The following is a 72,089-nucleotide window of genomic DNA, read 5'->3' on the forward strand; positions in this document are numbered from 1 at the left end:
GTGGGGGAACCTCAGGGTGGTCAAGCCTAGGCTGGCAGTCCTTTGAGTGATCTAGACCAAGCTGGAGGGAACTTATACCAGCATAGCCTAAGCAGGAAGAACTCAAAGTGGTCTAGCCTAAGCCAGGAGACCTCTGAGTGGTCTAGCCTGAGTCAGGGGATCTCAGAGTAGTATAGTATATGCCTGAGCAGTCTCACACTAGAGCAGCCTAAGCCTCTTCTCCCCGGCAGGAGGAATTTTCACTCTGTTCTAAAGATCCCAAGGCCCCTCTGCAGGTCAGCAACCCCAGGACCCAAGTATCCTAACTCCTGGTCCAGGGCCATTCCCTCTGTTTCTGAAACCAGTCAAAAGAGATTGAAATTCCTGGCAGTGAATGGGACAAGCGTCCCTAACATTGTTGTTGTTGTTTTTGTTTCACAAAGAAAAACTGAATTTAAGAAGAAACTCACAATACTCGATAAAAATATCTAGCATTTAAGCACAAAGCCGAAAACAAGGCGTGGTCTCCGGGTGCTGGAAGTACTCTGAAATCCCCAAAGTCTCATTCGTTGTTCTGAAAACAAAATGGAACAACTTTCTTTGCTCGCTCCTGTCCCCTCCTCCCGTGCAGTAGCTGTTCTTGGCAGATGCCCAGAGCAGCACCCTGTAATTCCACGGTACATTGTGTACATTTGCATATCCATTTAACCAGCTATTTACAGCCGCCCTTTACCGCCACCTGTAAGAGGCAATGCCACAATGACAGTAAGTGGCTGGGCCGGGAACTGGGTGCCCCGTCATTTTCTCCACTTGAAGAGCCCGAATCTATGGAGTGCTTGGCACTTGGAGAAACAGGGAGACAGCTGGGGCATCACACGTACAGGGCGGAAGGCGCGAGAAGGAGGCGCGCCAGACGGAGGGTCGTTCCTCGTTAGCTCCACTCGGTGGCTTCTTTTCCATCACCACAACCGCGAGGAGGAACCTGCCGGGCCTTCCCTGCGGCTAGTTCCCTGCCTGATAACGAGCCCGCTGCCATTTGGATTTGCTGAATTCCCGAATCAGTCGAAACGCCTGACAGTCCCGAGGAGGGTGGGGACGCGGAGCGCTGGGGTGGGAGCCCCAGCCCGGAGAGGAATCGGGGCTGGATGTCACCCCCTTGAGTCTGGGAAACCTGCTCACGGATGTGATGCGGCGACGCAGGGACACCTGCGCTCCCCTGCGTGCCTCACTCGTGCAGCTCCGGGTGGCAAACGGGGTAAAGTGGGGGCGGGGGCGAGGGCGAGAGGAAGTTGAGGTGCTGGAGCGTCAGAAACGCTGCCTTGGCTTCCCATGCTCTTTGGAGGCTGTCCCGAGGCGGGGCTGGAGGGCTGGGCACGGGGGATTTTCCAAGTTGCCCCAGCACAGCTGGAGGGCGAGAGTTCTCAGCACCACCACCCCCCCCCCCCCCACCCGGAGGACGATAACCGGGCGGTCCCAAGTACCCGCAGGAAGCCCGGTGCGCAGGACCGCGTGGCGCTCTCGGAGCGCACCCAGCCGAGCAGAAGCAAAAGATAAACCCTGATGGGCTCGGGGGCTGGTTGGCTGGGGCGCAGAGTCAGCGCGGACCAGGAGCGCCTTTCGTTTTAAGGAGCCTTACTTCTGGGAAGGGACAGGGAACTGTCAATCAGCGAGGGAGGGAGCGCACCGGCGCTGGGTGATGTCAGCGGATCATCTGCTCGATAACAAAGAGAGGGTATTACAGGAGAAAGTTGCAGCGGCGGCGGCGGCCACGGCGGCACCCCGAAGCCTCGGCGGCTAGGGGCCAGCGGGCAAAGGGAGGGGGGGGGGGAGGACGAGTGCTGCCGCAGCAGCTTAAGACCAAGGAATTGAAAGGGCTGTAGGGGGAGGCAGTGCGAGCCAGCCCCGACTGCCCCTCCTCTTCCTCCTCCTCCTCCAAACTCGCAGGGTTCAGCCCCAGCGCTCGCTCAGCCGCCGGGAGCACCGGGACGGACGGGAGGCAGTTGCGAGGCCCAGAGCTGGGCACCGTCCCCAGCCGCCATGGATAGCGACGACGAGATGGTGGAGGAGGCGGTGGAAGGTACAAGCTTTTCTCTGGGGTTGGGGGAGGAGGCGCCGAGGGCTTGGAACGCGGAAGGAGTGGCGGGCTGCGACCCGCGCGGCGCCGGGCCCCGCGGCCGCCACTGTCCCCTACGCGGGTGGCCCGCTGCCCGGCTCGGGCACGGGCCGGGCAGCCACGGCCACGCCGCCGGGAGCGCGCACTGCGCGGTGGGGCGCAGGCCAGGAACTGGGCTCCGCGGGGCCGGGGCCCCCGGGAGGGTACGGCCGCTCCAGCCCTCCGGCCACCGCCTGCATCCGCCCTCGGAGTTGAGAACCTGCCCCGCACTCTGGCCTTCCCCCTTTGGGGGATGGAAGCCGGGGGGTGCGCAAGAGGACAGGCCCCCCGAGACCGGCGGTCTCGGTGGAACGACCCCCCGGCCCGTTTTTGGCAACCGCAAGCCCCTCTCCGGCTGCCAGCCCTTTCCTTCCGCTCGCCGCTGCGACCTGCGGTGACCGCGGCCGCGTCCGGGTCCGTCCCCCGGCGCAGCGCACGGGGCCGAACCAGGCACGTGGCAGCCGCGGCCGGGGCGGCCGCTTTTCCGAAAAGATGAAATCATTGCAGGGCAGTGAACGCCGCTCCCGACCCGGGGCTTGAACGCACGCCGACCGGGAGGCGGTGGCCCTCGCCTCTAATGCCCCCGAGCGAACTCAGTCAAACCACCCCTCCCCCTTCCTGCTTCCGAGCCCGGGTGCCGCCGCCGCCACGCTGTACAGGCGCGCCGCAAGCCCTGACCGAAATTGCTGGGTGACACTTAACTTTCTGAATTCCATGCCGTTGGCTGTGGGTGATATCACCGCCTTGGTGTCGTGTTTCTCCGCCCCTTCTCTTCTAGCGCCCCTCCCCCGACTTTTCTCGCCACTTTGTTTTGCCGAGTTTCTCCACCTCTTTTTTTTTTTTTTTTTTGCTAGTTCTAAAGAGCGAGGTGGGGACGTTATACAATCTACTTGTTTGTATCAGGAGATGTTATGATTTGGTAACACTGAATATTGGAAAATACTCTTTAGCGTGTTTATTTATTTGATTCCAACCCAGACAGTGCGTCGTGATGTTTTGCAATGTTGTGTGGTATTATTCGAGAATATTTTAAACCAAGCATCCAAGTAAATAATTTTAAGCTTTTGGTTGAGTCTGGTTTCTATCTAATTTGTATAAACAAGTGCTCATAAAAGGTAAAGAAAAAGTAGCAACACTGTACAAATGCATAAAGATACATTGATTTTTATAAAACATAACTGACTCTGTTTGCAGTGACCTCGAGGTCTTAATTATTCTGAATTTTCTCAAAATTATCCATCTTGGTGTAACTGTTAAAACTTACTCCTTTATCTAGTTTCAAAGGCTGTTTGTTGTTGTTTTAATTTCACAATGTTGTGAACTCACAGAACTGTTTGTCTAGTAATTAAAGCCAATGTTGGGGGCTCAGGGGGCACCAGAGACATTGATTGAGAGGGTTCATTGGAAGCCTTCGTTAAATTTAAATTATTGACATCTTGTGCCTTCATGTTAGGAAAGATAAATGAAAAACATGCTCTCTTCGAATTGTTAGGGCTTGTTATTCTACAGAGTTTACTTTTACTTGTAAAATTTTAATGCAAACCCTTGATCGCAGACAGTGCTCCCCAGGTTAGACCACCTTTCTTTTTGAAGCTTTTTAGAAACATAAGGCCCAGTTGTCCACAGTCCCTGGGCTTCTTGTAAAATGCAAACAAGCAGCTTTAGAAATGTTTCTGTTGTTTTGGGGGATTCTGTATACAAACAAGAAAGAATCTCTTATATAGGACGGCCATATACATTACCGTCCCAAATCAGAATGTGCTTGAGAGCGAGAGGGGTCATGGTGGAAAAAACTAGTTTAAGCTTTGAATGTTTGGGGCAATCCAGGACTCACGGTCACTCAGTTGTACCTGACAGTAAACAGGTAGAGCAGCGCAGAATCTTAGAAGCATCTAGAGCTCAAACTCAGTATCTACAGCATGTGTGTGTACACGAAGTGAACTGTAGCAGTTGGCTTTTCTCGAGCCATTGTTGGCCTTTTTAGTGCCTCTGTAATAGTCTTTACTTATCATCTACCACATGCATGGGAGACTGGTAAAAGGCTAGTCTGAATATCTTGGTGTCCAAGAATCACCTACCTCTCTCCATGAACAGAGCCTCTGTTCTCAGCAGTTTGAATGTCTTCGCAATTATTATCATTGCTGTGATTGTTGAGTTCTTATTGTGTTCATGCTCTGTGCTAATGTTCCACACACACATTATCCACTCCATCTTCTGAGGTGGGCACTAATATTATCCTAATTTTACAGAGGAGGAAACTGAGGCACAAATCCAAGGACACTCAGTGAGGTAGGAGATAAGCTTGGACCTCCAGAACCTCTGTCCCCCCTACCAGACTTTCTCCCTACATTTTTCCTTTTATTTTTTTTTATTATTTAAAAAAAAAATTTTTTTAACGTTTATTTTATTTTTGAGACAGAGAGAGACAGAGCATGAACTGGGGAGGCTGAAACAGGCTCCAGGCTCTGAGCAGTCAGCACAGAGCCCGACGCAGGGCTCGAACTCACAGACCGCGAGATCATGACCTGAGCCGAAGTCAGACGCTTAACCGACTGAGCCACCCAGGCGCCCCCATTTTTCCTTTAAAAAAAAAAAATTTAATGAGTCATTCAAATATATGAAATACTTGGTAACTGAGTGTGGAAGCAACAGTTAAGTATTCTGTCAGTATCACTTCTTATCACTCCAGAGGTTGGTTCTGACAGAGTTCAGTGACCTTCAGAAAAATGTAGGGGAAAGAGAATTTAGCTTACAGCCCCTCCAACAGACTTCTTGTTTCTTCTTTTTCTTCCAACCTAGCAGTTTAGTCTGGGGAAGAAATTGATCTTTGCAGGATCAGAGTTTGTATGTTGGTTCTCTGTCAGGGTGGAACTGTAGCCTAGGTGAAGTTCTAGGCTCTGAGCAGATGAATCCCGAGGGCAAAGGTGGGTGGTGGAGGGAATATCGGTGTACTCCTATTGGCTAGGCGCCTTTGGGAAGGTAGCAACCCCTGGCCTCAGAGGGCCTGACAATGCCACCTGAGATCCTGCGGTGGCTTTTTAAAAAACTCTTCAAGGCTCATTGGTTCAGTAGGAAGTGATGTTTAGCTTTGGGAACAGAACTGTTTATTACTAGATTTCTTTCTTTGTCTACCCGTAGGTACAAAGATGAATACAAGGTGGTCCTTAATTTCATTTTAAATAAGCATTTCATATCCAAACAGATGAATTATGGTGGCTGAGAAGTAACACTTACTTCCAGCTTGGGGAAGTGGATGGGGAAAGATTTTCCTGGAAGAGGTGGTCCAGAGTTGGTTCTGGTGGAGAGAGGAGCTCCGTGAGTGCACACAGGTTTGGCATCTTGTTGTGACATAGGCACATTCAGAGACGAAGCATTCAGTTCTGCTAGGAGGGCCGAGGAGAAGAGTGGAGGCTAAGACGGGAAGAGGCTGTGTCATGGGCCGGTGAGGTGGATTGTGTGCTGAAAGCAATAGGAAGCTATATGGGCTTTTTAGAGCTGGGAATGTCAGGCCCAGAGCTCTGCTCTGGGAAGACGAACCAGCAGTGGTGAGCAGGATAAGGGATTGCCTAAAAGGTTCCTTAAAATAATCCAGATAGGTGGTTAAGCAGACAAGAAAAAATGGAAAGGCTCGGAGAAATAGAGGAGACACTGAGGAAGAATACTCAAAAGGAGGAAATATCAGAATTTCCAGAACTATGGAGCCAGAAAGAAAGTAAACATCTCAATGTTCCACTGCCCCCAACTGCCTCAAAATATTAAAAATATTTTTAAGGCCCCCTAATATCTGATCCTGTCTGTCTCTAATAAGGTTGGCTCATGTTCTGTACTTGGGAAAAAGGCATGCTCAGTGCACTGGGAGCACCCTCTCCCTGTGGGCCACGCATTAAAATCAGGACCCTCACAACTAATAATTGAGCTCTCACAAAGAATTACTCTCAAAAATCAGAGTATGTTTTTAACAACCAGTGTGAATGCATCCTCACAAGGGCATGTCCTTTGCACAAAACAGAATGTATTGTGCTTGTATTATTATGCTTGTATTATTGTGCTTGTATTATTATTACTTTTTTAAAGCATCCCTGTTCTACAAAACCAACAGTGCATGTAAGGGTCTCTTGTTCTGAAGGAAACACACACACACACACACACACACACACACACACACACACACCCTGTTCTCAGATCTCCTGTGGGGTAAGCCTGAGGCAGTAAGCAGCCAGTGTCTGATCCAGAGGGAATTTCCTTTGCCCAAGTGTCCCATCATTACACAAAATACAGGTCTGGTCTTGTGTTCTTACAAGGATACAGGAAAAAAGCTCAGAGGTAACTCCAGGGGGAGATTTTTAACTTTCTATCTGTTCAGTAGGTAATGATCTTTAGAACAGAGTGGAAAAAGTAAATTTTTCCTTCTCTAACCTCTGTAAATATTTAGAATCGTGCTGCGGACAGATACATGGCACACGAGCCAGGACAGCATTAGCAACACAGAACAGTCATTCAAGTGAGTTCCCCTTGTTGTTTGGGTCTGGTGTTCAACCTCTGTTTGGTGGGAACTGGCCCAGAAGGCTGTTGGCTGTCTTGGAGCATTTTACAAATTGACCTCAATGAGAGCAAGGAGGACTGGTGTTTCTCTCTGAGTTAGGTAACGCTTGGAAGGGATAGGAATTCGGAATCAGGACATGCTGTTGAAGATCCTGGTGGTTTTTTTGAGAACCTTGTTAACTACAAAGGCTTCTTCCGCTTCTCTTCCTGGGTCCTGCGGATACCTGCCCCTAGCAGTACCTTCTTCCGCCAGCAGCAAGGAAGAAAGGGCAGTTTGCTAGGGTGCCCTTCTCTAGAGAGAAAAGAAAGGATTGAAGGAATTGGGAAGGGGCTTTCAATATCATTAGCACGTTCAGAGTAGTTAGTGTGTTTCTTAGGTGCTTAGCATTGGCTTCCTCAGATGAGGCAATAAGCTTGGAATGTGGGGGGTTGTGGTAAGGTTTACTTTAGATAACAAGGAAGGACATCGCCCATTGGTTTGCACACTTTTTTCTTTTCTGTATAGCAGTAGCCCCTCCGTTAAACGGCCATTACTGACCGGACAAATATTACAGGATGTTATTATCCAAAGGGTGCTTGCATAAGAGTTGTACCAGAGGATCTTCTATGTTGCAAGGTGACGTGAGGGCGTCACATCCCGATTTCTTCTCTTCCCTACAGTTCTTTCTTTGGAAAGTCTCTTTGTTGTTGTTATTGTTTTGGTTGTGGCTGTTGTTTAGATACAAAGCTCTACTGCGAGGAGAACCACTCCGGGCTATTAAATATTCAGGGTGGAATTCTTGAACGATCACAGCCTGTAATTTCCAGCTTTTTAACCGATCCTGTCCATTGATAACATCATCCTCCTTTTGGCAAAGATGAGAGGAAAACAAAACAAATGAGCCAACAAGGGGTCCCGCTGATAGAGGGACTGATAAAGAGAGAAGGAAGTGTCACACGTCACATGTCCACAGTGTCACCCGAGAAATGATGGGACATCTCTTCCTGGCCTGTGGAAAGACACATCGACACAAGCATCCTTCTTCATGGAATGGGACGGAGTGATGTTTTTGCTTTCATCTCGCTGGGGATCAGTACTGGCCCTCACAGTGCTTTTAGTATGTTGTATGACACTTTAAATTTTCTCTAATTTTCCACTGCTGAGGATGCACCTGCAATGTATTATCCAGAAGTAGGACAGGACTGTTGTGAATGAGGAAAGGTGCAAATGAATTTACGCTGGACTTCTTCCCCCTTGGTACTCATGAGTATCATAATAGTACTCTGGATGTCAAGTAGAAACACAAGTTTCATCATATGTTAACTTTTTAAAGTCTGAAATACGTGAACTGTTTTCTGTGGGGAAAACAGTTTCAACTAATTAGTAACTGCCTCAGTATAAGGCTAAAATGATTATTCTGATATTTATACCTAAATTATAAGTAGAGTGCTAAATTCATAGAAATGTTAATCCTAACATTTCATAGAAGAAAGCTTTTAGCTATACACTGAGTGGGTTTTTTTTTTTCTATGAAAATACAAAAAAAAAAGTATATTCAATTTACTTCAATCAGAGAAATGTTATCTGTACATGTTTAGGAAATAATTGTCCAAATTATTTCACATGACTCAAGTATCATTGAATATGTCATGTATAGTTAGTTTCTGGGGGAGAGAAAGCAATTGTGGCCTAGTAGCTTTCTAACCACTAATTTCCTGGCTCTTTGTAGGAAAAAAATTTGTGTTAAGAGGAAAGGAACCATATTGATTGTGATTTATTTAAGTAGCCCTGTTTTGCTGTAATATTCTAGGTAACTCATTCTACACAGAGTCAGATGTAGCGATAAGACAGTATATTTGTTCATTGTTATTTTATGTTTATGTAATCAATAACACAAGTGAAGAGGTTTTTTGTTCTTCATAATAATGCTTATTACTTAACCTCTCTTCTAAGGGATGATTTTTTTTTTTTATCATGTTAGAAGAAATCATTTTAGGAGACAAAAGCATTCATTGTGGTGATATAGTTTGTGTTTTCTTTTATGTCTGTGAGCCATCTGGAAGCCACATTTAAGTGTTTAATGTCCCTTGCACTGCACACGGTGTTTAATGCTTTCATACCTTTTTCATCCATGACCCAGGTTGTTAACCCAGGAAAAGCCAGTAGATTAATTATTGCCTTCATTTTCACCCACCTCCATAAAATTAGCTCACCAGAGAAACTGGGGAGACATCGATGAGGTGACTCCTGGGTTTTATGAAATATGTAGAGAATAATAAAAAAAAAAAAAAAACCTAAATATTGACTGTATACATAAATGTTAGAATATACCACCAGTCTGTGATCCAGGAAGAACCAGCAATTTAAGGATCACAGTATAAGTGCTGCTGATGTTCAAAATCACTACTTAAATGGCCATGTAGATACTTCTAGCTGCATTTAAAGCACAAGCCCTCTGAACATCGTGGTAGAGGGTATATGACAAGGTTATTACTAAACATTCAAAGCTGAAATGAATTGCAACATAAAGCAGTTAGTTCAAGGTTAAGCTTAAGTTCAGGCTTAGAAGGACTAGGAGTTCATGTGTTAGTACAATGAGGTGTATAAATGTTAGGGCAGTTTGAGACATGGCTATGTCCCTTGTTGTTCAAACTAACAAGCAGTGAGGTTTTCAAAAGTCACCTGGCTAGCAGTCCTCCACATCATACTATATAATAAGCTATAAAATCATACTGTATACTGAGTTCTACAATTAGATAACTTACTGCAAAGATAATGTACCTTATAATAGACTATAAACTGGTGCTCAGTCACATTTCAATTAAGCATGATAGTTTGGGGACATTAGTTCCAAATAGAAGCTTCGTAGGGAAGTACTTGGTAAATTGAAACATGCAGATGTTATTATTGGTAATAACTTTTAGTCCCCAGTAACATGCAAGCTTATTTTTTTGGTTCATATTCTGAAACGTGTGTAAGTCCCTCTGCTGTGGTCCCCATCCATTCGCAAAGCGTACCTAACAGTCAAGTTGATCCTGCTGATGCAGGCACAGAGACCTTGACATTCACTGTCCCCTCAGGCAAGGAGGGGATGCTGCTCAGGGAACTTGCTGGCAGGATCTGAGCACGAACATTTCGGTGGGAGAGCACTGAAGATGCTAAGGTTTGCCTTGCGGTTCCCTTTCTCCAGGACACCTGGATGATGATGGATTGCCACACGGGTTCTGCACAGTCACCTACTCCTCCACGGACAGATTCGAGGGGAACTTTGTTCACGGAGAGAAGAATGGACGGGGAAAGTTCTTCTTCTTTGATGGCAGGTACCACTCACAGTTGTGTTTTGTTTTGTTTAGGGCGGGTAACCAAATTACCTTACTTGAAGGAATGGTACAAATGAAATTTCAGTGGGTGTTTTAGTACAACTGATAGAAAAGGCGAAAGCAACCCCAATATGTAAGCACTGCCTTGGGGACCAAGAAAGTCACTTGTGCTGCTGTGGGGAGGCCAGCCTCAGGCTTGGGTCCGTCATCACTGCCTCCTACGGCGTGCTTGACACAGCCACTCTGTCACGCCAGAATCGGGGGCTCCCGTCGCACACCAGTCGGTTACGTGCGTCCCAGTTCTTTGATGGATTCCACCTGCTCCTCCAGCGAATGGGTCTCCATGAAGTCCCACAAATGGGGATTGTTTTTGTCAGGGGCCAGTGTGGGCAGTTCTCAAGTACAACACACTCAGTCCACTGCATGCAGCCCTTTCTCCCAATCACGGTCTGGTTTCTTCACATCCCAAAAGAAGATGCGGCCAGCTCGTGGGTTCATGATTTCCTCAGCATACTCTGTCCTCATGAGATTAGTCAAGAAAATATTCAGCAAAGCTCTTCAGAACCACATCATCAGGGGTCATGCAGTGAGACATGTGACAGGTAAACATAGGAGGCATACAGCTCCAGACCCACAGTGTTTGAAATACTGCTCTTTGGGATAACCTTCATTATGTGTGAGACCTTAGTGCTGTCTTAACTAGTATGTTCTGCTTAAAATATGTTTCCCAGCAGAGTTCTTGTTACTGTCCTTTCGCCTCCTACCTGACAACGCTGTGAGGCAGAAGCTCCTTCCCCTCTTGAGATAGGTGGGAATGACTGTAGAAATGACTTTCTCTTTCGAGAAGAGTTGGAGTTGCACACACCCAGCCTTTGAACCATGACTTCTAAACCTTGTCAGCTTCAGAAACAAAGAGCAGCCACGTGAATTTCTCTAGCATTTGGAGGAATTCTGAGCCATGCGAGGACCAGCTCTCTTTCTGACCACTTGGTTGGGTAATGTGGAAATGGATTTAGCTAAAGCAGGTAGTAGGGTTCTGCAGGGCACAGGGCAGAGCAACTGCTTCTAAGCTCTGGACATTGGTAATGAGCTGAAGCTTCCTAAAACATGGATTTCCTTTGGGAAAGGGAATGTCTAAGGTGGCAGTTCAAGGGTGATCGAGAGACTGGTTTGTGATCCAGAATCCCTTTTCTATAGATGGGATGGGTTTTTTTTTTTTTTTTTAATGTTTATTTATTTATTGGAGAGAAAGAGAGAAAGGAGAGCACACACAAGTGAGAGAGGGGCAGAGAGAGACACACAGAATGTGAAACAGGCTCCAGGCCCCGAGCTGTCAGCACAGAGCCTGACTTGGGGCTCGAACCCACGAACCATGAGATCATGACCTGCGCCGAAGTCAGGTGCTTAACCAACTGAGCCACCCAGGCACCCCTGGAGTGGTTTGTTTAAAGTTTGTAACAGTCCCTCAGGCTCTCCCATTATCTGATACAAGGAAGAGTAAGGAAAGCAATAAAAACCCATCATAGACTTTTTGTTAAATTGTATTTTCATTATTAATTCCAACCTTCTCTTTCCCATTGTTCCCAACCCCACACCACATCTCCTTTTAGCTGAGGTTTGCTTGCAAACTGTTCATTTAAATAGCCAGATATTTCCTTTATTTTGCCCTGCTGTGGATACCTGGCAGATACCTGGGTCCCATTGAGGACTCTTAAGATTTGATATCAATGCTTTCTTCTCTCGCGGTTCCTTTAACCTCTCCAGAGGGAAACTTTTCCTGCCTCATTTTCATAGCAGTTTGTTTATACCTCTTTTCTGGAAAGTGTCACTTCTTACCTCCTGATGCTGCAATTATTCTTTTATTTATTCATTCAACAAATTTATATCTCTGTAAATGTCTTATTTCCCCTATAAGACAGAGGTTTCCTTGAGGGTAGAATCTGTGTCTGTTTCATCTGCTACTACATCATGGCACTTTCCCTTAGTTTCATACTAACAAAAAAAAAAGTCTTGCTGAATGAGTATGGGAGCTGAAAGAAAAAGTAGAATTGTAGAATTCACCCAGAGCACCCACTCCACTCACCCACCCCCCGCACACAGTCATGCTTTAAATCTGGTAGTTTGGTGATCATACCCTGTCATCCACTGACTCGGGGAAAATAGTCCAGCAGATTTGGTTTAATTTCATGTTGGTTACTTGTTGCTTCCCAGACCTGACACACAGTGTTGTAGGGCTAGACTGATCTTCCGCACCAGTGTGCTAAGAATGAGCTGTGTTGGCTCCAAGATACTGATCCTGTCGGCTCTGGGGGTAGCTGGGTGGGACCTGACACTTCCCAAGCACCTCCCTCCCTCTGTCAAGTTAGTAAGCTAGTCACTTCTGGCTGCGAGTAGTTTCATCCGTTTACCCCTGCGGTCAAGTGTACGTGTGTCACAACACGAAAAAGGTGAAGCACTATGTCAGGTGTTAACACTAGGCCAGTAACTACCTATGAAATAGAAATAAATTCATGGACTTTTTTTTTCTTTTTGAAGCACTAATTCATGAGTTTTTATACATACCACGCAAACACCTGTAGAGACTTAGGTCAAATAGTAGAATCAAAGAATGATGGTATTAGCAAGGACCTTAAGAGGTTATCTTTGTTAGCCTTCTTCAGATAGATGGGGGCTAATACTTTGAGGGGAGAAGGTCAGTATCACTGCTTTTATGACATGTGATGTAGTGGTGTCTAAGTTCTTAAAAGGTCACTGTCACCTTCTTTCTTAAGCCCAATACTGATCATATTATGAGACATCTGCTAAAAGGATTTGCCATAAACATTAGTGAGATAATCTTATGACTGAAAAAAAAAAAAAAAGGCAGTGGAATCTCTAAGTCTTTTTAAGGTGGGTATGAGATGTGGTCATGGAGAAGTCAGCTGTTTTTCCAGAGAATAGTACCTTAATTTCCATTTGCCTATTTATTTTTCTCCCTACTACTGCTCCCAATTTTCAGGGTCTGATGTATTGGGTTAAAACAAAGTGGGGACCTTGTGCTTTCACTGCCAGTCAGGAGGCTTTAGTCTGAAAAACTTCCCCCAAAAAGGCTGAAATCAAGGTTTTGAAATAACAGATGAGGAAACAAAAGGTAAAAACTTTTAGAGTTTTTACAAGCTGTTCACACCTGTAATGCTGGCTTATGTTTCCATCAAAGGGTTTGTTTGCAATTGCCAGAACCTGTTTGGAAAATCGCAGAGTGGTAGTGACAGAAGATTTGGCCCAGTGCATTCTAATCTTCTATGAAACCTGAAACTGGATGTGGCATTTTTAAAACCCACTTTATGGAGGTGTAATTCACCTACGATAAGCTGTACATATTTAATATATACAACTTGATGAATTTGGAGTCAAGTACATATTTGTGAAGCCATTACCACAACCTCTGCCAAAAGCTGGGCATGTGATTTATGAGAGGGTTTCAAGCAAATATAAATTTATATCAGGGAAAGTCTAGAATCACTTTTCTACTTTACGTACAATATGATAATCCTGAATGAGAATTTTAAACATTGAGATCACCAGGAAAATTGGCCCTGTTAAGTTTTCAACCAAGTTCCTAGATAGAAGCAGAATATTTTATTTATTTTTTAAAATTTGCAGGTATAGTAAATACTTTTGGTAGAATAACAGACTTTAAGAAATACACCAGTGTAGGGGCGCCTGGGTGGCTCAGTCGGTTGAGCGTCCGACTTCAGTTCAGGTCACGATCTTGCGGTCCGTGAGTTCGAGCCCCGCATCAGGCTCTGAGCCTGGAGCCTGCTTCCAGTTCTGTGTCTCCCTCTCTCTCTGCCCCTGCCCCGTTCATGCTCTGTCTCTCTCTGTCTCAAAAATAAATAAATGTTAAAAAATTAAAAAAAAAAAAAAAAAGAAATACACCAGTGTAAAAAGTGAACACGCTTCCCCTTTTTTTCTCACCCCCACTCCCATGCCACAGAGATGTGCACTGTTGGTGGAGAATTGAAGCATCTTAATTAAATATATGCAAGGTAAAATCAGGAAATACCTATCTACTTCTAAATCAATTTAAATAGCTAAAATGTACATGGTTTGCCTTTTTACTATGATCTCAGCCTCAGACTGTTCACTAGTTTTGAGATCTTAATCAACAGTTGGCCTTTTCTTTTAGATGGCAAAATGTAGAACAGAAAAACTTATTAAAACTGGCTTAAGTCAGAACCCAGACTCAGACCAGTCCTTCTTTACCAGATCATTTATCCCACAAATTAGGTCCATGAAAATGGACCTTAGTTTTTAAATTGTCTTTTCAAGCAGCTTTGTTTTCCATTTTCTCCCCCTCTGTAGAGAAATGAAGAAAGTGTCCTAAGACTAAGATTAGTTAATTGGTACTTAACATCGGCTCTGGTCCTGAGATGAAGGCATTTATGCAGTGAGGAGAAAGGAATCTTGAGGCTTTGTTGATGAGGCCCTGCAGTCTATCTGGCCCAGTGGATTCACTGGAGTACTGTGGTGGAGTATTATGAAAATGTTTACTGTGCAGAATACTTTGATGTACACATCTCTAATTTTTATACTAATCCCCAGGTCTGAATGTTCATTTTTCTAAAAATTTTAAATGTTTTTTATTTTGTTTTTGAGAGAGACGCAGTGTGAGTGGAGGAGGGGGGCAGAGAGAGAGAGAGAGAGAGGGAGACACAGGATCGGAAGCAGGCTCCAGGCTCTGAGCTGTCAGCACAGAGCCTGACATGGGGCTCTAATCCATGAACCGCGAGATCATAACCTGAGCCAAAGTCGGCCCTCAACCGACTGAGCCACCCAGGCACCCCTAATAGTGCATTTTAATGCATTTTTTCCTTAATTGTTCTCATTTCAACCAAGATTTATGGATGTAAAGGCAATTTTGCAGAACTTTTTGAAATTTTAGAATGGTAACAAGAAAGAGGTATTTGGCTTTGGGCTGTGGAATATTAGGGAATTGTGTGGTTTTTAGCCTGATTATGAGTTAAAGTTGAGTGAATTCATTTAGTTATATTTTTTATATTATCGGTGCTCCCCCTTGATGTGCCAGTTAGATTTCAAAGTATTATTTACTACTCCTGGTGTTGATTCCCTACACTAACGTGTCCAGCTAAGAGGGCTTTTTGTAGTTCATCATTGGCCAAATAATCTAAGCAAAGGTGTCCATTTGGTGAGCCACTGAGAAAGGCTGCCATTTTCCAGGTGGCAGGCCCATGCAGGATTTCTTGTGTTTGGTTTTTAGAAAGCACTTGGTCACATTTCAGGGAAACTGGAGCTGGAATGGACTTCTGAAGTCATGTATTCCAGCCTCCCACACAAGGCAAAAGTCCCTTCTATGTTCCTGATAGTCATGAAGCTTTTGCTGGAACCGGGCTCAACGAATACATTCATCTGTATTGTAATGAACTGTGCTGATGAAAGCAATTCCTGTGACATACAGGAAGCAAGGGAGTGGAAAAGACATGGAGAACTTTGATACCATTTGTTCCACTTTGGACACGTTCCCTTCGTAACAACCTGTGAAGTAGGCTTTGTAATCCTATTTTACATGTGAAGAAACTAAGGCACAGAGAGGTTAGATAACTTGTCCAAGGCCACCTTAGTCAGTAGGAGCTGCAGCTGAGATTCAGGCCAAGGTGAGTTGACTCCAGAGCCTTCCTCCTCTCACTACACCTACCAGTCTCTTCTAACGAGAAGCAAGGAAATTGCTCTGACCCTGACTGCCTTTCTTTCTTGCGTTAAGTTTACTTGAGGTCACTCATTAGCAGTAATTGTGACAAGTTCAGAGTCCTGGGGCGAATGTATTTACTTTCTCAGAGGAGCTTGAACAGCCTTGGTAGGAGCTTGGCAGATTGATGGAAAGTTTACTTGAAGAATCAACCCACAAGAGCTCTGATCTAGTGAACTTGTTTCCTCATTTATAAAGTGGGGATAATGATACCTACTTCTCCAAGTTGTAAAGATTGAATGAGAAAACCTGTAAAGACCTTGCAGAGTGGAGACTCCCTATGAGCCAATTCATGAGAAAACATGGATTTCTTTTTGTTTACTCTGTATCTGCATTTTTCCAGTTTTATGGAGATATTATGGACATATGATATATGTAAGTGTGAGTGTACAACATGATGATATGATACATTTATATTGTAAAATGATTACCACATTCAGGTTAGTTAATACCTCCATCCACTCATAATAATTACCTTTGTTTTTGTTGTGATAATATTTATTTACTTACTTATTTTTAATGTTTATTTATTTTTGAGAGAGAAAGAGAGAGAGCGAGCTGAGGAGCATCAGAGAGAGAGGGAGACACAGAATCGGAAGCAGGCTCCGGGCTCCAAGCTGTCAGCACAGAGCCCGACACAGGGCTCGAACTCAGGAACTGTGAGAAGTCAAAGTCAGATGCTCAACTGACAGAGTCACCCAGGCACCCTGATTGTGATACGGTTTAAAATCTACTGTCTTAACTTTCAAGTATATAGTATGGTATTGTTCATTATAGTCATCATGCTGTACATTAGATCCTCAGAATTTATTCATCTTATAGCTTGAAGTTTGTCTCCTTTGACCAACAACAGCTCCTCATCTCCCCCTCCCTGAGCCCCTGGCAACTGCCCCTCTATTGTCTGTCTTTATGAGTGAGGCCCTTTGAGATTCCACATGTAAGTGAGGACACACAACATTTGTCTTTGTCTGACTCATTTCACTTAGCATAATGCCCTCAAGATCAAGGATGGATTATTATTTTTATTGTCTTTTATTATTGCTGTTACTATTATTTGTTGATAACAGTGGCTAGCAGAGTTTCCTTAGGATTTATTTTTAGGGAGCAAAACTAAATTTCACTAATTGCTCTTCAGAAATGTTACTGTCAGGGGTGCCTGGGAGGCTGTCGGTTAAGCATCCTACTTCGGTTCAGGTCATGATCTCACGGTCTATGAGTCTGAGCCCCACCTCGGGCTCTGTGCTGACAGCTCAGAGCCTGGAGCCTGCTTCGGATTCTATGTCTCCCTCTCTCTCTGCCCCTCCTCCACTCGTTCTCTCTCTCTCTCTCTTTCTCTAAGCAAACAAAAATAAAGTTAAAAAAATGTTACTGTCATCTTGAGCCTTTATAATAATCAGATACGACAGACTCACAGATCTATTAAAGGATAGAAAAAAACTTTAAAGACAAACAACACATTCTCTTACCTGGAAGCATGATAGTGTTCCATTCAGCTTGCATATCACACCTTAGAAGAAATTGAAGTTTCTCGAAGATACAGCCCTAGTAGATGGCTTGGGTTTGTTGTTGATGTTCTTCTTATCTTTACTTAGTTTTCAACATTTTAAGAGATAATATGTAATATAATGCTGTATGTCAATTATATCAGACTTCTAAAAATATATAATATATATTGTCATATAAAACGATTGCTGAAACAATGTTTTAATACTAAGAGTCACAATTTAATTTGGTTAGAAGTGAGAATTTAAAGTAGAATTATGATTCATTTAAAATTTCTCTCTTGGTTCTTTTTTTTAATTTTAATTTTATTAAAAAAATTTTTTTAATGTTTTTATTTATTTTTGAGACAGAGAGAGACAGCATGAGCAGGGGAGGGGCAGAGAGAGAGGGAGACGCAGAATCTGAAAGAGACTCCAGGCTCTGAGCTGTCAGCACAGAGCACGACGCGGGGCTCAAACTCGTGGAGTGTGAGATCATGACCTGAGCTGAAGTCAGACGCTCAACCGACTGAGCCACCCAGGCTCCCCCCGCCCTTTTTTTTTAAGTAGGTTTCATGCCCAGCACTGAGCCCAACGCCAGGCTAGAACTCAACGACCCTGAGTTCAGGACCCTGAAATCAAGAGTCAGAAGCTTAACTGAGCCACCCAGGCACCCCCACCCGTCTTGGTTCTTATATTACTATAGCTGACCAAAGGAAGGGAGCACAGTGGAGGACGGAACAGAGAGTGGAAAGCCCAAAACATTCTAGCCCCCAGAATACCAAGGAAAAGCCAAAGCTGTCAAGTCTCCTAAAAGCACTTTTTGTATTCAGTGTTAAAGAAATTTTTTAACATGAGAATACAGTAATATGTGAATAAAATGCAGATGTGCAGGGCACCTGGGTGGCTCAGTCAGTTAAGTATCCAACTCTTCATTTCAGCTCAGGTCATGATCTCACTGTTCGTGAGATGGAGACTCCTGTGGGGCTCTGCACTGACAGCACGGAGCTTGCTTGAGATTCTCTCTCTCTCTCTCTCTCTCTCTGCTTCTCCCCCCAAAATAAATAAATAAATATTAAAAAATAAAATAAAATGCAGATGTGTCATTCTAGATAAATAATTATAAAAATTCCCCATTTCTTTTAAGTTAGTTTTTGTAATTTATTACCAGAAATTTAAGTATGAGAGCTTTGACAAAATAGGTAAAAATGGTCTGAGTGTATATGTAGGGAAAGAAATTTAATTAAAATTGATGTTTCAATTTTCTCCACATTTCTGGTTACTTGATTCAGATGCTGGTGCCAAAAAAATCTAAATCAAAAGACCATTTTTGTAGTTTAACATACCAAAAGAAACTGCCAACGTGTTGAAAGAGACTTTAAGAAAATACAAGTCAAGAACATTGTATTCAGTATGTTCCCATTTTTATTGAAACAGCCACAACAAAGGTGGGAAAGTACACGATATATACACAGGGGGAAAAATCTTAAGTGGTACATGCCAAATTGAGAAAGAGTAGTGAGAATTTCTACTTTCTACATCTTTGTAGCGCTGGGGTTTTTTTGGTTGTTGTTGTTGTTGTTGTTTGTTTTGCAATGAATACACGTTACTTTTTTCACTTAAAGGAGCATTTATTCCATCCTGCCATGCAATGGATCACTCATAAATTATTGCAGATAGAGGAATCTTTCTTGCTTGTTTTTTTTTTAATTTTTTTTTAATGTTTATTTATTTTGAAGGGGAGAGAGACAAAGAATGAGCCGGGGAGGGGCAGAGAGAGAGAGGGAGAATCAGAATCCAAAGCAGGCTCCAGGCTCTAAGCTGTCAGCACAGAGCCCCATGTGGGGCTCGAACTCATGAGCCGTGAGATCATGACCTGAGCCAAAGTTGGAAGCTTAACCAGCTGAGCCACCCAGGCACCCCTTTTCTTGCTTGCTTTTAAAGTACATTTAGGGGCGCCTGGGTGGCTCAGTCGGTTGAGTGTCCGACTTCAGCTCAGGTCACCATCTCGCGGTCCGTGGGTTTGAGCCCCGCGTCGGGCTCTGGGCTGATGGCTCGGAGCCTGGGGCCTGCTTCTGATTCTGTGTTTCCCTCTCTCTCTGCCCCTCCCCCGTTCATGCTGTGTCTCTCTCTGTCTCAAAAATAAATAAATGTTAAAAAAAATTAAAAAAAAATAAAGTACATTTAAAGCAGTTTTATACATTTCTTTGACTATTCTAGTATCTCATAACTACTTCCCCGATGCTATTTTAAGCCTGGTTTCTCAGTAGAAAGCTCACCATCAAACCCATGAGTGTGCATGTTTAATAATAATAGTTATTATTTATTTGAGCAGTCCCTATGTCCCAGATGATCTTCTAAACTCTTGATAGATATTAACCCATTTAATTCTTATAGTAGCTGCAGTTGACAAGTGAAGAAATGAAGCACAGAGTTTCAGAAACTTTCCTAACTTGCAGACTGTATGCCTGTATACTGCATATAAAGAATACTCCCTGCACTTGAGTAACATTGTTACTATTGTTATGTTCCCTCTCCATCTTCTCAAAGCAAAATTAGCCCAGTTTCCATTTCCATTCTTTCATTTAGAAAATAACCACTTGAAGACAGGCTGTGTCCATATGTTAGGGCGGGGATGCTTGGATGGATAATGCCTAATTTGTTCCTATAAAAGGTTTTACAATCTAGAGAAATATGACACGTAAGTTGGCCATCATTAAAGACATGGATAGTCCTGTGATGGTTCATGATGAGGCTCCAGTGAGAAAGATGGACCATGGCTGCAGAGGTCAAGGTAGACTGGGGGAGGTAGGGCTCCATGCAGAGAGTGGGTAGGATCTGGGTAAACCAGGATTAGCAGACTTCCTCCAAAATGCAACTCTCAATCCAATTTCCACAAGAAGGATTAGAAAGCTACTTCTCAAGTATTCTCAGAGAGCAACAATTTAGCTGCCACAAAACAGTGCCATTTTTTCAGTTTATTTCTTTTTTGAATAGAAAAATGCCAGAGGCTTGAGAAGACTCATTTTTATCCCAAGGTTATTTCTGTTTTGAATGAAAAACCAGAAAATGTGGCCCACAACTTTTTTCCTGGATGTGTCCTCCGGGATTTATAACGTTTGGTTATAGGAGTGCCTGGGTGGCTTAGTCAGTTAAGCGTCCAACTTTGGCTCAGGTCATGACCTCTGGGTTCATGAGTTCGAGCCCTGTGTTGGGCTCTGTGTTGACAGCTCAGAGCCTGGAGCCTGCTTCAGGTTCTGTCTCTCTCTCTCTTTCTCTCTGCCCCTCCCCCACTCGCTCTCTGTCTCTCTGTCATTCTCTCAAAAGTAAATAAACATTAAAAAAATTAAAACAAAAAAGTGTTTGGTTACATATATTTTACAGGAAGAAGCAAGCATCACATGGTATGGAAGCTAAGATATAAAGAGGTGTGCTTGGGCTCAGCGAATAAACCAGTGTGAGCGACAACTATAGAACAGGAGTCAGCAAACGTTTTCTGTATAGGGTGAGATGGTAAATATTTTAGGCTTCGGGGACCGTATCCAGTCTCTGGTGCAACTCTGCAACTCTGCTGTTGTAATATGAAAACAACCACAGAGGACACGGAAAGGAATGTGCGAGGCTGTTGCAATAAAACTGCATTTACACAAACAGGCAGCAGACAGTGATTTGCCAGCATCCCCTGGAAGAAAAAGTTAGAATGGCAGAACCTTTCACACCAGACTAAAAAGCTTTTATTTTCTTTCCTCGGTGACAGAGGATTTCAAAGCCTTGTCATTTTTATGGCCCTAGAGAACCCAGTTCATGTGATAACATGCCCCTTTTGTCATCAGATTTCATCCAAGCTATCATACAAATTTGCTAAGGGGGCTAAGCTGTTTCTTTCAAGCAGGTGCTGAAAAATAACGCAGTAAGTTTGCTCTCCGGTGCCTTAAGAATTTGCATTTGTGAGGGCCCCTGGGTGGCTTAGTTGGTTAAGCATCCAACTTGGACTCAGGTCATGATCTCAAGGTCCGTGGGTTCAAGCCCTGCATCGGGCGCTGTGCTGACAGTTTGGAGCCTAGAGACTGCTTCAAATTCTGTATCTCTTCTCTCTCTGCCCCTCCCCAACTTGCACTCTGTCTCTCTGTCTCTCAAATATAAATAAACATTAAAAAAAGATTTTTTTAAAAGAATTTGCATTTGTGCAGCTTTGTCAGTTGGGCTAAGAGGGAAATAGCTGTTTGTTTTGGTGCTATGATACTAACGAGGACAGGCTCCACGGTAAGAGGATGGGACAAACTCCTGGGGATGGTTACGGGGAAGTATGTGCAAGTCCATTTTATTGTTTCAGGGATTTGCAAGACCCATGCCTTGTAGATTTGATCATCAACCTGAGAAATACTGGCAGACTCGTCTGTCAGGGGATAATTCTGCTCAAACACACATAGGAATGTTTTGAATGCTCCCTGAGAATCTAGTCAATAGGGTTCCCAGGTTTAGCAAATAACAATCCACAGCACCCCGTTAAAGCAGCATTTCAGATAAGCAACGAGAAATATTTTAGGATAACTGTGTTCCCTTCAATATTAGGGACATACTTAAACTACAAAAACTATCTGTTGTCTTTCTGAAATTGAAACCTAACTGAGCATCCTATATTTTATCTGGCCATCCTAACTGTGAAGATAGATGATGAAGTTGTTTTTCGCACCACCTACTGCATCATTGCATCCGTTGATTTAGCTATCTTTCAACAGGGTTGTTGTTATTTTTGTTTGTATTTGTTTACTTATTTTTTGGCTGTTGGGAGAGTCTAATGACAGTCGAATCTCATTAGTTCCAACCTCACTGATACAGAATTGTGATTACTTATGCAAGGGCTATACTAAAGTGCACTTCATTCTCTTCATGAATTTACTCTGCCTGTTTATCACTGGTAGTACAAACAAAACTGAAAGAGAACTATTTATCTCCTTGGGAGACTACTGATCGTGTAATTACAGTGTGATCAGGGGCTACTGTGTTGTTTAGACTGTGCTTTTCATTTAATAATTACAGCTCACTCTGTCATTCAGTAAGCAAGACAAGACCTTACCAGGCATAGTCAGGTGCGACCACCTTAGTCCTCATGGCCCCCTTTGCGTCCCATCTGTCCCCACTACACAGTGTGTGCCTGCCAGCCTCTACTGTTTGTTTATTTTGTTCATCATGCTCTCTAGAACCTCCCACAATGCTCGCTACTTAGAAAGCACCCTATAAATGGTTGTTGGTTGAATTGATGAATGGACACTATCTGCAGGTCCTAAAACAAACTGTCTTTGTTGCTAATAAACATCTTACATTTTAAATTTTAAAACTTATTTGAACTGGTCTTTCCCTTATTCCAAATTGCTGTACATAAAGGGAGTTTTTGGTGAAGTTAGTTTCATTGCATAATGACCTTTGAGAAGCTGAAAACATACTGAAATTCCAAAAGTGTTTTATGAGGAGCGATGGAGAAGTTACTGTAATATCACCATGAGCATCCCCGTGAGCTTGCTTCTGTTCTAGAAGTATGGGTCTCGACACTGTCGGGCTACTAATGATATTAGCAAGGCTCAGCCTGCAGTCTTCCTCACTTGCCCCCATTTGCCCTGATCATGCACACACACACATGCACACGCACACATGCACACACGCATGCATTTACTTAAGTAAATTCCCATATATCACCCAAAGAAATGGAAGGGGTTCTTTTGATTGGCTACCAATTATGATTGTCACCCATAAGTAATACATTTAATGACTTAAACAAACACGTAGACATTTACATTCTAAACCACTTTCGTATTATTAGATACTTATATGTACAAGCAATCTAAAAGAGCTTGAGAACTACCAGTGAGGTCTGGACCCCTCTTGAGGGAGTTAAGCATCAATGGTTTATGTGTGATATGTCACCATTTCTATTGCCCGGTATGGGTCGGCATCTTAGCCTTGAAACGTATTCAGATGAGGCTTGTTCTCAGCTTCCCCCTGCACCTTTGTTCTTCTCTATTTCTGCTAGCAGAGAAAAAGGATTAATAGGAACCAGGAAGTTAAGAAGTAGATCTCTCTCTGTCTCTAATGCTACCTATATCTCGGGAGTGTTTTTCCTAGCGATCTAGGGAATTCAGGAGATGGGCTGAATACAGGTCAGCATCAAACCAGAGCTGGGCATGCAGTGCCTTTCATGTGGTGCTTTCTTTTCAGAGAGCACAGTCATGATCTGACCATTCCCTTTTGTTCTCCCTTCTCTCACAGCACCCTGGAGGGATATTATGTGGACGATGCCCTACAGGGCCAGGGCGTGTACACTTACGAGGACGGAGGCGTTCTCCAGGGCACGTATGTAGACGGAGAGTTGAATGGTCCCGCCCAGGAGTACGACACGGATGGGAGACTGATCTTCAAGGGGCAATACAAAGATAACATTCGGCATGGAGTCTGCTGGATATACTACCCAGTAAGCCTGGTGACTGTTCATTTTGCTGGAATGTAACATGTTTCAAGCCGATGCTTTGACTCCTCACAATGAGGAGTAAAATGTACTCTCTATGTTAGAAAATATCAATCTGTGAAATTTGAGACTCACAGGAGCTGAAGCCACCAGCTTACAAGGTGTGCCCCTCACTGTTACTCACTGTCCACTTAGATTGGTGATCTTAGCAACTACTATTCATTCCTCTTCAGTGGTGTTTTGGAAAAGAAAGAATAGTCGTGATTCAAACAAATCAATCGGGACAAAGTGGCTTTATTGTACCACTAATAAAGACCAAAAAAATGCATGCTTTTTAAAAATAGTCTTCTGATATACAGAAAGAGATGGAATATTTCATTGTTGCACTTCATTCTGGTTCTCATACAGGAGACTGATCCAGCAATCTCCCATCTTTTGGGACTTACCGCACTGTTATTACTTGATTGTACAACCCTACTCCCTACTTTATAAGTGATTTATGGCTTATGTTGTTTAAATTAAGGTGATTAAAGTTACCTTGCCTTTGAGTATTTGGTAATATTTCCCAATATTTCTAGGGTTTACTGGAGCAAAAAGATGTGGCAAAACTCATTGGGTTGGGAATTAATGCTCTAATTGTTGTTTGCATTTCAAATATCCCATCTGTTATTAGTTAATTTCCAGAAAATTTGTCAGAAAATAGACCTTAGAAAATATTTTAGCTAAAATTTTATTTTGTCCAGGGCACCTGACTGGTTCAGTGAGTAGAGCATGTGACTCTTGATCTTGGGATCATGAGTTCAAGCCCCATGTTGGACAAAGAGCTTACTTAACATAATAATAATAATAATAATAATAATAATAATAATAATATTTAATTTTGTCCAGAGCTTAAGTCAAAATACAATTTTTCTTACTCTGAGACCTATCTTCTTATGATTAAAAAAAAAAAAAAAAGATCTATTACAGGTATAACAAGAAAAATAGCCCCCAGCTAAATCTACTTACACATTATTGTTCTTTAAAAATAAGTTATACTCGGGGTGCCTGGCTGGCTCAGTTGGTGGAGTGTGTGACTTTTGATCTCAGGGTTGTAAATTTGAGCCCCACATTAGATATAGAGATTACTTAAAAATAAAATCTTGGGGCGCCTGGGTGGCTTGGTCGGTTAAGTGGCCGACTTCGGCTCAGGTCATGATCTCACAGTTTGAGGGTTCAAGCCCTGTGCCGGGCTCTGTGCTGACAGCTCAGAGCCTGGAGCCTGCTTCGGATTCTAGGTCTCCCTCTCTCTCTATGCCCCTCCCCGGTCATGCTCTGTCTCTGTGTCTCTCTCTCTCTCTCTCAAAAAATTAAATAAAAATTTAAAAACAATTTTTTTTTAAATAAGATTTTAAAGGGGCGACTGGGAGGCTCAGTTGATTGAGCATCTGACTCTTGATGTCAGTTCAGGTCATGATCTTGCGGTTTGTGGCATTTAGTCCCGTCAGGCTCTGTGCTGACAGCGCAGAGCCTGCTTGGGATTCTCTCTCTCCCCCTCTCTCTGCCCCTCCCTCACTGTCTCTCTCTCAAAATCAGTAAATAAACTTTAAAAATAAATAAATAAGTAAAATATTTTTTTAAAAGTTCTACTCTAGGAGCAGGGCAGAAGGAAAGAATACCACAAAAGATCTTTTAAATGATTGCCCAGACATTTAACATATCTTCTTAGTAGGCTCTGCAATAGATCAAAAGTCCTTTCAGTCACTGCCTACAGGGCAAGCAGGAAGAGGGAAGTGGTGCAGGTTCTTAACCAGCTTAGGAAGACAGAGAGGTTTGTTGTTTCAGGAGTAGGCCGATTGAGCATCTTGCCGTCTGGCGCTGGGGATCTGCCGATGTGACAGTAAATTATGGAGTCAGGGAAAGTGGAACTCTGTGCGTGCAGTTGGGTATAGGGAAGAGGCAAAATAGGGATTACCAGATCCTCCTACTACTTGTCATCTTACTTGTGACTAGGATCAATTAAAGTCTCTAGAGGAGATCACCTTTTGTATGAATCAGCCTGCTGTATTATTATCTTATTAAATACCCAGAGAACACTCTGCCTTAGGAAAGAAGCACTGGGGAGTTATAAGCTTTCAAAATTAACCTGGGATAACACTTGCTTTATATACGGTATCTGTTGGCAGTGGAGAGGGCTAATGACATCCCTCTTCTCTCTGAATTCAGAATCCACTAAGAAATAGACCTAGGTGTCAGAGATCAAAAGGTCGGTTTTATTATGACCATGTTGGGTCGGAGACGTGCTATGGACCCAAAGTCAGAATGCACTTCAGTCCTTCCCCCTCTGAATGGAACAGTTGGACCAGCTGCAGATAGAGCTCTGGGAAGTCGCGGGTCTCCCCAGGGAAGGAGGGCCTGCCCGGGGGAGCTTCCCCAAGGAAAGGGCAGGAATGGAGAGGGGTGCAGGTGCAGCCTGAGGGCACGGACAGCTTCCAGGGCAGGACTTCTGGGGGCAGCAGGCTTTGCCCTGTCACCTCCACCTAATAGAGAGATGGGTGGCGGTGGCTGTCAGACCCCGCCTTCTCACTACTCAAATGAGTGATTCCTTCTCCCTGAAGGGGAGCCTCCTAGCAAAGGAGAGAAGGCAGCAGCTTCCTCCCCAGCACTCCCTGACACAGCAGACAGGCACCTGTTTTGTGATACGGAGTCAAAGCAGAAACAAGGGGAGGAAAAAAGAATGGCTCCCCTTAGAGTATTTATAAGCTTACTCTTAGGACAGCTTATTTCTTTCAGAATTTTACCTTGGAACGGTGACGTCATTTTCAGTTAAAAGTGTTTATGTCCTGTTAGAAATAAAAGAACCTCTGCTTTATCATACTAGACAGAGAAATTCACCACCACCACCCCCAAACCAGAAGTTTAGAGTATTAAGGGAGAAAAATCTGAGACCCTAGAAAGACAGAATTCCGTACAAGTTACTGGTAACGTTGGCTTACATTAGTTACAGCATATGAGAAGCAGAAACGCCCTAACACTGTTCTGCTCAGTAATCACCCCTGAAAGCCTGAAGGCAGATCTTGCAGGAAGTATCATCCCCGTTTATGCTGGGTTATTAAGAATTAACTCTGGGAGGAGAAAGAGCAATAATATAGCTCTAATGCGCTTTCTATCCATGAAAAATGCTGCCAAGTATTTTTCTTTTTATGAAAGTGCTGTGATTCGTTTTTAAATTTATAAAGTCTTTTCTCCAAAGAGCAATCAGACTATGGAGAACTATAGAAATCACGTACCTGATGTTATTTATTCCTGCTGTCTCTCTGCAAGCAGCCTTTGGGATCACTCAGAAGTCATCCTGTACTACTGTCTTTGAGTAGCTGTTTCTAGAACGTTTGAGTTGGAGAAGTAACCAAGCGTTTAGAATATGTCATGGCACTACTCTTGTTGTATCAAACCCAAAGAGGTCCCAGATTTTCCAAGTTATACCATAAAGACCTTCCTCATGGGCAGTAAAAAAGGAAACATTTCTTGTAGTCTGGATTCAGTTATTTTTTGATTAGTTATTAGATTATTTTTTGGTATCCCAGTTCAATTCAAAAAGTATTTGTGGATCACCTACTATGTCCCTAGCGTTTACCAGGGTACAGAATTGTATGATAGCCTCTGCTCTGAAGTATTTAATGACCTTTAGGAATGAAAGCAAGTGACAGTTAAACAGGAAGCACAGCTGGCTTCTCTCCTGGAAGGAGGCAGAAGGGAACAGTAAATAAAGAAAAGTGGGGAGAAAGTGGTGATGGGGGAGGGAATAGAATTCAGTTGATTTTTTTTTTCACTTTTCCTTCTAATGCCATAAAAAGTGGTGGTGTAGGATTCTTAGAAAGGCAGTGTCCAGAAGTCCTTTTTTTATCTGTTTGAAAATGCAGGGGCACCTGGGTGGCTCAGTGGGTCGGTTAAGCATCTGACTTCAGGTCATGATCTCACAGTTCATGGGTTCAAGCCCCACGTCAGGCTCCCTGTCAGTCAGCACAGAACCTGGAGCCTGCTTTTCAGATCCTCTGTCCCCATGGCTCTCTGCCCTTCCCCCACTCACACTCTCTCTCTTTCCCTCTCAAAAGTAAATATTTAAAAAAAGAAACTGCAGACAACTCTCTTTACTCATGTACACTAAATTAATTCTTAAATACATCTGAACTAAAGATTTTTTTAATGGACCAGAAATCCAAAATGCCACATAGAGAAGTGAAATGGTATGAATAGTGAGTAAAACCATCTTGCCACTGTTCCTCATCACATTTGGTATCAGCCCAAACTAACACTTATTGTTACATTTCCTTTAAATGTTTGTAACTAATATTACAAATACAACGTATGTTCTTCTTCAAAAACAAGCCAAGAGAGAGTGTCAGTAACTTGTCACCATTGCAAAGTGCAGCTTGGTCTCTGACTCCCTAAATCAGGCTTTCTGTGCTTCTCTGCATGTAACCTCTCGCCGTTTATTTGTACGGGGTTGGATGGGAAAGTAAGTATGCGTCAGGTTTTTCTCTGAGTTCTTAAGCTGTTACATTAGTGCTATCCACGAAGGGAGTGCACAAGAAAAAGTTCTTGAAGTCGTGCCGTGTGGATAAATACTATATATAATATTTTCTGGCTTTTGGCTTCTCCCATCAGGATGGAGGCAGCCTTGTGGGAGAAGTAAATGAAGACGGGGAGATGACAGGCGAGAAGATAGCGTATGTGTACCCTGACGAGAGGACCGCACTTTATGGAAAATTCATCGATGGAGAGATGATAGAGGGAAAGCTGGCTACCCTTATGTCCACTGAAGAAGGAAGGCCTCACTTTGAACTGATGCCTGGAAGTAAGTTGGATCTGCTTCAGAAGTGTGCTCTAATTCCAAAGCAGGTTGTTAGGGCATAATTGAGAGAAGTTAATTTCCTTGTCTAGTCCACTTTAATCATGCATTAGTCAGCTTTGCTGCATAACAAACACCTTAACATCTCAAATACAGGTGACAAGCTGTACTCCAGCTGGTCTGGGGTGGGCTGGGCTGGGCATGGCTGGACTTGAGGCTTCTTATTGTATTGTGTCTTACTGGTCTTAATTCTGGGGCCATCTGAAGGGATGTTGGTGGCCTGGGTCAAGATTTTCTCAAGTGAGTCACAAGAAGTCAGAGCATGAGCAGACACCTATGCTGCCTCTGAAAGCTTGGCTTGGAATTGACGTAATTTCACCCACTTTTCATTGGTCAAATTAAATCACATAGTCAAGCCAAATATCAATGAGACGGGGAAATATACACCATGCATTTCAGTAGCAGATGCTAAAAGTCACATGACAAGAATATAGCTATATAATAATACAGGGAAGAATTGAAGAAATGACGGCAGTAATTCCATGAATTTCAAAAGATTAGTATATCTCAGAAAAAACTGAAATACAGTTCAATGATATTAAAGAATCAAATTAGGTAGATCTCCAGGTTGTACAGATTGTAAAGCTGATTCAGCCCGAGCTCTGATTAGAAAGGATAAATGCATAGTGGCATCTTCACAGGACACATACTGGACACATGAGTGAGCCCAGTGGAATCATATTAGAAAAAAATCCTATTTCTTTTTATTTTATTTTATTTTATTTTTATTTTCATTTTTTTTTGTTTATTTGTTTGCTTATTTTTTTTTTTTTTTTGAGAGAGAGAGCTTGAGCAGGGGAGGGGCAGAGAGAGAGAGAGAGACAGAGAGAGAGACAGAGAATCCTAAGCAGGCTCCACACCCATTGCAGAGCCCTAGGCAGGGTTCCATCTCTCAACTGTGAGATCATGACCTGAGCCAGAATCAAGAGTCGGGTGTTTAACTGACTGAGCCACCCACGCGCCCCCCATTTCCATATAGAAGTATAATATAGCATACTAAATATTTTTTTCTGCGTATAAAATTATTTATTGTAGAAAGTCTGGGGGAAAAAGACAAAGAAAAAAAGAAGCTGTTTATATTGGTCTGATTCCTTGAAAACAATATATGCATGTATTTCCAATCTAAATTAGGTTCTAAGAATAAAAAAGTAAAAAAGATAATAAATCTAGGCACTCATATTCCTAAATAATATTTAGCTATTTGTGATTTGAAGGAGAATCTCCAGAGGAGAATGTCCAAAAATGGGAAATCTAGCATTTATAACTTGAGTTGTTTTAAATGTCTCAGTTTTTATTTTTTTTAAGTTAAAAAATTGAGGCAGCTTAAATGTGATGTGGGATTCTGGGTTGGATCCTGGAAGAGAAAGAGGGCATTAGTGGAAAAACTGGTGAAATCTGAATAAAGTCTGAAGTTTAGTTAATAGTAATGTAGCTATGTTGGTTTCTTCATTTTGACAATCATACCATGCAACATAAAAAGTTAACATTATGAGATGGGCGCCTGGGTGGCTCAGTGGATTCAGTGACTGACTCTTGATTTTGGCTCAGGTCATGATCTCACGGTTCGTGAGTTCGAGCCCAAGTCAGGCTCTGCTCTGATGGAGTGGAGCCTGCTTGGAATTCTGTTTTTCTCCCCTCTCTTTGCCTCTCTCTCTCTCTCTCAAAATAAATACATAAACATTAAAAAAGAAGAAGCAGAAGAAGTTAACATTGGGAGAAACCATGAGGGATATCGGGGAATCTCTGTACTGCAACTTTTCTGTAAATTTTCAATCATCCCCAAATGAAGTTGTTTTCATTTTAAGTGAAACAGTAATCTTTGCACTTCAAATTCTCATATCTGTGCTCTTCACATGTGTTCTGAAAGGAGACAGTGCCACAGTCTTTAGAAATGAAGGGACCTGGGCCAGGGGAGGATCCCCAAATGGTGATGCCAATTTTAAAACTTCACAAGCGGCAGCGTGTTTTAGTGGCAAGAGCCTTGAACTTTGGAGTCACCTCATTTAAGTTTCAGCTTCAGCATTTGCCACAGTGTGGTCTCGGGCAAGTTCTTTATCCCTTCGGAAATTGTTTCTTCATTATAAAAGACAGGTGCTGGCAGCGACTGTAAAAACACCATAATGAAAGTTATTGTTATTATTACCTTCTTCTTAGTATAAGTAAGAAACAGATTTTGGGAAGTGAGGGTAATAGTTCTCAAAGGGTATTTTTTTTTTTTAGAACTCCTGGTTGTAAATGATGAACACCCTTTTCATTATAAGGCCACAGTAAAGGTCGGGAGGAGGGGCATAACTGGTGAGATTCTGGCAGGCCTGTTAATTTAAGGATACATTGAGCAATTTGGGTTTCACAAAGGTCAAGAAGCATGGCTGCTTTGGGTGACTGACAGGACACGGTCTTCAGTGTTCTGCACCTCTCCCCACCGCACTCCCCCAGCCCCTCTCGTTACTGTCAGTGAGCTGCAGACTAACCTACAGATGAGGTCTGACAGGGCCCTGCTGCCATCTGGTCCACCATGGGGAGGAGGAAAACGTAATGCAAACACCTCACACAAAGTACTCCCAACCTGCCCCCCGCCGACCTCTCCCACCACACCCTTTCTCTTTATGCTTTTGCAACCACAAACTGCTTCTATTTTTATTTACTTAGAGCACATGTCAGAGAGGGGCAGAGGGAGAGAGAGAGAATCTTAAGCAAGCCCGGTGCCCAGAGCGGGGCTCAATTCCACGACCCGGGGATCATGACCTGAGCTGAAATCAATAGTTAGCCACTCAACTGACTGAGCCACCCAGGCGCTCCCCATAAATTGCTTCTAGTTCTCCACTTACCATGCGCTGATTTCTTCGTTATGCCTCAGGCGGGATTTTCTTCTTGCCTTGTCTCTTCATCTCTTGACAAAGGAACTCCTTTCTCTGTTAATTCCCATTCTGTCTTTAAGGCTTGGCTCACCTCGTAGAATTAGTGACTGTCAAGTGAATGAATGAATTCTGGTCAAAGGGCATAGTATAAACTATAGAGGAGAGGAGTAAAACTAAAGATTGTGCTCCGTTTGCCTGCAGCAGATCTAGGAAAAACAGGAAGGGACATTAAGCTGGAAAAGACAGCATCGGCTCCTTGAAGAGCAGCTGGAGGTGTTTCTCCTCTTTGCACCTGCACGGTCCCTAACACAGTGCTTTACATGTAGTTGGCACTCTGTACGTTTGGGATGAAAGGTTTAGTCTAAAGAAGGAAGGTGGAGGTTCATAGATTTTCTGTGCAATACAACATGTATGTCACAGAAAAGTTTGGTTGAATTGTGTGGGTTGTTTCTTTTTTAAACTAACTTCCTTTAATGGATTGTGCGTTGGTCCATTACCAGTTTGCTCCCAGATGCAATTCTTGTCCACATGTCCTGCTTTCATTGCAGGGGGCTTCTGCCGCTGGCAGGCCACGTTTCCTAGGGTCATGTGCATTGGCTTCTCTCTGGGTTTGGCCATCGGGAGGCACTAGCCAAGGGCATGGAGAGGAAAGGAATCAGGGAGAAGATCTCTCTGTGTCCAGCAGTGTCTCCAGCAGTGGCCTGTCTCCTGATTCCATCTCCCAACAGGAAGGTCCCGCATCAGTCCAACTCTAGAACCCCAGGCACACCCTCTCCGCCTTTGTCCCTCTGGCTTAGGGCTGTATGGCTTCCAGCTCTTGCCAGTTTCTGGGCTCCTTACCTGCCCGTTTGGCTTCTTAGTTCTTCCGTGCTCTGTATAACCAATTCCCTGAGTGAAATTCTCTCTTTGAAATACTCAAATGGTCTGTTTCCTAGCTAGACCTTGACTGATCCTGATTGCTTTTTAACTTTTAGTTTGAGACATTGATTTTGGATTTTGTGATTGTACAAAACAAAACAAAACTGAAAGAGGACCTGGTAACCACTGGTAACCACCGAGGAATTGCTTAATGGGACTATTTGTGATGTCTTAGTGCCTAAAAGAATTTACTTTACAGGACTAAGCCCATCGGTTCTGAAATGTGCTTCTTTACTTACTGTGCAGTAGAGCCTCGGATGTCTTCAGTGTGCTCTGGGAAGGCTCTCTGAGGCTGGTCCTTTGCGGAGAGCCAGTGTTAAATCTAGGACAGTTGTGTACCTTAGTTTCTGGAATAAATTACTGACTTGCTTCTGAACAACCTTAATAGAAATAAGATGACTGTGTTTTTGCTTTATCAAAAGCAGTTCTGTTCTTAATTCTGGTGAGGCTGAATGTTTATTTTTAGTGAAGGAGACAATTGCCAGGGCTGGGTGGTTGGAGTCTACAGACTGTGTCTACTAGGAAGAAAACCACGAGAAAATTTTGAAACCATCACTCAACCTGATCTGCCCAGAAGATCTCAGAATTTCATGACAAAGCATTTTCTTGATTAAAAATTTTAATTGCACAAGCATTTTTTAAACCATTTGAATAAAGACAATTCAAAAGCAAAAATGGGATTTTAAGAAATACATACGATGGCTGTTCATTAAGACCTAAAAATGCAACTCAAAAGCAAATCTAAAAACCATTCATTTATATTGGAGAATTTGGAGGTGCCTGGGTGACTCAGTTGGTTAAGTATTCAACTTCAGCTCAGGTCATGATCTCACAGTTTGGGGGTTTGAGCCCCCTGTCGGGCTCTGTGGTGACGGTATGGAGCCTGCTTGGGATTCTGTCTCTCTCTCTCTCTCTGTGCCCCTCCCGTGCTTGCTCGCTCTCTCGCTCTCTCAAAATAAATAAATTTAAAAAAATCTTTTTACTTATATTGAAGAATTTATTCCAGGTACTATGACTTTTATATATACATACACACACACACACACACACACACACACACACACACACATATACGTATATGTAAGTATACATATATGTGTGTGAGTGTATATATATATATACACATGTGTGTGTGTGTGTGTGTGTGTGTGTATATATATGTATGTATATAATTTATCTTCAAATTGGTTTTCATACAACATCCAGTGCCTTCCTCCGTGCCCATCACCCACTTTCCCCTCTCCCCCATCCCCCATCAACCCTCAGTTTGTTCTCAGTATTTAAGAGTCTCTTACGGTTTGCCCCCTTTTCTGTAACTTTTTTCCCCCTTCCCCTCCCGCATGGTCTTCTGTTAAGTTTCTCAGGATCCACATATGAGTGAAAACATAGGGTATCTGTCTTTCTCTGCCTGACTTATCTCACTTAGCATAATACCCTCCAGTTCCATCCACGTTGCTACAAATGGCCAGATTTCATTCTTTCTCATTGCCAAGTAGTATTCCATTGTATATATAAACCACATCTTTATCTGTTTGTCAGTTGGTGGACATTTAGGCTCTTTCCATAATTTGGCTATTGTTGAGAGTGCTGCTATAAACATTGGGGTACAAGTGCCCCTATGCATCAGCACTCCTGTATCCCTTGGGTAAATTCCTAGCAGTGCTATTGCTGGGTCATAGGGTAGGTTTATTTTTAATTTTTTGAGGAACCTCCACACTGTTTTCCAGAGCAGCTGCACCGGTTTGCATTCCCACCAACAGTGCAAGAGGGTTCCCGTTTCTCCACATCCTCTCCACCAGGTGCTATAACTTGAATAACACTTTTCATTATTTAACTCATTCTGTCCCATGAATACAGAGAGACACTGTAAAAGTTCTTCCCTAACTCTGTAATCCCTGGATTGAGATTTTCGTTTGCTTTTCAGGTTCGGTGTACCACTTTGATAAATCGACTTCATCTTGCATTTCTACCAATGCTCTTCTTCCAGATCCATATGAATCAGAGAGGTAATTTTTTTTCCTTGTGGTTTTAATAGCCCTGTTTATAGGAGGTTAAATAGCCCTAGTGGTGGGAACTAATCCTTCTTTGTGGCTCTCTGAAAAAAAGTTCATATATTGTGATGAAGAGTGTTTTTATGCTCATATAGACTCTGTCCCTGTGAGAGAGTTTCTCCACCCATAAAGCACAGAACAGCCATGTGTCAGTCCCAGAATGCAACTTCTACATATAGACAGCTGTCGGGCTAGGCAGCCAGCTATGCCCTACCCAGTTGTCCCCTTTTTGAGGGCCCTGGTGCAATGAAAGCCACATGCCGGCCTCTAGAGCATTTCACCTTCTTTAAAGCTCTGTCTAGCCAAGGCAGGAACCAGAATGCCTCCTTTACTTAGCATAGCTGAGGGGATCTGGAACACAAGACAATTTCTTTATTCACTAAGGGAGAACAGGCATGAAAGAAAGACAATATAAGAAGCACAAAGACATTCCAGCTTATAAATGACAAGCTTCCGATTCTATAAGCTCATTCCCCAAGTGTCAAGTCCCATTCCATTTCATCTTCTCTAAACTCCAGTGCTCAGTTCTTGGTATGACTTTCTCTGGTACTCTCCCCGAGATGCTTGTCTCCTAGCAGCTGGCCTGCTCCTGAGTAAGAGTGCCATCTGCAGTTGGCCTTCTCTTTGCCTCACTCTTTTGTTAGCCTGGCTTACAAAGCATGACTCCCATTCACTTTTTGTTCTGGTCCCATCTGAAAAATGGGCCACTTCCTTGGTTTAACTGACAGGGCTCCCACCACAATGTCACAATGAATGAAAGGCCTCTTTCTTGATACAAAGCTGTGGTCCATTTACAAAGGGAAGGGTTTGGTCTCTTGTCTCTTGCCTACCGGAAACACAAAAGCGCGATAATCATATGTATCCATCTTTTTTGTTACTTTCGTTGTGATGATGCTGTATAATGATACCCTCAAAACCTAACAGTGGTTTATGAATGCAGAAATGTTATGTTACACTCATGATTCTGTAAGTTAGCTGAGGTTCAGCCACTTTTGACCAGGCTCAACTTGGCTCAGCTGGATGAGGCTGGACTTCAGATTTCAAGTTGGGTTCAGGTCGGTTTCACATGTCTGTATTCCAAGATGCAGGCTGAAGGAGCAGTGTCCTCCTGAGGCATCTTCTTCCGGTGGAGATGAATGGAAATTGCAGAAAACTGACAGAAATTTGCCATCCTCTTAACACCTGGGCCCTGGCATGCAGTCCTCTTGCCCATGTTCCAGTAGCAAAGTAGAGCATACGGCCAAGCCCAGCATGGTCCCGGCAGGGGTACATGGTCTACCCACCGTGAAGGAGGCACCGCAAGGTCACATGGCAAAGTAGCAGGATGTATAATTCTACCACAGAGAAGGAGTAAAGTTGGAAGCAATAATTTAGTCCTCTAGTGCATAAAATAAGCGTAAGACCCATGGAACAAAAATTAAAGATGAGCATTTCCACCAGAGTCATTAGATCACAGCACCCAAAGAGCTGGAATAGTTAGTTGTTCATGGGGCATGCACTCTCTTATTCAGTCCAGTTCAATAATGATGAGTGAGTGCTGTTTTCCTGTAAACCAGGGATTGGCAAACTTTTCCTGTAAAGAGCCATATTGTAAATATTTAAGCTTTCTGGGTCCCTACTGCAACTACTCAGTTCTGCCTTTGTAACGCTAAAGCAACAAGAGACAGCAAATAGGCGTGGCCACGTTCCATAAAACTGTATTTCCAAGAGTGGGCAGCTGCCAGATTTGACCCTTGGGCCATAGTTAGTGGACATGTTATAAACCCTTTTGTTGGGAAGTGCATATTGAATATGTTTTACTAACTGTCAGTGTTTCAAGTGAAAGATTCATCTTGGGGCTTAATTAAAACAGCCTTTCTTCCTATTTAGCCCTGACAAATGGGCATAGCTTGAATTACTTTGGAAATGTTTACTTGTCCAGGAAGACAGTGAAAACACTCATTAACTAAAAACATAATTTCTTTTTAAAAAAAAACCTCTTATCAAATGTTGAGTTGCTTTATGAATACAGTGAAGCCTTGAACAACACAGGGGTTGGGGCACCTCCCCTCTCCCCCACTGCACACAGCTGAAAATCCACATATAATTTTTGATTCCCCAAAAACTTCACTACTAATAGCCTACTGTTGATAGGAAGCCTTACCAATAACATAAACAGTTGATTAACACATATTTTGTATGTTATACGTATTATATACTGTATTCTTAATAAATATTAGTATTTCTTACTATTTACTTACTATTACTTACTTAGTATTTCTCTAGTAAGCTAGAGAAAACAAAATGTTATGAAGAGGGTGCCTGGGTGGCTCAGTCAGTTACGTGACCAACTTCAGCTCAGGTCATGATCTCAGCTCATGGTTCGAGCCCCGCATCAGGCTCTGTGCTGACAGCTCAGAGCCTGGAGCCTGCTTCAGATTCTGTGTTTCCTCTCTCTGCCCCTCCCGTGCTCATACTCTGTCTCTCTCTCTCTCTCTCTCTCCCAAAAATAAATACATTAAAAAAAAAAAAAAGAAAGAAAGAAAATGTTATTAAGAAAGTCATGGGGCGCCTGGGTGGCGCACTCGGTTAAGCGTCCGACTTCAGCCAGGTCACGATCTCGCGGTCCGTGAGTTCGAGCCCCGCGTCAGGCTCTGGGCTGATGGCTTGGAGCCTGGAGCCTGTTTCCGATTCTGTGTCTCCCTCTCTCTCTGCCCCTCCCCCGTTCATGCTCTGTCTCTCTCTGTCCCCAAAATAAATAAAAAACGTTGAAAAAAAAATTTAAAAAAAAAAAAAAAAAAAAAGAAAGTCATAAAGGGGCACTCCTGGCTGGCTCAGTTGGTAGAGCGTGCAACTCTTGATCTCAAGGTTGTGAGTTTGAACCCCATGTTGGGTGGAGAAATTACTTAAAAATAAAACCTTAAAAAAAGAAAAGAAAAGAAAAAGTCATGAGGAAGAGAAAAGACATTTGTGGTACTGTACTGTAAAAATCCCACATATAGGGGCACCTGGGTGGTTCAATCAGTTAAGCATCTGACTTTGGCTCAGGTCATGATCTCACGGTTCATGAGTTCTAGCCCTGCATCAGGCCCTGTGCTGACAGCTCAGAGCCTGGAGCCTGCTTCGGATTTTGTGTCTCCCTCTCACTCTGCCCCTCCCCTGTTCGTGCTCTGTCTCTCTCTGTCTCAAAAATAAATAAAAACATTAAAAAAAAATTCCACATATAAATGGGCCTGCATAGTTTACACCCATGGATCAACTGTATATAATATTCCCCATATTTGAGAGTGTATTTTAAACAACACTCTTTTTTTTTTTAAGTTTTATTTATTTATTTTGAGAGAGAGAGAGTGCGTGAGCAGGGGAGGGGCAAAGAGACAGAATCCCAAGCAGGCTCCACACTGTCAGCACAGAGCCCGATGTGGGACTTGAGCCCTCAAACTGTGAGATCATGACATAAGCTGAAACCAAGAGTCAGATGCTTAACTGACTGAACCACCAAGGCACCCCCTAGACATCATTCTTAAAAGGTACGTAAGTAGCAGTTCCTCAATTTCTAATGCCAAATGTTAGGGCTTAACTTTCCTTTCTTCCTTCCTTCCTTCCTTCCTTCTTTCCTTCCTTCCTTCCTTCCTTCCTTCCTTCCTTCCTTCCTTCCTTCTTTCCTCACTGGATTACTATGAACTGATGTTTTGGGTTCAGTAGCCATACTATGTTGATGGTTGATATAAAAAGTAACATATCAAACTGAAAGAACCATCATTTGACTGTTTTTCCTATTTAGGGTTTATGTTGCTGAATCTCTCATTTCCAGTGCTGGAGAAGGACTGTTTTCAAAGATAGCAGTGGGACCTAATACTGTTATGTCTTTTTATAATGGAGTTCGAATTACACACCAAGAGGTGAGTGGGGTAGAAGCGGAGAATCAACTTGATTGGCTAAAGGGCTTTGTTTCAAACACTCTTAATTTTCCTGTTAGCCCCTTTAGTATTCCCTAGAAATATGAAAGAACAGTCTTTTTTGGTAAAACTGGTGGGATATACTGTCTCATAGCAATCTTTGGACTGCTGTAGCAAAAATACCATTCACAGCATGGCCTATAAACAACAAAAATTTATTTCTCACAGTTCTGGAGGCTGGAAGTCCAAGGTCAAGGTATTGACAGATTTGGTGTCTGGTCGGTCCACTTCCTGGTTCATGAATGGCCCTCTTGTCATCGCAGACTCACATGGCGGGAGGGACAGGGGATCTCTCTGGGGTCTCTTTTAAGTTTCACAGCTATTTTATAAAAAGTGGGATATTGCCGTGAATGAGACAGCAATTGCTTTGCACTGTGCTACACCCAGCATCTGAAAAATTGAGATCCAACTGGACTCTGTTAGTAATTATTATGATCTTGCACAGGGCACTGTATAGGCAGGCCCCCTCCTGTTTGTGCAAAAGTCACACAGTAGCCTGCATCCAGCCAGGAAGTGTTCTACTGCCAAAAAAAACCCCAAAAAAACCCCAAAAAGAAAACAAAAACAAACAAAAAAAACGAAAACAAAAAGTTAAAGAATAATCATCTCTTGCCTTTAAAATACAACTTTGATATATTTTCCAGAATTCATGTGTGTTTTTGCTTCTGTTTCTTCGCTTCACAATGAACTTCCTTACATGTCTGCCTAAGGGCAGAAAGTCGATGCTTTAGCCTGGCTTGTCATCTCCATCTGGTCTCACTTGCATTAAGCGTGTAGGACTTGGGCTTGCTGGTTCTATTGCTCATTCGTGTCTTCACTTTTTTACTTCCTGCCGTGGACTGCTATGGGGGAAATGCCATGAAATCATCAAGTGTTTGCACTTTCTTTTTTTAATTTTTTTTTTTAATGTTTATTTTTGAGACCGAGAGAGACAGAGCATGAATGGGGGAGGGTCAGAGAGAGGGAGACACAGAATCTGAAACAGGCTCCAGGCTCTGAGCCATCAGCCCAGAGCCCAACGCGGGGCTCGAACTCACGGACCGCGAGATCGTGACCTGAGCTGAAGTCGGACGCTCAACCGACTGAGCCACCCAGGCGCCCCATTTTTTTTTTTAATTTTTTTTTTTAACGCTTATTTATTTTTGAGACAGAGAGAGACAGAGCATGAATGGGGGAGGGTCAGAGAGAGGGAGACACAGAATCTGAAACAGGCTCCGGGCTCTGAGCCATCAGAAGTGTTTGCACTTTCAAAGCCGTCGTACCGACAAGGATGGCTTTGCACTCAAACTGAGCCGTGGCCGGGCACGCGGTATCCCCTGGTCATAGCCAGACTTCTGTGTCTGACGATCCAGGAAATTCAGCATATGAAAGGTGGCTCAGGATAGTGACACGCTACTTATTTATTCTAACCTTAGATAACAGAAAACAAAACTGAAGCTCAGAGAGGGTAAGCCATTTGCCCAAGGTCACAAATACAGTAACCGTCAGAGTTCAAGCAGAATTTCAAACAGCAGAATCTGGCTCCAGGCGAAACTCACTGTGCTGTACTGTATAAATGGATAGGCACCCTCCTTCCTGAAATTTAGATTCTATTGGGGAGATAAGAAAAATACACAACTGACAGCAACCTAAGGTAGATGGTATCTCAGTATCACATGACAGGGCTGGAATATTAAGACCCGTGAAGATTTTTTTTCACGTTCATCACTGCTATATTCCCTGCACCTAGGACAGTACCTGGCATATGGTAGGCACTCAGTAAACAGTTGTTGAATAAATATCAGGTACAAATAATAGCCCAGTTGTAATTTAGGGGCAGGAGAGAAAGTACACCTCTGAGAGTCAATAGTTCTATATAAAAATGTGATCGTAGGGGCACCTGTGTGGCTCAGTCGGGGAAGCATCCGACTCTTTGATTTCGGCTCCAGTCACAATCTTATGGTTCATGAGATCAAGATCTGCACTGGGCTCCATGCTGACAGTGCAGAGTCTGCTTGGGGTTCTTTCTCTCTCTCCCTCTCTCTGCCCCTCCCCCCCACCTCAAAAATAAATAAATAAACTTAAAAAAAAAAGTGATCCTATTTACTCTCAAAAAACTGTTCGGCTGGCATCACCAGATCCTGGGCTGTGGCTTGGGGTGGGCAAGTGGCTTGGAGAAGGGAAGCCTATTAGTGAATGAGCCCTAATGTAGGTAAGAAAGCACACTGGTAGCTGGGAACTCTGCTGGTCACATTGGTCACCCGCTTGTAACAAAGGTGAAGGACTCTCCTGAAACACAGTTTTGCATTCTCAAGTTCTGGTTCCACTCGATGTTCTTACTTTTGTTTTTCTTTTGCCTCATCTCCTTCACAGTAGGGGTCCAAGGGATTTGGAGGTTGATCAGAGAAACAGATAAGACCACAGGAGGCAGTAGCACACAGGTTTTCTTGACACTGGGCAGTGCTTAGACAGGGCGGCAAGAGACGGGATGTGCTCCCAGCATGAAAAGGTCCAGAAGCTTGTGCACGAAGGCCACAAACAGAGCAGGAGGAAGGCAGGGAACTCCCAGGAAAGAGAGGGGCAGAGAGGGGGCTTATGTGTCTAGGTGACCTGGGGTACGGTGAGGGGTCTCTGGGCCAGAGACCTCCAAAGGACAGAGGCCGTCTGGGGGCTTTATGGTGCTGGAATTATCTAATCTACTGATGGCAGATGTGGGGTCAGGTGTCCCCAGGAAAGCAGGCCCTGAATGGCTAAAACTCTGCTTTGTTTGGGCCCTTTAAAAAACAATTGGATGTGTAATGGGGCTCCTGGGTATCTCAGTCCGTTGAGTATCCGACTTCGGCTCAGGTCATGATCTCTCAGTCTGTGAGTTCGAGCCCCACATCAGGCTCTGTGCTGCCAGCTCAGAGCCTGGAGCCTGCTTCAGATTCTGTCTCTCCCTCTCTCTCTGCCCCACACCCCCACTCACACTCTGTCTGTCTCTCTCTCTTTCAAAAATAAATAAACTTAAAAAAAAAACAATTAGATGTGTAAAAATTTGAGTTTGGTGCTGGAAGGCTTTTGAAGTAACAAGTCTTAGCCTGCAGTGAAGAAATAAACAACCTAGGGACATCTGGTTATATTTTTGTGTGTCTTTTAAGGGACTTCAAATCCTTTTTTTCATAGAAGATAAAGAAAAATTAATACATTGTAAGTTGAGCTGCCTGGTGCTGCCCATAAATGGCTTTCGCACCATCAGTTTGCAGACAGATGCCTTAGGTTCTTTTCACGTATATAACACTCAAACCATGAAACATAAGGATAAATGAGTTAATATTGCTGATGTTCTTTGAGATTTAGGGAGAATGGCTATCTCTAATGTTTGCTTTCTTGTTTTCTACAGGTTGACAGCAGAGACTGGGCCCTTAATGGGAATACCCTCTCCCTCGATGAAGAAACGGTCATTGATGTGCCTGAGCCCTACAACCATGTATCCAAGTACTGTGCCTCCTTGGGACACAAGGCAAATCACTCCTTCACTCCAAACTGCATCTACGACATGTGAGTATGACACCGAGCTTCCAGGGCAGATCTAGGTCCTATCCGCCAGGGCCCTGAGACTGAGGAGGGCATGTAACAGGTGTCATCCTGCCCCACAGAAGGCCGCTCCCTCCAAGTACCCTCCCAGGACCCTCCCAGTTATGACCTGAAACTCAGAATCTAACTAGCTCCTCCTCTGGCCTTAGTAGGCCAAGAAATGGAAAAGTGCTTGGAAGGGTAGAAATGTTACAGAAATACTGTACTTTGTGTGCGCTGTTTTGTTGATGCTTTTTTGTCCTTACGTTGTCTCATTCTGGAAAAGTAAGGGTGGTGTTATACTTGAAATACTAGAAAAATTAAAATTGTTCTGCACAGTGGAGATTAGTGAACTCTTTTAGGTGTGAAAGGAAGGAGGAAAATAAAACGCTAGAGCTTAGGGCACAAGGTCTCGGTGTTGGAAAAGACCCCTGAAATCAGAGTCCGCATTATTTGACAATACAGAGGAAAGAAATACTGTCACATGCTACAATGTGGATGAGCCTTGAAAACATCATGCTAAGTGCAAGAAGCTAGTCACATAAGGCCCATAGTGTATGATTCCATTGGTATGAATTGTCCACCACAGCAGAATTCATGGTGACAGAATATAGATCAGTGGTTGCCCAGGGCCGGGGGGAGTGGAGGGAAATGAGGTTAACGGCGCATGAGCATGGGGTCTCTTTTGAGGGTGGTGCAAGGTACTAAAATTAGACAGTGGTGATGGTTGCACGACTGAAACCCACTGAACTGTATACCTCAAATGGGTGAATTATGAGGTATATAAATTGCATCTCAACAAAGCTCTTATTTTAAAAAGCCAAATAATCCTACCTCTCAGAGTTTGAGCCTCCACTTCCACCTGCTCGTAGAACCTTTTCTTGTAAACCTCCATCGACGGGGAGCCGCCCTTGAGGGCAGCTATCTGGACAAACTGAAGATTTTATGAAACTAGCTTTTGGGCTCTGATGATTAGAATGTTGTTTCCGTGCATACTGAGTGGGTTTCCTGGAACAGCCAGCCCTTGGCCCTAATCATTTCCCTTTCTCATGCACCATGCCAGTCTCTCTTCCCCGTAGCAGCCCTACAAATATTTTAGAAGTTTTCCTATACCCCTTGAATGTCCTCCTCCCAAAGTGAAGCGTCTCTGACTATTCCTTGAAGGGTATAGTTGGGATTCCTTGTACCATCATCATTGATCTCCTTAGCTCAGTTGGAGAATGCCAGATCCTCCTGGGGGCCAGGCAGCTGCGTGCAACCTTTTCTGCTCAGTTAGAGCCTGCGGTCCCTCAGTGTATTGCTTGTTAACAGAAGCAGGATTAGATCCTGTGCATTTAATCTGTGGGAAAATTGCCAGGATTTGAATGTCCCTCCTTGCATCCCTGAGATGGCTCGAAAATTGTTCTGGCAGGGACTTGCTCCCCTTGGCACCCAGAAACAAGTACTGAAGCTACAACTGCTGTTTAAAGGGCAGGTAGAAATGGCAAAGGACATGTGTCATGTAAAATGAAACTGACACTGTTATTAACTCCAAGGCTTTCGTGGCCAGTGTGAGTTAGGCCAAAGCATCGTTCCAAGCTGCACACAGCTTACCAACAATCGTTTAAAGCAGTGGTAACTAGCGATAATAAATGCTACTAAGACTGCTCTTTCAAAACAAATTAGTTCTGTGATTTCATTGCAAGGACATGATTTTTCTCCCCAAAAGGAAGAGAGCACAGGAGACAAGGGAGGGAACCATTTGTGCAGAATCAAGTCCCTGTACTCTTCAGGGTTATTTTCTTTGAGTCCAATGTGAAATATTAGTTGTTTGGGATAATGGGAAGACTACCTGAATAATAATATATCATAATATAAAATTCAGAGACATGGGGCACCTGGGTGGCTCAGTTGGTTAAGCTTCTGACTTCAGTTCAGGTCACGATCTCACCCTTCGTGAGTTCAAGCCCCGCGTTGGGCTGTGTGCTGACAGGTCAGAGCCTGGAGTCTGCTTCAGATTCTGTGTTTCTCTCTCTGTCCCTCCCTCCCTCACTCTCTCTCTCTCTCTCTCTCTCTCTCTTTGTCTCTCAAAACTAAACACTTAAAAAAAAATTCAGATACCAATTCACGGCATTCATTTGTCTGTAAAATCGTTGGTATTATTATGCACACTTTGACATAAACAAAACAATATCCCCATAAGCTGTAGTCTGATACAAAATGCCAAATGGACTACTTTCCTGGTTGTAAATATAGGTAACATGTCACCAAGGGGCCAAACCACTCGGTGCAGAGGTTTGCTTTGACCAGTAATCGTGCTGCTGGTGTTTTCTGAGCACTTTAGGCTGGTGCTGTGCAAACAGCTTCTCCTGAATTACCTCATTTAGTCCTCCCCAGTACCTCTGTGGGGCAACTTCCGTTACTGTCCCCTCACTCATGGACAGGAAACTCGGACCTCTTAGTCCAAGTGGCTAAGTGTCCTTAATTGTTGTGCCTTAGTGCTTGCCTTGGAGAATCAGCACCTGAAATTGAGTTTTTTTCAGGGTGTCCATTTTCTACTCTTTGAAAATAACAGTAACAAGTAGGAAAATGAAAATAGAAGAGGGTTGTAACAGAAGTCTTAGGCTTCTCCCAGACTTTCTCAGTGCACAAGAAGATTAGCTTGAGCTCCATTTCAGGGGTATTATTATTTTTTTTAATTTTTTAACCTTTATTTATTTTTGAGACAGAGAGAGACAGAGCATGAACGGGGGAGGGTCAGAGAGAGAGGGAGACACAGAATCTGAAGCAAGCTCCAGGCTCTGAGCTCTCAGCACAGAGCCTGACGTGGGGCTTGAACTCACAAACCCCGAGATCATGACCTGAGCCAAAGTCGGACGCTTAACCGACTGAGCCACCCAGGCACCCCAGGGGTCTTATTTTTTTCATGAAATGTTTTAATTTAGAGACAAAGAGTTGTGATTTTCATAAGGAATTCCTGAGTTCCCGGGGCAGGGATGGATGTCTGTGATGGGGCACAGTGTGAGAATTCTGTGCGCGTGCACATGCTCACACAATGCACATGTAGTTAGCTGAGTCCTCTGTGCCAAGTATTGTGTGAGATGTTTTATATATGTGATCCTATTTTGTCACGATGACAACTCTTATAGGATTAGGATTACTAGTATTACCATGAATTTGCAGGTAAGGAAAGTGAGATTCAGAGATACGGAAGTAAGCTCTCTGAGAGGGGGCAGTAATAACGTGTCGAACCAGGACTCATACCAGAGTCTTCTGACCCTGAGTCAAGAGTGCTTTCCAGGAAAGATGACACCCACGTGGGGTGAACATAGAGACCCCTGGGAGTGAGGGTGAGGTTGTTCCTTTGTCCACCACGTAAAAGATGTCCCTAAACCACAGACACACTCCTTTCCTCACCACCAATAGAGGGAACTAGCCAAGTACTTCCTATCATGGTGCATGTGTCAATCTAACTTAGGGTCTGGAAACTTCTCCTTTGGTGTCTCAATGTCCTTTGCTCAAAATGTGACTATAAATGAATGAGATTTATTTGACCAATACATATAGAAATAAAGCAAATTTCTTTTTGGCCATGCCTTACATATATGTATATATCCATTTGGGGTTTCGGAAGCCGTTAGGTGAGCTAAGTCTGTTACTTACTTATCTCCTATTCTCCCGAAGGTGTTATGGGAGTGAACCGGGTTGGGAGCCTTTGGTAGAGGAACGTAACCATAGCGTTAGCCCTGCCTCAGGTTCTGAGACACCCACAGCTGCTCCCTTCACAAGATGCTTCACAGGGAAATATTTAAAAGGCAGGTTGGGAGAGAGGTCTAGGCTTCCCTCTTGGAAAGAAATCTTCATCTACTTTTATGCTAGAAAACAACACTTCCTCTGTCTGTATAGGTGGAATACAGAGTTTTTTGCTTTTAAAAGTCCGGAGGGCTCTTCCTTACAGCTCCCAAAGCATCCTGGTAAAGCCTTGCCCACAAGGTACAGCCGGCTCATCGCCTGCTACGGGCCACATGAGCCAAAATGCCGACCGGCTGCTCTGGATCCAGTTTCTCATTAAGGACAGATTTTTGTGGTTGACCATGATTGTTGGTTTATAAATACAGAGTGCCATATATGCTCAAAAAGATAGAACAGAGATTTTTAAACTTGAGCGTGCACATGAATCACCTGGAATTGTTGTTAAAATGCAGATTCCAGATCAGGTCTGGGTGGGGCTGAGATTCTCCACGTCTAGCTGCTCGCAGGTGAGAAGCTGATGCTGGCCGATACGTGGGCCACACTTGAGGACCTACCAGTGGTGCCCGGGGAAGAGCTCGTGGGGGATTCCTACCCCCACCCCCACCCGCACCCAGGCTTTGCTTCTAACCTCCTGGTCTGGCCCAGGAATGACTGTGTGCATCTTGGTGTCTAGGTTTGTCCACCCCCGCTTTGGGCCCATCAAATGCATTCGCACACTCCGAGCCGTGGAGGCTGATGAGGAACTCACCGTGGCCTACGGCTATGACCACAGTCCCCCGGGGAAGAGTGGGCCTGAAGCCCCTGAGTGGTACCAGGTGGAGCTAAAGGCCTTCCAGGCCACCCAGCAGAAGTGAAAGGCTCAGCCCTGGGCTTCAGAGACCTGGAATAGAAACTTGGATCTATGCACTACGTTTTCCGACAACGGGACAACCAGGGACTGCTCATGCTGTGACATCACATCCTCTCACGCTGCGTTAGCAACGACTTTCTCGCATACTAACTAGGCTTGACTGTATTACTCATACCAGATTTAAAATTAGCTAGCCTTGCAACAACGTCCTACTGAGAGGTATTGTCGAACACTTGACACAGCATGATGTTCTTGGGTGGTTCAAGTCTAAATCTGTACCACACTCAGAGATGCCAAATGATTAGACTGAAAAAGGGAAAGGGGGCTTTTCAGTCATTTTTAGCCAGTGGTTTTTCCATGATGTTTTTTCCTACGGCCAACACCAGGTGTGTTTTCACACTTGGTGTATGTGCCGTATGGAGGATAGAGAATTACTACATTTTTATTCTCTAAATGTAGTATAATTTGCCTTTTAACCTTTGATCTGTATCTTGCAATAGAATGGCTTTGTTTTTTTTTTTCCTAGCGAACAGAACCCCACTTTTTGAGTCATTTCACCCCTCAGTCTCATTCTCTATCTTAGCTATATCTTTTATAAGAGAAAACTTCCAAATGGATTTCGTGTCCGTGCCAGTGCGTAGGTCTCTCTGGCTCTTTCTATATCATTGTTTCATTATTATGTCCTAATATAAAGAACTGGCTCATAGGGCCAGGGTATTATTATAGAATTATTATTCTCGCATGTAAACAAAGATACCTTTGCTTTAAGATGTGAGAAGAGATGAGTTTACGTTGTTTGCGTTAAGTTATGGAAGAGTTGTAATATATACTTTAAGAAAGGAGAGAGGGAAATTAGTACTTCTAAGCAGTAACTGTGGCAATTTTGCAATATCTTTAATAGTACTAGTAATTTCTTCTCCTCGGGTACACTTTAAATGTACATAACATAGAGCAGTCTGGCTTGTGGCACAGTGCATTGAATTCAAAAGTCAAATAACAAACTAGAATTCTAACACAGAATTCAAAAGTTGATTTTTTTTTTAATTGCTACTGTTAAGAGAGACATACTGATCACTAGGTACAAATCTAAACCTTAATACTAAAACTCTTCATTATTGTAACTTCAAAGCACTTACCTGCTTCAAAGCATTGTGAATTAAGAGTAATACCTGTATAGTTTAAAAGCAATGATATCAATAGCATTTCAGCGATTTTGCGAGCCATGTATAACCACAAGTGCAGAAATAAGGAGAAAACCCCTGTTTTTTTAGTTTAGCTAGTTAGGTATGTAACGTATCTGGGATCGCTCTGAATGAATTCTGAGAGTTCTGGGCTTTTGCCAGCACCCTCACCACGTGCCCTAGCCATGTCTTGTTCAGATGCCTCCACAAGGCAGCTGGAAAGTTCTGGAGAGCAGCGGTGGTTCTGAAATGCAGCCGCTGGTGGTGGCACCTGTCACCTGAGCCGGTTTCGTCTCGAGATCGAAAGCCTTCCAAGCCAGTGGGGGAGCTCTGGCTGAGCACGGATTGCTTGGTAGCAGCGAGAGGAGTAAATAAACAGGACAGAATTTGCTCCTTCTTGTCAGGTGCACGTTGTTCTTAGGAAGAAGTTAGCAAAAGTGCTCCATCCAGCGCTGTTCACAACTTTCAGTTCAGGCGGCCCCTGGACACAGGATTCAGCCCTCAGTGACAGAAGGGGCCCCTCCCTCCTTTGCAGGGCCCAGCATCCTGGAGCTCCCCCCCCTCCCCCAGCAGTGCCAGGGCACGTGGCCAGCGCAAGGCGTGCATCCAGGTGACGGTGGTTTCAGGGAGGATGAGCTGAGTGTTCACATGTGAGAAGTGGTCAGGGCTGCCAGAAAGATCTCCCGCGAAAGGAACCAATAGGGTTTTTAGATGAAAACGCAGCAGGATAGGATAGCTTCTTCTCTGTAGAAAGAGACCATTCTGTAGACAGCGACAGAGGGACAGTCCCGGGACTTGTATTCTGACAGGTGCTTTAATTCAAATGCGTCCCAAAGTCAGTGACTGTCTTCAGGAGAAAGATGGCTCTACTTGGCCCTCGGCCAGTTGAGCTGTAGAGCCAGGTCAGCGAGCGAGGTCAGGATGGAGCCGGTCACACTTCCAACACAGCTGTGCCTCGAATGACGTCATTCCCGGGGACAATGTCATTCTTGCTGAGGCTGCAGTGGGGGGTGTAATCTCTGACCTGATGGGTTATTGGAACTACCCCACTCAAATGGAATCTTTTTTTCTTCCTTTCTTTCCTTTGATATAAGGCATTGAAGAGTTGTAAGGAGTACCAGCTAACCCATTTTTCAAATTAGATATGTAATGACAACCCTCAGTTTAAAACCCAGCAGTGTGTCTGTGACCTTCAGACAAATCGGGGGAAACAGTAAGTACACCCAAGCCTCTCTCTGTCTCTCTCTCTCTCTCTTGCTCTCTCTCGCTCTTTCTCCCTCCTCTCTTCGTGTGCCTTCTGGCTCTTCCTCCTGTTCTCCAGTCCCATGTCTTTCCACTTCCTGTCTTGTCTGTAGGAATCTTTGCTGTCCACGTCCAGCTGATCTCTCGCTCTTTTCCGTGCTCTACCTCCCTGTTCTGAGCGTCTCTCCTTTCTTGTGAGGCCCTCCGTGCGTACCTCTGGCCATTTACTCTGTCTCTGCCTGGCTTTGTCGCTCCTGCTCTCCCACAACCCCCCCCCCCCCAAACCCTACTCCCAAATGGAAGGCTTTGTCATGGACTGGAATCAGAGGGGGGTTGAGGTTCACTGTGTTCTGTAGGTAGGTAAAGAAGTCGTGGTGGTTTGAGGTACCATAAGGAATTAACGGGTGAGAAAGGAACGTGTTTGTTCCTTATTCGAGCCGAAGTGTGACAGGGAAAGCCTCGGGATGTATTTGTCTACTGAATCTTTACATCCACGGTGGAAGGAAACATGTCAGGAAGCAGCCAAATCTGGTAGTTTTGGTCGCATCATGACCACAGCAGAATTGTGGAAGATTCCATGCGGTGGGGAATAAAGAAATAACTTTGTGCTCTCCCAAAACACGCTGGCACCCGTGAGGGTGCGTCTGGAGGAGATTCACTCAGAGCCGTCTCGGTCCAACTCCTGCATGACTAGATCTTTCCTTAGCAGCTTTTCTATGACAAAATATTATCTTGTGTTAGAGTTAGGAATAGGAACTAATCTGTAGGAGTATGTCCCACATGGACATTTGAACGGACTAACAAGACAACGGTAAGGACTGAGTTTCTGACACAAAGGAACGATGACATTAAGAGGCAACAGGCAGGGAGGGCTTGAGTTTCATAGTACCTATTCTTATTTTAACCTGCTTCATCCCTGGTCTACCTGAGAAACAAAGAAGGAAGTTCGTTTTTCAAGACCTCTTTGAACCTGTCCGGGGCTGTAGTTAAATGTATTTGCCTTCTGCGGGTTCTTCACACTTGAAAAACTATTTCCTTATCACCAACAACCTGGAAAGGCCAACGTGGAAGCAAAAGTGTAACCATTTACAACATTTAATTGTAACTATTAAAATGGCAGTAACTGTAAACAGTGAATTCAAGGGTTGCCTTCTCAGTGAGACAGTATGTGGCACTTTATAGAAACTTTCCTTTAATATATAAAATTTTAAATCACTCACTACAAAGTGCATTTAAGATCTTCCAAGAAAGTATAGTTTTCTGTTTTGCCTTGTTTTGAAACAGTTGCCTCAAGTTTCTGTCTTAAGAGTAGTGATTTAGAATCCAGACATCTTTTTTTTTTTTTTAGAAAAACAAGCAAAACTATGTTGCAAGACTGATAGTTGTAATGTTTATTTGCCACAGATCAAAGGTTCACAAAATATATTAAATTTACATCTACTTGAGGTACCTTGATAGATTGTGTTTTCTTTGATCTTTCCCTTCAGGAATTTGGAGCCTTGTTGTCACTTTTTTTATTTTAAAACTACTAAATTTTAATAGTTTTATTTTGCCAAATGTGTGCAGACATATTCAAAGCAATGAAACTATTTCAAGCCATACAACCACAGGGGTGGAAACCCTTTTCACAAATTTTAATGTGTTTGTATGTAAATAGATGTTTGTATGAAATATTTTCACGGTAGAATGAATATATTTAAATGAAGTTGAATTATTCCAGTGCTATTTAAACAAATTACAAAATTTTTGGTGAGAATTACCTGAGTCTATTGAGATACAATGCAGGTCAATTTTGATTTTTAAAACTCAAAAGCCTACAAATAACTCTGACTCATGGCAACTGCCCTGCGTTGTTGCATCTGACGTGGAGAGAGCTTGTAGGCTTCCCCAGTGCCTCTGCCGCTTCCTGGTGTAAGTTAGGTGCTCATGGAGGTGTGTCCACCTTTAAGTGACATCACTCCAGGCCTTTGAGGGCCCGCGAGTGAATTAGAGGCATTAGAGACACTGGTGCAGTTATCCGGAGCACAATTTCTTTGCAGGGCAGCAGAATCAGAAGCCAGATGTGGCCGTGGGAACCTTAGAACTGGGTTTTCTGGCCACCATCAACCGCCACCCTTACTGCCTAGTCACACATGTCAGGGAGGCTGCCCTCAGTGGAGTTGGGGTTCAGACCCCAGGGTGGAACTTCACGGTTTTGCCAGCAGTCCCTGCCTCCTGGCCTCCGCCTCACTGGGAGGAAGGAGGAGGGAGCCGCTGGCAAGGGGCCCATTTCTCAGCACAGTCCATTTCCTGTCTCAGCTCTGGGAGACTATGCACGCAAGCACCAAACTTTCAACCAGAGAGAGACGTCCTCGGATAATGCAAATCCTTGCTTCCTCTGTCTGTGACTTTACACACTGTTGTTAGAAGTCGTTTTAATATCAAGACCAATCACATCTCTGGGACATACCTCCCAACTCTCCTGACTCTTACGTTACTAGAACAACTCCTTTGTAACGGCATTCAACTTGAGTGGGTTGTTTGTTTGTTTGTTTGTTTTCCCTCTGCTTCGGTCCTGGATATAAAGAAATGATAAACATGACAAATTTTCACTGTGTATACTAGCAATATGTACACACACGCCAATGTATCTTAACATAGTGACTTGGTTATATTTTGGGTTCCTATAATTAACTTCGATCCTTGCATTGGGAAACCACGGGGGTGTGTGATGTCTGCTTACTATAGAAGAAATCAGGTTCATGGTCTGAGCTCCCTCTTTCAAAAGGTTTCCTCTTGCGTTTTCTACGTTCTCCTTTTATCCTGAAATGCATTTATTAGGTTGTGAGGTATGTTTAAGGATTGGAACCTAGGGGTATGCTTTCAGCATTCATTGCAACCAAAAGTTAACCCCGTCACAGTTAACAAAAGATTGGTCTTTTGTGGAATTTGAACTAAATCTATGAGCCTTATTCAAGATCTATGATTCTATGATTTTTTTAAATTATGGGAAATTAATGAAAGATGTTTACATGAATAATGTTTGCCCTTACTGTGTTATGAATGAGTTTTTTTGTAGTGTGTCTGGGTGCATGTGCAAGAGAGTAGGAAAAATGTTTCTGAAACAAAACTTGACAAATATTTGTAATGAAAAGTAAATTTAAAGATTGCTATAATTGCGCTATAGAAACAATGCAAGTATTAAACAAAATATACAATCATCTGTCAGTGTCTTTCTTTGTCATTTAGGGCGGAAAGGCAGTAACATTTTTCTTATGACATGTCTATTGTATGTCGAAATTACTAAGCCAACTTTTACACTTTGAGTTATTTTAAAATGTGATTAGCCATTTGCCATTTTCAAAGCATTAGAGGAGAGGGGAGGAGGGGTATAAAATGGTTAGGAGCTTTGTATTCAGCACGACTCCACGTGTACCTATGAATCCAGAAGAATTATCAACCTCACACAAGAGGGTCTAGTTGATTACATAAAGGTTAAGGGTATTGGCTATAAATGAAATGACCAGGGGAAATACCTGAAGGATGGGAAGCTTCGGCTCATGGTTTAAAGAAGATAATGGGAATTTTGTGAGATGTTGCGGTAGATTGTGGAGACCTTAGGACAGCTTTGAGCTGAGGAAACCGGCAACCCCTGACTCCTCCCCAGATCGCAGCTCGCATTCCCAAACTTGCCCCTACAACATTCCCAAGGAACAAAAGCCAAAGATACCATATGTAAAAATAATACTTTGCTATTAGTTGTGCCTTGTGCCCAGGGACCCAAAGCAATGGATTGTAGTAAGCTGGGTGGTACTACGTGAAGGGCAGTTAGACATTAAACTGAAGCAGGCGGTGAGACCTCCTGTTTTATCTTATCTCCCTCAGTTGCCCAGTCTTTGATCTTATCACACCTCCTAGGAAGAAGACCGAAGCAAGTAAGATGATTAAATCCAACCTGATGCTGGATCAGATTCATCACTTGGATAGAGACACTTCCATATGCTGGATCTTTAAGGCGAAGTTTCACCCACTAACACACAATATTAGTATTCTTCCTCCTTGTGCAGGAGAGGGGTATGAGATTAAAATTTAAATGCTAATGGGGTAAGTCTAAGAAGCTAAAATCTCAAAAAGTGAAGGCTCAGGCAACTTTGGGGGCATTAAAATTGGTGTGGAGTCAAAGGTTGTAGAATAAGGTAAGGTGAGGAAGATCGAGACCACATTCTTTTGGTCTCAGTAATCGTCCCCACATGTACCTTCCACTAAATATCTTTCTTTAGGTTTTAATGTTTCAGACTGTTCAGCCTGCTAGTTCATATTAGACTTGAAATTATTTCAGTGGTCATATCCAGAATTAGATAGCAGCCATTCAGAAGGCACTTCTGCTGTGGTGGACGTTTAATTTCAGCTCAGCATCTGACTAATTTGGGATGGTTCAATAAGAAAGTTCTACCCCAAAAATATTTTAGAAAGCAACTGTTGCCTTTTATATAAAACGATAATGCAAACTCTGTCTGCTGCAATGTATTGGTATATGTTTTTCTTAAAATTTTGTTTGTTTATGAAAAGCAAAAGCTATGATTTTGAAATTAGAGCTTCACTTCTTATAGGGTACATAGAAAAAAATGAATGGATTTATCTAGATTGCTACCCAATTTTTACTTCAAAGTGTCAGAGTGCTTCCAGCTTTAAGAAACATAAAAACAAGAAGCATAAAAACCCAACTCAATATGGCTTAAGAAATAAAGATTTATTACTTCACGTGTAAGACCCTCACAAAGCAAGACACTGTTGAGTGACGCTGGAGTTAATCATTCAGCAGCTCAACCAGGTCCTATCTTTCTGCTCTGCAATTCTCAGTCTGTCAGATTTGCCCTCAGGGGCCAGCTCACCTCACAATTACAACATGGCTGCTGCAGTTCCAGACATCACAGCCGGATTTGGCAGCATCCAGTGGGTAAAAAGGAAAGTCTCTTCTGTGATCTCTACCACTGAGGAAACCTAAACTAATCATTTAGCAAGGGCCATGGGGGTGCTATGATTATCTGACTGAAGCATATAGCTGTGTGGAGATGGGTGGTTGGCCTGAACAAAGCTGGGGTTTTGGCAGCAAGAAAGAAAGGAGAGATGACAGTTAGGCTGACCACCCACAGTATCTGCCTCATCTGCGACACAGGTTTTGCTTTATTTTCTTAAGAGAAGAAAGGAGGTTAGTCTCTTTAAATAAATGAAAGGATTTTTAAATTACTTCAGATCAATTTAGAGAATTCTCAAGTGGTGCATATGAGAGAGGTTCTAAACGATACACTTATGTAGAGTGTATAAGGCAGTTTTAAATATTTAGATTATTTCTTAACAGCCATGTGCTATAGCTGCTGCTATTGTTCCATTTTACAGAAGGGAAAACTGAGGCATAGAGATGTTAAGTAACTTGCAGTTAAGTAATAGTCATGGAAGTGGTAGAGGCAGAATATGAAGCCGGATGGCTGGGCCCCAGGCTGTTCTCTTAACCACAACTGTGGGATCTCCTCTCTCCTCCTGCCCTTCACATGTTAAGACCATCAGTGAATAACCGGAGTCTTCCTTTTCCTCGATCATTTGCTTAGCCAGCTAATCAGCCGGTCTCCCTGACCATGGTCCCTCCTTGGGCCAATCCATGGGATACACAGACCAGCTTCCCATGCTTTTATTCTCATTGCTTCCTGCCCTGGTCCAGAGCTCCAACACCTCTCTGCCTGGATTTCTGCCATAGCCTCTCTGTCCCATCTTATGTTTCACTCCTCACTTCCACCACGCGAAGCTTCCTCAGTGACGAGACTTCCCTGTTCTTGCCCGAGGATGGTGGCACCGGGAGGGCCAGGTGGTGGGAAGGAGCTGGGCTCTACAGTGAGACTGATTTTTTTGCTTGGTATTTTTATTTTTATTTTTTCCTATTTTGCCCATAGCCTACACTCTCCCTTCTGGCAGCCACCAGTTTGTTCTCTGTATTGATGTGTCTGTTTCTATTTTGTTTGTTTTGTGTCGGTGTGTGTTTGTGTGTGTGTGTGTGTGTGTGTGTGTTTTGTTTTTCAGATTTCACACAAAAGTGAAATCATATGGTATTTGTCTTTCTCTGACCAATTTCACTTAGCATCATACCTTCTAGGTCCATCCATGTTGTCACAAATGGCAGGATTTCATTCTTTTTAACGGCTGGTCAGTATTCCATTGTGCATAAATACCACGTCTTCTTTATCCATTCATCCATGCATCGGTGAGCATTTTGGTGGTTTCCATATCTTGGCTATCGTAGATAACGCTGGAGTGAACATAGGGGTGCATACATCTTTGGAATTAGTGTTTGGTTTTCTTTGGATAAATACTCAGAAGTGGGATTGCTGGGTCATTTGGTAGTTCGAGTTCTAATTGTTTGAGGAATCTCTATACTATTTTCCATAATGGCTGCACCAACGGACACTCCCACAGTGCATGAAGGATTCCTTTTCCCCACATCCTTGCCAACATTTGTTTTTTCTTGTCTGACTTTAGCCATCCTGACAAGTGTGAGGTGGTATCTCATTGTGGCTTTGGTTTGCATTTCCCTGATGCTTAGTGATCTTGGGTACCTTTTCATGTGTCGATTGGCTATCTGTATGTCTTCTTTGGAAAAGTGTCTGTTCAGGTTCTCTGCCCATTTTTAATGGATTGTTTGCTTTTGAGTCAACCTGGTGTTAGTTAGCTTTGGCACTGTCTGTGTGACTTTGGACTCTAGGTTGCACTCTGGCAAATGTGGATAAAACCCGCTGCCCAGGGTTGCTTGGGGATTGAAAAGATTGCATGATGCATGCTACCCCTCCTTCCGCCTTCCTCGAGTGCAGACACTGGCTCCTGCCTGTCTTTCGAAATGCCAGGCTCGCTCCCCTCTTGGGACCTGTGGGTGTCTTCCTCCCAGATAGCTGCAGGGCTTTCTCCCTCCTTCAGATCTTCACTGAAATAAGGGCTTCCTTGGCCACCCACTTAAATTGCAGTTAGAATCCCCAAACCAGTTTACCTTCCTTTCTTTGTCTCCATACCATGTGTCACCCCTAACTCACTATGTAATTTAGTATCTATCATGCTTGTCTATTGTCTTCTTCCTGTAGACTGTCAGCTCCAGGTGGGCATGTATTTTAGTCTGTTTCCTTCACTGATGGATCTTTAACAGCTGGCTCATAGTAAACATTCAATAAATTGAACGAAGGAATGGGAGAGAATGGCTAAGAGAACTTTGATCATCATCTTAGGTTGAAAAAACCAGCTCTGCCATGTCCTGTGTGACCTGACTTCTTTGTGCCTCAGTTTCCTTATGTGTAAAATTGCGTTAACAATGATGCCTGAAAAAAAACTGAAACAAAACAAAAGATTGCGTTTGACCCATGGCGCAAGCTCACTAACTGTGGCCCTGTTGCTTCGGAATGCCATTTTCCGGGCATAGCCAAAGACTGCCTCCTTCCAAGAAGTCCCCAACGAAGAGACCATGTCCCAGGAAGCTGGCCTAATTCTTCAGGACCTGCCCTCGCCATTCCCCCACATAGTCTGCACCATGTGGACACCGACAGGCCACACCAGGGTATGCAGTGCATGTCCTCGACTGTTCAATGAGTGAAACATCTAGCTGGCTTCTCATGTACATGACAGGCTTTGGGGGACCAGCAAGTGTATCCTAGCAGATGCTTACGAAGCAGTCTCCAAATATCTGATGCGAGAACAACTAAGCCAGCATGTGTTTACTTGAGAAATCAGGTTCTGAGGGACTCTCCAAGATGGCAGAGAAGTAGGGGGACTGGGACTTCCCTCGTCCCTCAAACATAGCTGTATTGAGGTCAGAACACTTAGAACACCCAGAAACACGGTCTGCGGAGTGACAGAAAAATCACGGATTTAGGAGACAGCTTGGCGAGGCAGAGGTGAGTGTTTGTGAATTGGGAGAGAGAAAGCAGCCGGCAGCATAGGCACGGAGGGGAGGGGACCCCTTCTGTGGAGAGACAAAAGGAAGAGAGAGAGAGATCGGGAAGTGTGGGATTGTATGTGGACAAGAGAGAAACCTCTCCGGACCGTGGGGAACCTTTCAACCACAGGAGAAAGAAAAGTACAGACAGAGACAGTTTCTACTTTGAGAACAGCCTTAAGAGCTGAAGATCAGAGTTATCAAGGATGCAGGACTTTCTCCAGACAGAAGCTGCTGCCACATGTGCTCACCTAGCGGGGAGGGCAGCCACCCCCCGGGGGACAGCAGTGATCTCGGGGGGCACTCTGGGAGAGAGCAGTCCCCTCCCTTGAGTACTGTGGGGACAGGGTATATTGCTTCCCCCCAAGGAGAAAAGAGCCTGCAGGCGCCAGCCAGAGGCCTTTAACAGCTAGGCGGAGTGGTGCTACCCCAGAACTGGGTTCACACGGTGCGGGATCAGGGTTTGAATCCCAGCTGAGCATCTGGGACACACAGGAGACGGTGGAGCAGGGCAAGCCACCCACCGATGCCGGCACTGCTCTGCCAGGGCAGCCTGAACAGCGTGGTTTGGGACACCTGATCCAGGGAGGAGAGATCGAAGTTTCACCATTTTTCTCCCCATCACCAACATGGTGGGGCGTCAGGGAACAGGACAGAGGCCCCGGATGGAGGCAGGACCGCTTACACCAAACCCTGCCCCTCCATGCCTAGTAGCTGCTTATCTACCAGAGTGGGACCGACACGGACCAAACCAGACAGCTTCTCCCCCAGGCACCAACAGACAGCTGTCCTGTGGTTTTGTATGTCAGTTTGGTTTTTTTTCTCTTTTCTTTCCTTCTCTTTTCCCTTCTTTTTTCTTCCTTTCTATGCTCTGTTTGTTTGTTTAATCAGGCATTTTTACTGCACCTATAACAAACTATTAAAACATGTAAAAGACAGAAACCTAGCCAAAATGATGAAATGGAAGAATTCCCCTCAAAAGAAATTCCAGCAAGAAATGACAGCCAGAGAATTGCTCAAAACAGATATAAACAATATATCTGACCAAGAATTTAGAATTACAGTCATAAGACTAAAATTATTAGTCATAATACTAATTAGTCATAAGACTAATAGCCAGACTTGAAAAAAGCATAGAAGACAACAGAAGATATTGCTGCAGAGATCAAAGACCTAAGAAATAGTCACCATGAATTAAGAAATGCTGTCAATGAGATGCAAAATAAACTAGATACAGTGACAGCAAGGATGGGAGAAGCAGAGGAGAGAATAGGTGAAATAGAAGATAGAATTATGGAAAATGCTGAAGCTGAGAAAAAGAGGGACAGGAAATTACTAGACCATGAGGGGAAAATTAGAGACCTAAGTGATTCAATGAAATGAAATAATATCCATATCATAGGAGTTCCAGAAGAAGAAGAAGAAGAGAGACAAAAGGGGGCAGAAGGTTTATTTGAACAAATTAGAGCTGAGAACTTCCCTAATCTGGGGAAGGAAACAAACATCCAAGTCCAGGAGGCACAGAGAACTCCCTTCAGCATCAACAAAAACAGGTCAACATCACAACATATCATAGTAAAGCTGGCAAAATACAAAGATAAAGAGAGAACTCTTTATCTGGGGATAAATGGGTCTTAACCTACCAGGTAGACACATAAGGGTAGTAGCAGACCAATCCACTGAAACTTGGCAAGCCAGAAGGGAGTGGCAGGAAATCTTCAATGTGCTGACTAGGAGAAGTATGCAGCCAAGAATCCTTTATCCGGCAAGACTGTCATTCAGAATAGAAGGAGAGAAAGGCTTTCCCAAACAAAAACTAAAGGAGTTCATGACCACTAACCAGACATGCAGAAGATCCTAAGGGGTTGGGGGGGGGGGGGGGGGGACTCTGTGAGTGGAAACAGCAAAGACTACAAAGGACCAGAGACATCACCACAATCATGAAACCTACAGAAAGCACAATGACACTAAATCCCTATCTTTCAATAATCACTCTGAGTGTAAATGGACTAACTGCCCAATCAAAATACATAGGGTATCAGAATGGATAAAAAAATAAGATCTGTCTATATGCTGCCTACAAGAGACTCATTTTAGACCTGAGGACACATTCACATTGAAAGTGAGGGGATGGAGAACCATCTATCATGCACCTGGATGTCAAAAGAAAGCTTGAGTAGCCATACTTTTATCAGACAAACTAGGTTTTAAAACAAAGACTGTAACAAGAGATGAAGAAGGGCATTATATCATAATTATACGTGCTAATCATCAAGAAGAGCTAACAATTGTAAATGTTTATGCCCCCACTGTGGAAGAATGCAATATATAAATCAATTAATCACAAACATAAGTAAACTTATTGAGAATAATACTGTAATTATAGGTGACTTTAATACTCCATTTACAACCATGAACAGACCATCTAGGCAGAAAATCAATAAGGAAACAATGGCTCTGAATGACACATTGGACCAGAGGGACTTAACAGGTATATTCAGAACTTTTCATCCAAAAGCAGCAGAATACACATTCTTCTCAAGTGCACATGGAACATTCTCCAAAATAGATCACATACTGGGTCACAAAACAGCCCTCAACAAGTACAAAAAGATAGAGATCATACCATGCATATTTTCAGATCACACCGCTCTGAAACATGAAATCAACCACAAGAAAAAATTTGGAAAGCCCCCAAATACATGGGGGTTAAAGAACATCCTACTAAAGAATGAATGGGTCAACCAGGAAATTAAAGGATTAATTAAAAAATATATGGGAGCAAATGAAAATGAAAACATGACAGTCCAAAACCCTTTGGGATGCAGCAAAGTTAGACCTAAGAAAAATTTACATTGCAATCCAGGCCTATCTCAAGAAGCAAGAAAGGTCCCAAATACAGAACCTAACCTCACACCTACAGGAACTAGAAATACAGCAGCAAAGAAAGCCCAATGCCAGAAAAAGAAGAGAAATCATAGAGATTAGAGCAGAAATAAACAATATCGAATCAAAAAACCAACAGAACAGATCAATGAATCTAAGAGCTGTTTTTTTGGAAGAATAAACAAAATTGAAAAACCCCTACCCAGACTTCTCAAAAAGAAAACAGAGAGGACCCAAATAGATAAAATCATGAATGAAAGGGGTGCCTGGGTAGCTCAGTTGTTTAACCGTCTGACTTCAGCACACGTCATGATCTCAGGTTCCTGAGTTTAAGCCCTGTGTGGGGCCCTTTGCTGGGACCTCGGAACCTGGAGCCTGCTTGGGATTCTGTGTCTCCCTCTCTCTCTCTGTCCTTCCCCCACTTGTGCTCTGTCTCTCTCTCTCTCTCTCAAAAATATATAAACATTAAAAAAATGTTAAGATAAAATCACTAACGAAAGAGGAGAGATCACAACCAATACCACAGAAATACAAACAATTATTAGAGAATACTATGAAAAATTATATGCCAACAAACTGGACAACCTGGAAGAAATGGACAAATTCCTAGACACTCACACACTACCAAAAATCAAAAGTGAATAAATAGAAAATTTGAACAGACCCATAACCAACGAAGAAATTAAATCAGTTACCTAAAATCTCCCAACAAATAAGAGTCCTGGGCCAGATGGCTTCCCAGTGGAATTCTACCAGACATTTAAAGCAGAGTTAATACCTATTCTTCTCAAGCTGTTCCAAAAAAAAAATAGAGATTGAAGGAAAGCTTCCAGACTCATTCTATAAAACCAGCATTACCTTGATTCCCAAACCAGACAAAGACCCTACTAAAAAGGAGAATTACAGGCCAATATCCCTTATGAACATAGATGCAAAAATTCTCAACAAGATACTAGCAAATAAAATTCAACAGTATATTAAAAGAATTATTCACCATGATCAAGTGGGATTCATTCCTGGGCTGCAGGCCTGGTTCAATATTTGCAGATCAACATGGCACATCACATTAATAGAAGAAAGGATAAGAACCATATGATCCTGTCAATAGATGCAGAAAAAGCATTTGACAGAATACAGCATCCTTTCTTAATAAAAACTCTCAAGAAAGTCAGGATAGAAGAAACATACCTGAACATCATAAAAGCTATATATGAAAGACCCACTGCTAATATAATCCTCAATGGGGAAAAACTGAGAGCTTTCCCCCTGAGATCAGGAACACAACAGGGATGTCCACACTCACCGCTGTTGTTCGACATAGTGTTGGAGGTCCTAGCATCAGCAATCAGACAACAAAATGAAATAAAAGGTATCCAAATTGGCAAAGAAGAAGTCAAACTCTCACTTTTAACAGATGATATGATACTCTACATGGAAAACCTGAAAGACTCCACCAAAAAACTGCTAGAAATGGTAGATAAATTCAACAAAGTCACAGGATATAAAATCAATGTACAGAAATCAGTTGCATTTCTGTACACCAATAATGAAGCAACAGAAAGAGATATCAAGGAATCGATCTCATTTACAATTGCACCAAGAACCATAAAATACCTAGGAATAAACCTAACCAAAGAGGTGAAAGATCTATATGCTGAAAACTAGAGAAAGCTCATGAAAGAAATTGAAGAAGATGTGAAACAATTAAAAAACATTCCAAGCTCATGGATTGTCAAAACAATATTGTTAAAGTGTTGATACTACCCAAAGCAATCTACACATTCAATGCAATCCCAATCAAAATAGCACCAGCATTCTTCACAGAGCTAGAACAAACAATCCTAAAATTTGTATGGAACCACATAAGACCCTGAATCGCCAAAATAATGTTGAAAAAGAAAACCAAGCTGGAGACATCACAATCCCAGACTTTAGCCTGTATTAAAAGCTGTAATCATCAAGACAGTATGATATTGGCACAAAAACAGACACATAGACCAGTGGAATAGAACAGAGAGCCCAGAAATGGATCCACAAATATATGGCCAACTAATCTTCAACAAAGAAGAAAAGAGTATCCAATGAAAAAAGACAATCTCTTTAGCAAATGGTGCTGGGAGAACTGGACAGCAACATGCAGAAGAATGGAACTGGACCACTTTTTTACACCATACACAAAAATAAATTCCAAATGGATGAAAGACCTAAATATGAGACAGGAAACCATCAAAATCCTACAGGAGAAAGCAGGCAGCATTCTCTTTGACCTCGGTCACAGCAACTTCTTACTTGACATGTCTCCGAAGGCAAGGGAAATAAAAGCAGACATGAACTATTGGGACCTCATCAAGATAAAAAGCTTCTGGGGGCACCTGGGTGGCTCAGTCAGTTAAGTGTCCGACTTCGGCTCAGGTCATGATCTCACAGTCCGTGAGTTCGAGCCCCGCGTCGGGCTCTGTGCTGACAGCTCAGACCCTGGAGCCTGCTTCGGATTCTGTGTCTCCCTCTCTCTCTGACCCTTCCCCATTCATGCTCTGTCTCTCTCTGTCTCAAAAATAAATAAACATTAAAAAAAAAAAAGATAAAAAGCTTCTGCACAGCAAAGGAAACAGTCAACAAAACTAAAAGGCAACCAATGGAATGGGAGAAGCTATTTGCAAATGACATATTGGATAAAGGATTGTATCAAAAATCTATAAAGAACTTACCAAACTCGACACCTGAAAAAAAAAATCCAGTGAAGAAATGGGCAGAAGACACAAATAGGCACTTTTCCAAAGAAGACATCCGGATGGCTAACTGACACATCAAAAGATGCTCAACATCACTCATCATCAGGGAAATACAAATTAAAACTACAATCGCCTCAAACTGGTCCGAGTGGCTAAAATTAACAACCCAGGAAACAACACATGTTGGCAATCATATGAAGAAAGGGGAACCCTCTTGTACTGTTGGTGGGAACGCAAAATGAACCAGCCACTCTGGAAAACAATGTGGAGGTTCCTCAAAAAATTAAAAATAGAACTACCCTACGACCCAGCAGTAACACTACTGGGAATTTATCCAAAGGATACAGGAGGGTTGATTCACAGAGACACATGTAACCCGATGTTTATAGCAGCACTTTCAACAATAGCCAAATTATGGAAAGAGCCCAAATGTCCATCAACTGATGAATGGATAAAGAAGATGTGGTATACCTGTATACAATGGAATTCCACTCAGCGATGAAAAAGAATGAAATCTTGCCATTTGCAACAACATGGATGGAACTGGAGGGTATTATGCTAAGTGAAATAAGGCAGTCAGAGAAAGAAGGACATCACATGATTTCACTCATATATGGAATTTGAAAACTTAACAGAAGACCATAGGGCAAGGGAAGGAAAAATAAGTTGCAAACAGAGAGGCAAATCATAAGAGACTCTTAAAATACGGAGAACAAACTGAGGGTTGATGGGGGTGAGGGGTTGAGAGCATTGGGGAGGGCACTTGATGGGATAGGCACTAGGTGTTGTGTGTAAGTGATGACTCATTGGACTCTACTCCTGAGGCCAAGACTAACTACACTGTATGTTAGCTAGCTCAACAATAAATTTTTTAAAAATCATGTTCTCAGTTTGCTCATTCATTCAACATATATTTCTTAAGCTTTACTATCTAACAGCCAACTATTCTAGGACATTAACAACTCAGCACTGAACAACAAAGTCCCTGCCTTGTGGAGCTTACACATGCATGGGGCCACTAGTCACAAATCAGCCAAAGAATGGCAGTAGGTGCCAGGAAAGTGCTGTGGGACCAGCAAGGGGGAAGGAGTGTGGGAAGAGGCGTGCAGGGGCAAGATCGGGAGCCCTCACTGAGGAAGGGAGAGCACAAACCAGGGGGTCTGGGGAGTTTCCAGGTGCAGGAAGGGCTGCAATGAGCCAAGCCCTGAGTTGGGAACTTGCGTGGAGTGTCCAGGCCAGGGTGGCTGGGAAGGAGAGGATTGGGTGATGTGCTCAAGTGATCAGAGGAAGAGAAGAGCAGAAATCCAGATCTCTGGGGGCCTTCAACGCCATTTTAAGGACTTTGTTTATTAACTCAGAGTGTAATGGGAAATCAACCCATGATATAAACTCCTTTTGTCTGTTTCTAAAAACAAATCAGCTTTGTCTAACTTAGTTTACTGTAGGTTCCAAAAACACTTTGTTTTAATATTTATTTATTTATTTTCAGAGAGGGAGAGGGAGAACGTGAGCAAGGGAGGGACAGAGAGAGAGGAAGAGAGAGAGAATCCCAACAGGCTCCGTGCTGTCAGTGCAGAGCCCCACGTGGGGCTTGAACTCACGAACTATGAGATAATGCCCTGAGCCAAAATCACCAACATCAAGAATCAGATGCTTAACCGACTGAGCCTCCCAGGTGCCCCCGAAAACACTTAAAATTTTAATTGCTATTAGCCCATCGATTGGAGTATTCTGAATGACAGAGTGGTAAGAGCTGCTTTCCAGCTGTTGCAGGATCACTCTATCACTCTGGCGGTTACAGGTGAACAGACTAGAGTGAGCATGGGGCCAGGTAACTGCAGGAAGAACAAGATGATGGTGGAGGGGAGCAAAGGGACAAGGATAAGGGGTCGGATTTCAGACATACAGTAAAGGCAGAGACAATAGGATTTGCAGAGACAAGATATGGGGTTAGTTATTTTCAAAGATATATTTTATTATTAGTCAGGTATGGTGAGGCCAACACACCAGGAGACAAGTGCCAGTGAAAGACAGTTGGCTGTTCACAGTTCCCAAAAGTAGAGAGCACACCAGGACAGAGCCCCGGCCAGGGCAAGCCACAGGGAAGCATCAATGCCAGTGAGAAGGGAGCAGGGGAAAAGGTGGGCAAGGGTCTCCATTATAATTTGGGAAAAAGGAACAGGTGAGGCAAGGTAAGCAGGTTTAGATTGACTACTTTGAATAATTTCAACAGCTGTCTGGAGTCTGGCCCTGGGGTGATAGCGGCCCAGCATGCGAGAGCCTGTAAGAGCCGAGTATAAAGAAGCTGGTTGCGGTGTGGGCCCTGCAGTGGTGTCTGGGCATGTAAAAAGCATGACTTGTTTGCCGTCTCTTGGACTTGGTAGCCCAGGGTCAGCAAGGCCCCAGATGTCAAAGTAACAGAATAAAAGGATATGCTTAATACCTTGGGAAGTTAGGAGTCAAGGCTAACTCTGAATTTTGATATAAGCAACTGCAAGAATGGGGTAATTACTCGTGGAATGACTTCTGCCTCCATTACTCATACTGGTCTTACCCCAAATCACATGCGCTCTCCGTTTTTAAGTTCCAAAGCAATCCATTAATTCTTCATGGTCCAGCTCCCTCTTGTGGTAAGGATTTGATACTGTTTCTGACGTGAAGATGGAAAGCAAAAAGAACTTCAACAAAAGGATGATTTAACACGTTTCAAAGACAAACCTTGTGCTGATGTACATTCCCATCATCAGGTTGAACTTAGACTCACCAAATGAAGACACCACTTCCAGAGCTTTTTTTCTTTTTAAATCAGCCCAAATTTCAAAAGAGCTCAGAACATATTTGAAACCTGCAGTAAACTAAGTTGAACAGAACGTGTTTATTTTTTAAAACAAACAAGTGTTTTATGGCATATAGCTCTTTAAAATCTCTATCTGGGTAGAACACAGTTTTCTGCAAAACTTGGGTTATAAATTCATTAGGCCTGAATTAATCTAATCTTGTACTTCCCTAACCTATCATATTTCTTTTCTTTTTTGTTAATGAGTTAGCCATGAGTTGTGAGAGTCGTGGATCACCAGGGGACATTACCTTCTGGTTAACCATATGCAGAAACTATGCAGAACTGAATGAAAGTGTTTAAGATACCTTCACCAATGAGCAGCTTCCTGAGTTTCTTCTAGACTCTAAAATCTAGCTCTTAGCTGAGGCAGAGGAATATAGTTTCTCCAAAACAAGAGAATCTTAAGTAGCTTAAATAAAAAACTGAGTCATATTCCAGCTTGCTATGAGAGCAGGATATACACTGGGGGTAATTGTGTTCATCCCATACCTACTAAAATTGATCCCCAAAAGGAAAATAATTTATCCCAATAGAATGGGGATATTAGAGAAATTTCTCAAAATTTCTTTACACAGTGGAGCTATTCAACATTTAGCAATTGGTGTGGGTGTGGGTGTATACTGGAATGCCACTTATGTAGGTAAGACTTACAGCCCCATGGCCATGTGGAACACAGCCAGAAACCTGAAAGCAAGTGACTTCTGAGCAGCCAATAGCTATTTCAAAGTTCATGCCCTTTGTTCTATAGAACTTCCCTGACACAGACACTGAGGAACGTCACCATTCCAGCCCAGAGCCTCTGACCAGTGAGATGTAGGAGGCAGCAAGAGAGAGGGGAGGGAGAAGCATTAGAAAGTATGGCTGGTTTTCTAAAAGTCTCTTTTACAGTTTTTCAGCACCTTGGCTTAAAAAAAACCACGTACTGGGGCACCTGGGTGGCTCACTCGGTTAAGCATCAGACTCTTGGTTTCAGCTCAGGTCACGATCTCATGGTTCATTAGTTCAAGCCCTGCTTCTGGCTCTGTGCTGACAGCGTGGAGCCTGCTTGGGATTCTCTCTCTCCCTGTCTCTCTGCCCCTCCCCATCTCATGCTGTCTCTGTCTCTCTCAAAATAAATAAATGAACTAAAAAAAAAAAACAAAAACCTGTGTACTTTAACAACCTGTCACAAAATACTCAACCACTGCTTTTCCAACTCATCGAGCAGGGTCACCTGGGAATTTGTTAATTGTGTAGACTCTTGGGCCCCAATCCCAGAGATCCTGTATGTGGGTCAGGTCCCCGGGCAGTACACAGAAAGCCTGGCATTTCTGCTTCACAGTGTAGTCTTGTCAGGGATCTGAGAATGAGGCTCCTGCGTGATTAAGGAAAGATAAAAGTAAGCGGAATGTACTCTGCCTAATGATGATGGTAATTGTTGTCAAAACATAGGCTTCCTCCAAGAACTCAAAAACGGCTCTTTGGGAGCCATTTTAAGATCAGAGCATCTAAAGTCACCAGAGAAAGAAAAAAAAATGGCTGCCAAACCAGCAAGACTTGATTTGATAAAATATCTTAAGAAACGATCTGGATTTGGGAATTTACTTCAAATTCCAGTACAAGAGGTGAAGAAAGTAGACGGGGTTGTAAATAAAGCCAGACTGACCTTGTGTGAACAATGACTAAAGTGGGTGATGGGTACATGGTGGGGAGGGAGGTCATTCTCTAATACTGTGCGTTTTTTTTTTTGTTTTTTTTTTTTTTTAATTTTTTTTTAACGTTTATTTTATTTTTGAGACAGAGAGAGCAAAGCATGAATGGGGGAGGGTCAGAGAGAGGGAGACACAGAATCGGAAACAGGCTCCAGGCTCTGAGCTGTCAGCACAGAGCCCGATGCGGGGCTCGAACTCACGGACCGCGAGATCATGACCTGGGCCGAAGTCGGCCGCTTAACCGACTGAGCCACCCAGGCGCCCCTACTGTGCGTTTTTATATGTTTCCAAATCTCCACAATAAAAAGTGAAAGGAAAAAATAAAATTTCAAAAGGGAAAGTTGACTATAAACATATCAAAAAACAAGTGTCCCGGAGGCAACCATTACTCATCCTAATTCTGTCCAAGTAATTGCCTTCCTTGAATTTCCTGGTCCCACTGGCAAAATAATCCCTGTTGTGAGTGGGTCTATCAGATAGCATTAAGCATTACATGTATATAAGTGAAAACTCCCTTTGTTCTCATTCCTTGCTCACCAAAGCAATCTTCTGGTTGTCAATCTGCCTTCAGGGAGAAAATGCTCTGATCATGCTGGAATGGATGTGACAGTCATATTCTTCATTACTTGTGACTAAATTAAGATTCTGGTTATCCGTTAGTTGTCTAATTAGTTATCCATTAGTTATGTCACTTAGTTTTCACAATAGAAAACATGGGGCTCCGTTATTACTTGGGAAAGATTACCATCCTAACTGGTTAAAAGGGAAACAAAATACAAAAGAATTCGCGAAAAAGACTGTTCATTAATCTGGAAAAACGCACCTATGTTAGATACTCATTTCATATCATCTATAATGCCTTGTGAAGATATATATCTATATATATGATTAATAGCCATTGTTTTTCTAAGTAGAATTTCATTGACAGTCCCAATCTCATCACAAAGAATTGTAGTTTACCATTTAAGATAATATTGCTAGTAAATCCCCTTAAGCAGGCACTTGTAAACACATATTGCCACAACCCACTGAAAGGGAATGGATTCTGAGGGTGCTTCTGTGCCTGTCTGACATCCAGTGTCAATTCATGTATTAAATGCTAGCAATGCTAAACCTCTAAGTCTATATCATCTATAGCCATGCAAACACAAGGTTTCAAGGTCCTTCTCCCACTCCAATGGATTGTCTTCCACACCCCCCAGGATGTTTCTACCTCATCCTTCTGTTTGGTGGAACAGCATTTCCTACTATAACCAAAGATACTATTTTTTTATTTTATGTGTTTTCTTTCCATTTTTAAAAGCTTCTTTCCATTCCAAAGTCTGATCTGATAACCTGGCATCCCCCCATTGCTGTCCATTCAGCCGTGAGAATTGCTCAGGTACACTGGCCATTGAACAGAGTTGGAAGAAAGGTTCATCCATAGACACAGCAGGACATGTATGACCAGGGTCAGCCTTTTGCAGAGCCCAGAAAGAGGAAAGGTAGTGAGAAAAGCGCATTGAATTTGATGTCAAAAGAGCAGGACTCGAGCCCTATGAGCTTTGTATGCTTTAACACTGTTTCTCCTTTATAAATGAGCCCAGTGCCCCCACTACTTCACAGGTTTAAGTATAATGCAGATGGCCCCAGTGACAGACACTGGATTGGCTACCCAAGAGCCATTCACAAACCATTTTTCCCTTTGCCTTTGCCTTCCTGTGCCTAAAATATTCACCTTTCAAGGATCTCTTGCAGACTGACCACCTGACCCGGTTCTGGCCAATGAGATGTTAGAGGAGTGTGGGGGCTCCCTGAGGGGAACCTCCAGGAAAGCCATGTAAAAGAGAGACACTCCACAGGCATGTTGCCTTCATCTCTTATTCCCCCACCCGCCTTTCACCCAGCGACCAGAGTGCTATTTTAAAATAGTAAAGCAGATCATGTCATTGCCCTGCTGAAACCCCTCAGTGACTTTACACTGTACTTAGAATAAACACAAACTATTTGCAATGGCCTGGCCCACCTCCCTCTCAGTGTCACTTAGTCCATTCTCCCTTTCACTGTACTCCAGCCAGACCTTCTGTTTCTCAAACTTGCCAAGCGTTTTTCTGGCACCAGGGCTTTCCACCTGCTGATTTCTTCTGCCCAGTGTCCTCCTCCCACTCTTTGTATGACTTGCTCTCTCTTTCAACAGTCAGCTCTTAAGCCATACAGTTCGTGTTAAAGGTGCCTTCCCTGACCATTCCGTCTTGGTAATCCTGCCCATTTATCCTCTAATTCATTGCCCAATTTTTTTCAGTGTTATCCCTTAGCCCAATTCACAGTTATGTTGTATATTTGTTTGCTTTTTCATTGTTTGTATTCCATCACTAAAACATGAGCCTCACCGGGGTGCAGCCTCTGTCATTCTTGTTTCTGGCTATACCCTTAGCCTCTTGCATGATTCCTGAGACATAGGAGGCCCTCAATTAACGTTTGCTAAACGAATGAATGAGTCTTCCCTGTGGATCTCCATCTCCTATATTTTGCTTCTTCATCAAAGGAAATGCGAGGCTAAACAAGAGTTTGCAGCAGGAGTGACAAGGGCTTAACACAGGACATGTATGACGGTGAGATACGGCTTCCAGGAAGGGGTGATCGAGGGAGCCAACTTGATAGCAAAAACAAAACAGAAGTAAGGGAGCAATTGTGATTGGTTTGAGAGTGGCCCCCGTTACCCCATAATTATCTGGATTGCCATGGCTGTAGGCATTTGAGGGAATCTTGAGAGAAGACGTTGGGTGTGAGGGCGACCCGGCCAATCAAGGGGAAATGCCTGCTTTCCGCAAGTCCGGCATCTCACGCCAGGTGAGGCGGCTCTCACTGTCCATTTAAATTCCCATTTCTCTTTACTTCCTCTCCTCACAGGCCTCCTCTGTTCAAATCAGCTGCTCTGATTCATCTCCACAGTGTTCCCTATACTGGATGGCTTTCAACCCGAGGATTAGACGGCAAAGATTTCTGGGGAAAGCAGAACCCACAAAGTTAGACTATCCTTGGGGCGCCTGGGTGGCTCAGTCGGTTGAGCGTCCGACTTCGGCTCAGGTCATGATCTCGTCGTTTGTGAGTTCAAGCCCCGCGTCGGGCTCTGCGCTGACAGCTCAGAGATTGGAACCTGCTTCAGATTCTGTGTCTCCTCTCTCTGTCCCTCCCCTACTCGTGTTCTGTCTCTCTCTCTCTCTCTCAAAAATAAATAAAAACAGCTCCATCTCTTTCTAGCAGTATTACTTTAGAAAAGTGTCTTAACTTCTGTAGGAGAAGCAATAATACCTACTTCATAAGGGATACTGTGAAGAGTAAATGAGATCATATGTAAGGCAACCGGCCCAGTATAGAAGAGATTAATAAAGTTATAACTTTAAAACAAGGAGGGTGAACTTGGAGGGAATTTAATGAGGAAAGGGTGTGTGTGTGTGTGTGTGTGTGTGTGTGTGTGTGTGTGTGTGTGATATTGTGGTTTATAATAAGAAATATATATCTGGTCTTCAGCCACAGTTCTGGCTCAAGCTCCCCAAACTCTTGGAATTTCCGAAGTAATAGGAACAAAAGGAGCATCTTGTGTAATAATACCTGATCTTTTGCCCTTAGCTCAGAGCAGTAAAGGTGAAGTGGGGGTCTTGTTATTAATAACAGCCTCTTTCAACCACCCCTCCTGAGGCTAACGAGGCTACTTTTGGAAAATGCCTAGGTAACCCGAGGATGGAAGCTTGTCACCCACAGAACCAACCAGGTGATTCGAGGGTTGAAACTTTCCATCCCATTGCCCGATGTCTAGGGAGGACAGAGGGGCTGGAGATTGCATTCCAGCACCAAAGGTCAATGACTTAATCAATTGTGTGATAATTTAATAAAGCCTCCATAAAAATCCCTGACCTATGCGGTATTCTCATTCAAGGTTGGTGACTGAGAATGTGACGTATCCACGTGCCCAGAGGGTGGCCCACCCCAAACTCCACAGGGACAGAAGCCCCTGTGTTCAGGACCCTTCCGGACCTCATTCTGTGTATACCTCTTTATCCAGCTGTTCAGTCTATCCTTTAATATGCTATGTAATAAACTTGTATCTTTTAATATCCTATGTAATCAGGTGAGTAAACTGGTTTTCCCGAGTTCTGTGAGCTGCTCTAGCAAATTAATTAAACCCAAGGGAGATGTGGTGGGAACTCCAAGTTATAGTCAGTGACAACATGGACTTGTGCTCAGCATCTGAAGTGGGAGCAGTCTGACAGGACTGAGCCCCAAACCTGTGGCATCTGATGCTATCTCTAGATAGGTGGTGTCAGCACTGAGTTCGATTTGTGGGACACCTTGGCGACTGGCTGGCTCAGCTGGTGGAGCATGTTGACTCTTGATCTCAGGGTTGTGGGCTCAAGCCCCACGTTGGGTGTAAAGATGATTTAAAAAAAATAATCTTAAAAAAAAAAATTTGTGGGGCACTCTGCCAGCATCTCCTGAGAATTAGAGAATTGCTTGCTGGTGTTAGAAAACACATGTCAGAGGGGCGCCTGGGTGGCTCAGTCGGTTAAGCGTCCGACTTCGGCTCAGGTCATGATCTCGCGGTCCGTGGGTTTGAGCCCCGCGTCGGGCTCTGTGCTGACAGCTCAGAGCCTGGAGCCTGTTTCGGATTCTGTGTCTCCCTCTCTCTGACCCTCCCCCGTTCATGCTCTGTCTCTCTGTCTCAAAAATAAATAAAAACGTTAAAAAAAATTAAAAAAAAAAAAGAAAACACACGTCAGAAAAGATATCTGTGAAAAAATCTACAGGAGACCTCATATTTACCAGTATGAGTAAACATTTTAGCAGTAAAATGTCAAAAGCATTCTTTAAGACCAGGAACAAGATATGTACGTCAGCTTCACCTCCCTTATTTAATGTTGTGTTGAACATCTTGACCCGGGCAATAAAACAAGATAAAGGTAAAAACTATATAGGAATTAGAAATAATTTTTTTAAAAAGTGTTCTTGTTTGCAGGTGATCGATTACTTATGTAGAACACCAAAAAGAATCTACAAATAAATAATTAGAATTAATAAAGATTTCACTTGGTTCCTAGGTAAAACCAACATGCAAAAAATCAATTGTATTTCTATACATTAGCAACAAGAAATTAAAAAGTGAAGAT

The 72,089-nt window shown here is 43.2% G+C and overlaps 1 protein-coding gene across 2 annotated transcripts; it reads left to right on the plus strand.

The window, feature by feature from the left end:
• Nucleotides 1-1,768: 1,768 nt before the first annotated feature.
• SETD7 (SET domain containing 7, histone lysine methyltransferase) lies at nucleotides 1,769-52,052 on the plus strand. 2 transcript variants are annotated; one of them, XM_042935446.1, is made up of 8 exons: nucleotides 1,773-2,056; nucleotides 9,844-9,973; nucleotides 23,465-23,666; nucleotides 28,305-28,494; nucleotides 34,249-34,330; nucleotides 38,139-38,256; nucleotides 41,675-41,832; nucleotides 46,253-52,052. In XM_042935446.1, exons 1-8 carry the CDS (start codon nucleotides 2,017-2,019, stop codon nucleotides 46,431-46,433), a joined length of 1,101 nt encoding a protein of 366 aa, XP_042791380.1. In that variant the 5' UTR covers nucleotides 1,773-2,016; the 3' UTR covers nucleotides 46,434-52,052. The 2 variants fall into 2 exon arrangements, with proteins under 2 accessions (XP_042791381.1, XP_042791380.1); XM_042935447.1 differs by lacking the exons at nucleotides 34,249-34,330; nucleotides 38,139-38,256; nucleotides 41,675-41,832; nucleotides 46,253-52,052 and having other exon boundaries at nucleotides 1,769-2,056; nucleotides 28,291-28,425.
• The last annotated feature ends 20,037 nt before the right edge of the window (nucleotides 52,053-72,089 follow it).

The sequence above is a fragment of the Panthera leo genome, chromosome B1, assembly GCF_018350215.1.
Source record: "Panthera leo isolate Ple1 chromosome B1, P.leo_Ple1_pat1.1, whole genome shotgun sequence".
NCBI classification, from domain to species: Eukaryota; Metazoa; Chordata; class Mammalia; order Carnivora; family Felidae; genus Panthera; species Panthera leo.

Excerpts from the sequence above, each read along its gene's own strand:
- SETD7 (XM_042935446.1), top strand. The coding sequence starts at position 2,017 with ATGGATAGCGACGACGAGATGGTGGAGGAGGCGGTGGAAG. Across the intron at positions 28,495-34,248 it reads CTTTGAACTGATGCCTGGAA|GTTCGGTGTACCACTTTGAT; the intron begins GTAAGTTGGATC and ends TTTGCTTTTCAG. Across the intron at positions 38,257-41,674 it reads TTCGAATTACACACCAAGAG|GTTGACAGCAGAGACTGGGC; the intron begins GTGAGTGGGGTA and ends TGTTTTCTACAG.